The sequence below is a fragment of the Homalodisca vitripennis genome, chromosome 3 (assembly GCF_021130785.1).
Source record: "Homalodisca vitripennis isolate AUS2020 chromosome 3, UT_GWSS_2.1, whole genome shotgun sequence".
NCBI lineage: Eukaryota > Metazoa > Arthropoda > Insecta > Hemiptera > Cicadellidae > Homalodisca > Homalodisca vitripennis.
Window position 1 is genome coordinate 34,915,999 of NC_060209.1, and position 72,089 is coordinate 34,988,087.

General features: G+C 32.8%; 2 protein-coding genes across 2 annotated transcripts in view; one reads left to right on the plus strand and one right to left on the minus strand.

Annotated features, from left to right (window-relative positions):
- The first annotated feature begins 2,311 nt into the window (after window positions 1-2,311).
- Window positions 2,312-51,151, plus strand: LOC124356790 (nuclear factor related to kappa-B-binding protein-like). Its single transcript, XM_046807999.1, is given in 24 exon segments — window positions 2,312-2,431; window positions 9,621-9,888; window positions 10,222-10,415; window positions 10,569-10,813; window positions 13,936-14,159; window positions 15,234-15,377; window positions 19,056-19,231; window positions 21,527-21,720; window positions 25,602-25,716; window positions 26,709-26,932; window positions 29,718-30,001; window positions 30,858-30,968; window positions 30,970-31,033; window positions 31,421-31,628; window positions 31,898-32,156; window positions 33,097-33,684; window positions 35,399-35,501; window positions 35,679-36,373; window positions 38,113-38,248; window positions 39,138-39,299; window positions 41,251-41,354; window positions 43,079-43,267; window positions 49,124-49,352; window positions 49,743-51,151. Coding segments are annotated over 23 exon segments (5,019 nt in total). The 5' UTR covers window positions 2,312-2,431; window positions 9,621-9,642; the 3' UTR covers window positions 49,868-51,151.
- A 17,961-nt stretch (window positions 51,152-69,112) lies between these two features.
- Window positions 69,113-72,089, minus strand: part of LOC124356791 (nucleic acid dioxygenase ALKBH1) — a gene marked incomplete at its 5' end in the record, with an annotated part of 15,621 nt that continues 12,644 nt past the window's right edge. The window contains 2 exons of the mRNA XM_046808000.1: window positions 69,113-69,396; window positions 71,537-71,739. Coding sequence (XP_046663956.1) covers window positions 69,120-69,396; window positions 71,537-71,739 — 480 coding nt within the window. The remainder of the gene's footprint in view (window positions 69,397-71,536; window positions 71,740-72,089) is intronic.

Sequence of the window (72,089 nt, forward strand, 5' to 3'; positions counted from 1 at the left end):
AAAGTCACAAGGTGTTAAGTCACACGACCTTGGTGGCCATTGATGGTCGAAATTACGAGAAATGACGCGACCCTGAAAGCGGTCACGTAGCAACACAATTGTTTCACGGGCAGCGTGGCAGGTGGCACCATCCTTCTGAAACCACTACTGGTCAATGTCTTAGTTTCTGTTAATTTTTAAATGTGTAGTATAGTATTTGTTATAAATATGATCGGGTCTGTGTTCCTGTCAATACACACTACACACTAACTGAAGTTTAGAACTTTCAGATAGAACATTCAGACAAGTTCAAGTTTTCTTGACTTTCCAGAGTAAAGTTTAGATCTTGATCCAGACAAACAACACTTTGCCATATCACTATCGGAATCAAATCAATATAAATGATGACTGCACTGATACTGATGGCAATGATAATTATTGTTACCCGTGTGTTCCATAAAAATGAGATGTCAGGATTGCAATTCCGTTTTAATTGCAAGTAACTTATACTTACGTTCTTACACGCAATTCACTGATTACAATTACAGCTAAGGGTAATCTAATTAGGGTCCACAATAATGTGTTAAAAATTGCAAAGTTAATTTATAACAGCTTGTTTACTCAGTACACAAGATATAACAATTTTGTAACACTAAACAAGCAGTCATGGATACTTGTTCTCACTTTATAAGTTCTATTTTTAAAGGGCACATTATCAATTGTTCATTTGAAGAGGACACTCATGAATTAATCATTCAGTTAATTTCTTATATTTTTGTAAACTTCATCTCACTATTTTATAAAAGAAAAAGTATTGTTGTTACACCAAGTATCAGGCTGCAAAAAACTGACCAAGTTAATGTTTTTCAAAATTGTCTGAGACGTAATTTGCAGTGATATATTTTTGAATAGACTGTGTTGAAAAAGAAAATAGCTACTGTATTTATTACCTCCACATTTTTTTAAATTATGATTTATTTATAATAATTGTACGCATAATTCATTAGTCACAATAAAACGCACACTGCACGCCTAATTAAAATTTTAATAAAGTTATGCGACATTGCCAAATCTTACTCAAACCAAAAAATTCCTACTTTTTTGTATACCAATGACAGTAGTGACGGTTTTGTAATGGTGAACGCATGGGCACCTTCTCTCCCACAGGAGTGAGAGGAGCGATCTGCTCGGCCACATGGCGCGGCATCTCGTACACGAAGCCAGTAATCCAGTAGTATAGATCGTTGGAGTGAACTAATGGAATCAGTTATGAATAAGGGAACTGCTTCAAAATCAAACCTTGACATCATCCAACGCTTTCAATTAAATCAAAAGTCCTCACAAAAGTGAAAAATATAAGAACCTCGCATTGCATGCTTCTTAGCGTGCTACGGACGATGTGGTTCATAAAGACATTTAAATCCCTTTCATAACGTGCGAATTTCCTAAAAATATTTAAAAAGCTACAAACAAAAAAGCTACACATAATACTGTCATGTAAACAGAAAGAATTGGTTTTCTAATTTAATTTATGTTACTTCTTTCAATGGACTGTCTATGTTTAACATGATGTGTTTGCATTTTAATTCACTTTGTTGTAATGTGTATGTTAGTTTAAAACAATAGATTTTAAGTAACCATTTTTATTAAATACATAACACTTACTTACTGTGCCTAAGAATGTATAATAATAAATTGTAAATACAAACAAATGTACAATCAAAAAGTGTAAAATTTAAATACATGGTTGTATGCGTTTGTTGATTACAGCACCCCGATAAGAGTACGAGTATACTAAGAGTCACAATTTTAGACATTATAGACTATAGTGTGTTGCAGATGGAATGTTACAGAATATGTTATTTTTACATATTAAAATAATTAATTTTGCCAATATTTTTATGCATCAAACATAAAGTCAAGCATGTCCCGAAACATTGTTCAAATTATCTCGTATTTAGTTATGCTCCATTAGACCTAGAAATTAATATGCACAAGTTATGTAAATCGTGGTAGTACCGTTACATTATGTTTTAAATTGATACTCAATTCTTGATCAATGTTTTATTATTCTATATTATCATCAAAGTTTAAGCATTATTGGCCATCATATCTGACTACAAATCACTATTACGCTTACAAATTAAGTAAAATTAAAAAGTGAAATTTTTACGTTTTTTATACTTTCTACAGTTTGTTATATGTTACAAAAAAATCCATCGTCACTTACTAATAGAAACAAAACAGTTTGTTACATATCCGTTCCTTCTGTCAGAACTTAAACATGGCGGGCCACTGCCATTCCCCTTGACATCAATAATCATCATGGTTCTTGTTCCGTCCGCTATGTCCTCCACCAATAGATCCTATTTTATCTGCAATGCAGAACGAGGTACTCAATTGAGGTGGGCCCTGAATTTAGATAAAACCTGATACATTTATTGGTGGAAAAGTAAGTAGAAAATGAATATTTTTATAGTCCCCCGACATTTTACACCTTCCCCCATTTTCCTACTAACCGGTATCTTCCCCTAAACATTAACATCTAGATAATGTTATTAAGATTATGTACTGCTTTGAGGATGTATAATCGTTTAACTTAACAGGCGTATTATTTTATTTATTAGTCAGAAACAATCGAGTTTTATTATACGTATCAGTTTCAATAAATAATTGTTATAAATGTTATAACATACCTCTCCTCTACCCTTCAATGTAAATACAAACAGAAATTACTTAACATAGCCTAGGCTGTAATATCTCTTTGGGTTTATTTAACCTTGGTTAGGCTATGTTTAGGACTAGATAGAAGAAAAACAGACAGAGTGTACCTTTTTTGCTGTCATTAGCAGAGGGACCTGTGTAGGGTTGCAGTTTAGCCTACCCTACCCTTACATGTTCAATTTAGGCATAGCCTAACCAAAATATATGTGTCTAATCTTAATAGTTGTTAAGTAACCTAAAGCACTAATGTATCATTTCTGATCACCGTAGACACTTTGACCCCCAAAGTTTTCAACATAAACTGCACTAACCTCGAACAGAGGACCTGTCAATCTAGATAATCTGTAGTCTAATTAAAATATATGCTGTAACATAACGAGGCAAAATCCCAATGATATAATGATTTTTTTATCTATTAACCTAGGAATTTTGTTATTAATAACAAATTGTCTCTTAACCTTAAATAATATGGCTAGAATCAAGTATGTACGGTATCCTATCTGTTGGTCATAGCATGCATAGTATTTTCAAGTAACTTACAGTAGAATGGCACTGTCTGTCAAAGAATATATATGGTCTAGTTCTTAATAAATTAAAACTAAGTGTATAGTTTTCTCAGTTATGTAGAACTCTATTTTTGTAGTCCCAATCTATTAAATGTAAATACCTATAGTGCCAATCTAAAACAAATATTAAAAAAAAAACTATAAGTTACCGTAATAATCAAAACTAACATGGCCTACTTGTAATATTTTAGAATATCAAAAAAAAAAAAAAAAAAAAAAATAAAACAATTGATCTGGTAGTTACATTACCCAGTGTTAAGTTTATTTCGATAGGCTAGCAGTATTTTGATTTTAAAATTGGCTATTTTACTGGTTCTTGACAGCTGTCAATAGTTGATAGTACTTTTATCGTTGTTTTGTGAGTGTTTTCAGTATAGTGGAATGTGCTAATGTCTTCTTACTATGAAAATTAAATTTTTTCATTCATCTTTTTGTGAAAATACAATAATTAGTGTAGTACAGAGAGTGGATTCTACTGAAAGCTGCATTTCCATAAGAGGCAAGCAGAACAATTTATTATAAATATACCTATTGATGTAAAATGTTGATATCAATAATGTGAAAATAAACATTGATATCATGTTTTTTTTTTTTTCAAATAAAAACTGAACCAGAAATATACAAATAAAGGAAAAAAGTAAAATTATTTTCATCACAATTATAATAATGAAGTTTACTATACGCTATAACAAATTCATTGGTTACAATTTTACTTCTCTAAGGAACTCATAATTTGTCATGTTTGCACTGGAAAAGTATATTTTTGATGGAATTCATCTCAACCTTCAAAATACTTGTCTGCTGTGAGGGAAATCTCATTTTTGTTTACACTGTTGCAACAGTGAAGCACAATACAGTTTAACTTACTCGTTTTGTTCCATGTTATTATTTTCCACTTTATATTTTACTAATCTCGATATTAAATCAGGTTCTTGTGAAAATTAAATTAAGAAATATTTCCTAGTGTATTACTTGTTCACATCTGAAACAATAGTTATTCATTACATTTGATTTTTCTGTTGTTTTTGACTTTTTTTACTTCAATTATAAAATGTAAACATTTGCTAATATCATACGTAGGCACCAATCATCATAGTATATTATGGGTCGTTGTCAACTAAAATGACCTTTGAGCAAATTGAATTAAAAAAAATAATATAATAATTTATATGCATTTTACAAAGTCTAAATGTCAGATATACATCACTTAGATATTTATGATCATACTTAAACTTCAATGTTGTGAGTTTTTTCATATATTTTGATTTTAAATTGGTAACTGCTGTAGAAAGCTTTCCAAAATCTCATGAGTGTTACCAACAAAAAAAAACCAATATTTAATAAAAATCCTGAAGAGTTAAACACACATTTTTTGGATTGAATGAACAAACAAACCATTCTTTATTTTAAAAAATGCACGTTATATGGGTTTTATAAAAGAAACAATCTATATTTTCACTTTTTTCTCATGAGTGTTACTTTTTCAAGAATTTGATTGTTTAACTTAATAATATTGAATACAATAAATTTTTAATTTGAGCAAGATCAAATATATTTTGTATATACTTTGAAGTTCTAATATGTACTCAGAAATACAATTTAGTATCAATATCTGTTTCTATTGTTTGGTAACCTATACTAATATTAATTGTTTTGCCAACAACTTATGGAAGTGCAGCCCTGCAGAACTATCTTTAAATCTTTTAGTCTATTTGTACGTGGATGTAAATAGTTACAATTGTTATATCCAATTATCCGTAGTTAATATTTTTAATGAAGTATTGATCTTTGAAAATATTTCGACTTGGTTGTGTATGAAATGCATCAACACAAGACACTATATAAATTTAGCAAAAATGGATTGTTTTTCCAAGTTAATATGATTTTTGTAAGTTATTTTTTAACTCCCACATCTCTTTAGTAATATTATTAGAAATGTTGTTTAAACTAATGCAGAATAAAACCAGGAATTAATTGATTTACTCAATGTATTGCCAACACTCTTTTTACTCTGGTATAATATAGGCTATCACAAGTTAAACTCAAGAATTATTAAAATAATAAATAGTATTTATTTATTTTTATGATGAAAATTAGTATAACCTACATGTTTCATTCGTAACACCGCAGAATGTATCCAACTTTCATCCCATTCCATTAACTTTAAAGGATAACTTATAACAACAACCCCTAATGATCAGCATAAATATTAACTGACTGGGCAGTTCTTGTTTAGATAAAATTATGAAAATGGATATGCATGTTTTATTTGAACCCCCAAAGATTATATGCAAAATTTATCCCATTCTGTAAAGGGTGGATAATAGCAATAACTTTTACTGGCCATCTTTTTAAACATAAATAATTTGTAACTTTTTACCAACCAACTAATCAAATTTATAAAAATATATATAATTATTCTGTCTTGATATATAAGCTGTGTGTGTGTGCGCGTGTGTGTGTGTGTGTGTGTGTTTGTGCGTACGTGTGTGTTCAAGTTCAAAAATTCTTTATTCATAAATCACAATACAATCATTTTACAGATATAATCCTCCCAATGCACCTAACAGAGCGTGCGGGAGGGCAGTTGGTAAGGTACACAAATGATGTTAAATACTTTACTTTTTTTTCCTTCACTACAGACGACTCGCTTTAAATAATTTAATGCTGTCAAGTATATTATTACTAAATAGATTAAAACTAAATAATTAGAAAAGGGTGTCAAGCAGTTATATATTAAATTCTATCCTAGCAGTCGGCTCTAAATGAGTTCAAAGTTATCTACACTTAAAGAGTACCAAATAATTTAACAAATTCAACAAAAATACATAAAAGTTCAACAGTCAGTAAACTCTCTGAATAAGACAACAGATAAAACTTAATAACAAAATTTTCAACACACAAAACTTAAACTTACCGAAACACCAACAATTACTATGTGGTAGGATGTTTATGTACCAGGCAATGAACTTTTTAAATTATATAACAGTCAATAAACTATAGTACGTAATAATATATATATAGTACATAAATAACTCTGATAAACAATAACATAATAATAATAAATAACAAATCTTATAAACAATAATATAATATTAATAAATAACAAATCTGATAAACAATAATGAATTAATTATCAATAATAGTAGTAAATAAATAATAAACTAAAAATAATAAAGAATAATAATAGATAATAAAAGAAGATAATAAAGATAATAAACAAAGAATTGAATGCACATATTGAATAAAAACACCTTACTTTTAATAAATACCAATCTTTGATCTTTGCAGGGTTTTTACATATTCTATAACCTTAACTTTACTCTAGATTTTGTGTCAAAAATAACACTTTAAATATGTAACAGGCAATAAACTTTTTAAATGCTATAACAGACAATAAACTATAGTAAATATTAAATAACAAATCTGATAAACAGTAATATAATAATAATAAATAAATAACCAACTAAAGATAATAAATTAAATAAAGAATTGTACGTTCAATATTTAATAAAAACACCCCACCTTAAATACCAATCTTCAACAATTAACTATCTTGCAGGGTTTTTTCATATTCAATGACATTCATCTTTACTTTTTTTATTTTTTTTTTCTTTTTTTTTTTTTTTTTTTTTTTTTTCCAAAAATAACACTGTGTGTGTGTTTAGAGAGTTTACAAATGACTTTATTGTCAATAACATTTTCAAAGCGTACAATGTCAGGTGCTCACAGAGTACGTTTTACTAAATATGTAGTAGTGTTAATATTGCCATAACATTTACAATCATTTTCAAGTTGGTAAAATAGTACAGTCTTTTCTTTTCTGATGTTCATCCACCGAGGAGTTTTTCAAATTGTTATTTTGATGCCAAGTAAACAATACATTCATTGCCAATTGTCCATTCCCCAAACACACTCAAAAGTATAAACTAAATATGTAGAAAAAACAAGAGCAAATATTAACATGCACATAAAGTGGCATAACTAAGTAAATATATGGTAAACAAATGTAAATATTTAACAACTCAACAATTATAAAAATTGAAAATATATAAAAGATAACAAATAACAAACAATATATTATAATAATCAGTAAATATATAACAATAAACATATAACAATTGATATCTAACAATAAATATACAACAATAGATATGTAACAATAAAATAAATTATAATATATAAATAAATAAAGACATGTGTGTGTGTGTGTGTTTAGTTGCTTCAAACAAATAAGTCTCTGATGCACTAGCCTTTTTATGCCACTTCTAGTTACGGTAAAATAGAATATAGCCTATCTTAAGGACGTCCCTATCTCTTACTACACACTCATCCAGAAAAGGCAGTTTGTTTTGGACTTATACCTCTATGGTTAGGCGAATGGAAGGAGAAATGCTGTTAATGTGGGACAAAAACGCGTTAACTTCAGTGTCTCCATGAGCAAAGACGACAAAATTGTCATCCACGTATCTTCACCAGATCCTCGGTTTGAACTGAGTTGAAGCCAGGGCTTTTTGCTCAAACTCTTACATACAAATATTGGTGAAAATAGGCGATAGAGGAGATCCCATTGCCTGTAAATTTTACCGTAAAAAAAAAAAAAAATTACTCGGAAGAAGAGGAAGCTAGCTCTGAACCAGCCTCTCCAGTTAAAACATCCAGGGTGTGGCACACCCTTATGTCTAGGCTAGCAAGAACTTTTTACACCTAGGGAACGAACCCCACCAACTGTATCAGTCATCTCCTGCAGTAGACTAGATCCATCGAATTACCCTTGCACCCCAGAATCTCAACATTTACAGTTAGTGATGTGACATTCTGAACATCTATAAGGTTGCCCAGATTTAGGTGACAAATCGGCTATTGCTGTGCCCAGTGTAGGTTCAGCTGGAAAGTATAAACCAGCCAGAAGTGACTCCTGCTGGGTTGCAGTAAACCTTAGTTGTATTTATGGAATTTGTCCATAAATAATATGTATTTGAAGTATATCATAAATAATACTTCAAACTTTTAATTTTTTTTTAAATTATTTACAGAATTTTTTAATTATCAGCATACAGAAAGCTGATAAATTATCAATTTCTCAAACTGCATCTACTCGTATTGTTGCACCTTATCATTCAGAATTACTTTTAAGAACTGTTTATTCGTTGTATTGCTTGCTGCTATACCTGTAGTTGATAAATATTGAAAATTTGACTTTATTGATTTTGGGTCCAAAACAAAGGGATGATAGTGATTTCCAAAAAGTCCAGAATACAGAAATTAGTTGAAGAACCTATTTTTACACCACCCTAGAACCTACCATCATCAATTATAAAACTCCCACATGTTGTCCTGTGAGATAAGGCATTCAAATTGGATATTCGAATGTCATGAAATCCTGCACGCACAACCAAGCACTCAACCGCATTCAGAAGCTACACTCCAACTTGGCTTTGTAATGTGCCAGGAGAGGTACTACAAATATATTTGGTATTATGTGTCAAACTTTTACAACTATTTACAGTGTGTACCTAATGCAATACAGATCTCAACATGATATAAAAATATATGTGGTAAAAACAGATGAAATATCAAATCTGTAGTTATACAAATACATTAGTGTATCCATGTGCTTTATGAAATCTATAGTCATAGGTGTGCATAAAAAATATTACAATAGGAATCACATTGTGTGTGTGTGTGTGTGCGTGTGTGCGCACGCGCATGTGTGTGTGTGTGTGTGTGTGTGTGTGTGTGTTAAATAATAGATGGTTTTATAAAATAATTTCAAAGACTATGTGTTCTTTATTTTGTTTATTTTAACAATATTCAAGTTACTTTAAAGCATTGTCAACTTTGTATAATGTTCTTCAGAACTTTCCACTTTTAATTTTTTTACTGAGGTCATCTTTTCTTCTTCTAGTTTGGTCGTTATTAAGTCTTGAGGGTAACAAACCGCTCTCTCTTAATGCCCTGTCCTTAAAGCCATTCAGTAGACAAATTGGGTTTAGTAAGGAATCTTAATTTTCTTTTCCGTCATTCCATTGTACTGCTTTCTGAGAGAAAGAATAGTATATAATCAAACAACAATTATCTTTACTATTCATAACAATAATTATTGTAGTTGGCCCACTTATTTATATATCTAAAACTGGTTATTCAAATTCTATAGTACACTTGTGGCAGAGAATTGCTGATATATACAGTATACTTATTAATCATTCATGTGCACTCATTGTATTTTTTACATTTCCAAAAATAAAATAATGTTTTTTTATTTAATTTTAAGAGTTAGTTAAGTTTTTTCTGAAATCTTAAGTATTATTTTGTAAATACGTAATATTTAAATCCTGTTCTTATGTTTAGTATGTTCGAATAACAAAGAAAAATGGAGTCCGAAATATTTTGGGGCAATATGAGTAATATGACGGAGAGTAGTTCTTCATCGTCAGAAGAAACTGAATCCTCCTGTTCTGAAGGCTCAGAAGAATCTCAGAGACTTGAAGAAGTCAGAGTTTGTGGAACCAGTCTACAGATTCCACAAGGACTTTGTGAAGATTCTGAAGCTTTCAAAGAGATATTATCAAAGGAGACTTGGGATCAGTTTTCAGATCAGCAAAGGAGGCATTTAATGGTTTGTATAAAATATAGTAGTTTTAACCTTAATACAGGAGATAGAGCTGCTCACTCCTTAATTTTAAAAATATAAAATTTATTCAAAAATATGTGCAGTTATTCCCAGTTTTATTTTCTGAAATTTTCAATATACAATCATAATCTAGATAGTTAATTTATTGATGGCTTAAATGTATGACTTTAAAGAATGACAACTTAAATATCAAGGTTTTGATTTTGTTATGATCTTACTGTTCCTATCTTAGTTATTCATTCCAACAAACATTCACTAAACTAGATTACAAAAATTATTATATACTAAACAATAAGAATGTATTTTGTTTTGTTGTAGAACTTCTTGCCTTCTTTTCCTGTCAATGATGCAGGGGAAAAAGAGAAGACTTTAAATCTTCTATTCTCCAGAGAAAACATTAAATTTGGCAACCCTTTGACCGAATTTTTTGACCAACTAAAAGCTGGTAATTACAGGCCAGACATCAAAAGCATGCGGAGGTTGCTAAAAAAGGCACAATATCGAGAATACAGGTAAACTTATATTTATTTAACATTCATCCTTACTTAGGAAATATTTATTTTCATGTCTTAAAACAATTTATTGTAAATGTCATGTAGTAGGTAACAAATAGAGTGACTTACTGAAGGTACATAATTGTATATGTTCACACTGATTGTTAATAGGGATCAACAAAGAAGGTATTACTTCTCATTAGTGAAGTCCATATTGGCATCTCGACTGAGGTTACTAGAAGCTGCTTCACGTGGCAGTCCAGGAACCATTCCTCGACCTTACAAACTTCCTCTTGCACCTCCACGACCCTCACCAGTACATCAGCGGGTGAGGCGAAGGTACTTTCAGGAGTTAGTGGCAGTGAGGCAGGAAGTAGGCGAATACAGCCAAAGTTCCGAGGATGAAAACTATCCAGGTATGTTTTACTTGCTTTGACTACATATAAATTTGTAGATCATAGTATATCAAACATTTGAGTTAGGAAGACCAAAACTGCTTCTTTTACATACAGTCCCCACAAGGAATACTTAGGATTCTTATTGTGTCTTCCCCTCCTAAATACCAGGTGGCACAGCTTGAATTTTCCCAATATCTCCCCAAACCCCAAATACGTTTTTATGTTTCCAGTACACAGGCACTTCCCCGGTACTTTGTTTCTTTTTTTTTCTTTTAGGACAAGAACCTTATAAATTGCACTTAGTCCTGTAAGAACCTTTGCGCTGCTTCTGGAATAACAGGATATTCAGGATGGGTAAGGTTAGGGAGTAAAGATCCACGAGGAAGAATTAGGGCACTACATCTAAAAATCATGTCTCCCCGGAAGAAGGGGAGGCCAGCTCTAAACCAGCCTCTCGAGTCAAAGCAGGCAGGGGGTGGCCTACCCTTGTTGAGGTTAGTTAGGGAACAAACTCCAACAATAATCTCTCACAGTAGACTAGACCTATTGAATTGCCCATGAACCCCAGAATCTCAACATTTACGGTTAGTGATGTGCCGCTCCTGTACATCTATAAGGTTGCCCAGATTTAAGTGACACATCAGTTTTTGCTGTTCCCAGTGGTGGGTTCAATTGGAAGGTATAAAACCAGCCAGAAGTGATCCCTGCTGGGTAGTACTTTGTGTTACTGGTTTCAGTCAGCATGTTCATTTTTAGTCATAATAACTTAAGGGGAGCCCGAACGCCATTTAAACATAATGTTAACTGTGGGACACATTACTCAAAGACTAAAAGAGATATCTAGATGAAACTTTTACAGTACTTAGAGGACACCTTTTGCTAGGTCGTGGTGAGAGGATTTTTGAATACAACCAATAATGATATTATTTTAATTTTTTTTTTAATTGTACTTTATTTTTACAAATTTTATTTAATAAAAAAATCAATATCTCAAAATTTAGTGACTCAATTCAAATATGCTCTCACAGGGAACTAGCTTAAGCCCATATAAAAATGTCCTGAAAGTTTCATTGGTCTACCTTTAATACTTTTTTACTTATGTGTCTTCAAAATATTAAAAATGCCACTTTCGGAAAATCAACAAAAACTAAAATAAAATCATATTTTTGCTATTTACTCACATTTAGTGCCCTCCAGCAGCATATGCTGGGTTCTCTGGGTCTTCTGCATCTTGGTACTGGTCCTCAAGTCTCCTTTTAAGCAAGGTCCTGCTCTGTCTGATCTTTTTTTCCAATTCTTCTGCGGCCTTTTCACTTTTATGTATTCTGTATTTGTCTAGGCGATGCATAGCCTCAATGAAGTGCTTACCTAATTGTAGCCCTAGGTGCTCAATTACTTTACATTTGCTTGAATAGCCATCATTGAAAGACAATACAGCATCTTGGGCACCAAATTTTAATGTTGGTAGGCCTACGAAGGTCCTTTTAGGAAATTGTGAATTCTGTAGCTAGGCCTACGAGCGATTTCTTTGTAAATTTTAGGCCATGCCCACAATCCTTACAAACAGCCACATTTGCCAAAGCCTTTTCTAATCTGTTCATATCTACAATTTCATAGGCTAATGTTTCTGATCTATTTTGGTAATAGCCTAGATGAGCACCTACCTTCACTTTAGAACTTGATGGTTGTCTACAGTCAATATTAGGCCTATCATCCAATTCAGTTTGTTTACTTTGCTTTACAACATTTAACTTCTTTATAGACAACTTCCATTTACTTCCTATTTTCTTTTTATTACCCATTTGAACACACTTCAAAATAATAATTAGGTAAATCACAACCCAAACACACCACTACTAGTTATTATATTCTCAAATGAATTATTTATCCTCGTAAGACAATAAACACAATCACATAACCAATCACAACAAACATATTTGTTGAATACTCCAGATGTCAACCTATACTCATGACTGCCAACCTAACAAAACGTAGCAACTGAAAAAAATAACTAGTAGCACTATAAAAAGTAAAATGTTGCTAAACACAAAATATGTTGTTGCAAATATCTGCTAAAAATTACGTTGCAAGCATACATTCAAATAATTTTCTATCTAATTTAGAGCTTTATATAATATGAAGTGTTATATATCACTGGAAAGAGGAATTTCTAGAGAATAATAATCAGAAAATGTATAAAAAAAATATTTGGCGTTTGGGGTGCCCTTTAACCCTTCCCATGCAATTGATGGATATATTCAAATGATAGATTTTTACCTAAACGCCAAACACAAATATCCTAAATAATTCATAGTGTCTCTTGGGTGGGTTTTAGTTCATGAAAAGCCTTCGAAATGGCAAGCACACGCTCCATGCTTATGGCGGTTGACTAGGAATTATTTTTAGATGACAGACATTTCTCTGAGGGGGAGGGAGGTACCCTTTGTCTAGCTCCTTCTGGCGTGCTGTCTTACAGGATCATAATCAAATATATCCATTATCTTGTTTTATAGTGACAAGGACGAAGTGTATTTTAATTTATGAGTAATTTTAGGACCTTACCTATGAAACCTTAGATAAGAAAATGCTCTAATAATTAGTAGTTTTTATAATTTTTTTATTACATTGCACCATGAATTGAATTTAGATCAAATTAATAGTTTTGTAAATAGTTACTAAAAATGTAATCTAAATAAACTATTTAAGATTTTTATCAATAAATATGCTAATTTCAACTAAAATGTACTTTAATAATATTTTTGAGTTTACCTCTTATAGCATAGTTCTAATAAAAATTTGCTTTGAATTTAAAGAAAAAAAATTATAGTTGTCTTTTGGGGTTGAAGGAAAATTATGGAACTCATTAGTGGCATGCAGATGATTAATTTGCATTGCATTATAAGACTGTGACATAGAAGTCCTTGCAGTTTATTCTCTGAAGAGGCTTACAGGAATAGAAATTATACATTTTTAATCCATTGAGATATATTACAGATCCTCTACGTGTATAAGTCATATTTTTAAATAGTATACTTAATTGAACTTGTAAACTAAAAAAGTAGTAATTATTATTTCACTTTAAGTGATTCTGTCATTTACTCTAAATATATCTCAAATTTAAGATAACATTGTTTTTACAGAAGGGCCACCTGCTGTACTGAACAAAAAGCAAAAGCGACAATTAGCAATGCTTGAAAACTCGCTAAGTCCGGACTTGCAGCCTGTTGCTTCCACACTAGTGAGTAAACCTAGCGGATTGGATCTGGAGCAGAGAGTAACCCCATCAAACAATCCCTACGAAATAAATGATGATGCTTATAGGGAAATGCTAACTCGCCATAGAAAAAGAAGATTATGTAGAGAAGTGAGTTCTATTATAACATTTTTCTCGAATCAATTTTTTTACCTAATTATAAATATACATAATTACATAAATTTACAACATTTTTGTTGTTTCGCAATTTGAAAAAATGATAGGGTTTATGCTATTCGTAATGGTATGAGTTAACAAAAACTGAAATATTATGTTTCAAGAGTTTGTGTCTATCTGTCTTTTTAGTTGTCCAAAAACTTGAGGCAAGATCAAGCGTGGACATAAATAATTAGGTAAACAGTTAGGATTCTTTTGCCTAAATTTTGTCTTTTTTTAGCTATGGTTATACAAGTTTTAAAATCTGTTACTAGCTATCAACAAGAAAAGAAAAGAAAATGCCCTCACCAATGTTAATGAGAAAATTGATCTTCCTCTTTGTAATCACATGATTTTATAGCAATCATATAATACATACTGTTATGAAGTACTCAACATGGTTTCATATAAATGTGCCACACAAGTAGTGTTGCCTCTTGAATTATGGCAAATTTCATTATTCAACAAGTTCAGAGGGGTTATTGTAATGTGTGAGAGCCATCAGTTGCTTTCTCTGCTCTGAGTTTTAAACATTTTTTTTCTTTTTTGTTCAAACACCTAAACAATGGCACTAATTGACAAAAAAAACTCTTTTAACGAATATGCTAATACAACATACATTTTGTATACACTGTGTTTCACAGAGAGATTTAGATGTTTAATAAACTTCCATGACATGCTCATTTACTGGCTGATCATTTTACAACTTAATGCATTTTAAAATTAGAATATCAGGAATGGTGTAAAATTTATATCTCTCAGATCATTTTTGCAGAAACAAAACAGTGGTTGAAAGAAAAATATTTAAAATCAAGCGCATAAATTGTTTTTTTAGGTTTATAAAATAAACTACTATTGCTACAGATGTAACTAAATGCAATCTTAAAGTTTATCGTATAACCAATTTATTCCATCTGAAACCCATCTACAGCAACACACTGGTAACGATAAATGTGTAAGCCTCTTAGTGGAACACTATGTAATATAAATTTGCCGTAGTACAAATCCTATATAATTTTTATCTTTCAGGAACATCCAGATTTGCAGACAAAGGGAGTTAATTTGAATGATCTTTTATTTAGATGTCAGTTTAAGAAAAGTACTAATCGTGAGATGAAACCATCTGCAAAGAAACAAAAATTAAAGTCCACAATATTAATGGACTCTTTACAGGTATGTATACACTTTGCAACATTTGTTGCCGTTACAGACTAACTTTTAAAATATTGTAATGAAAGGTATCTTTAGTTTTAGGTTATTTTATTTTTCCTCATTACAATCTCCTACATAGGTTTTTGTTTTTAATAGTATTTAAATTTAAATGTTATATAAATTCACTGAAAATAATAACGGAAAAGAACAGGAAAATCAATCAACTATTATTTTAACGGGAGATACCAGATTAGTTGTTCGCGATCAAGAGTCACCTTTTTCACCCTTAGGATTTTCTCCACGTATTTAGCCACTATATTCCAGCATTCCTATACTCGGAGCATAACTCCAATGTTGTCTGCATTGTAAGATCTTCTTCCTGCAGCTGTGTCGTCAGCTCCCTCCATTCTTCTGTCCATTGTCTATACCTAAAGAAGGTATGTTCCACATCACCCCGAGATGAATCTAAAACAAATCAAATGCAATCTAGCGTTTCCTAATCCTGTGCAGGTACGATCCAAAAGAACCATGGTCCGACAAGAATTGGAGGAAGAAGCCCACCTCACCATACTGTCTCTCCATCCACTCTGTGATGTTGGCGATCAATATTTTCATCCAACTTCAGCAGGGTTCAGCATTCTAGTGAACTTGCCTTCTCTGCATGCTCACAACTTTTGCAACTAGCTCTGCTTCCTCAACTCCGAGCTCTTCCTTACTGTCAAAAAAATACTTACGTTCTTGCACCTTTAAATTGATGGACATTTTACTTGTGATGACATGAACTGCTGGCTCAGACACTGTCCGGTACGAGCTAGCGACCCTCAGAGCAGCTATTCTCTAAACAGAAACCATTCTCTTTCAATACTTTCCTTTCCTTAGTGTCGGCCCAAACCTCACATCCATAGAGTAGCTGCTGTTACCTTGATAGCTTTTTCTGATAAGTACCAAATATGTTCCCAAATTGACAGCTTGGCTGGTATCCAGGTACACATCAAGGTACTTCAACGCAAGCTTTGGACATATTTCAACTTTTCCAACTTGGACTAGAATAGTTGTAGGAATTATTCTTTTCTGTGGAAACAGAACCAACTAAGTCTTTTCAGTCACTATTGTTAACCCATGTTCTCATAGCCATGAGCTCACACGTTGCATTGCAATGTTCCGCACCAACCGTGCATTTTCTGTGCTATGAGCAACAATGACTGGAGCGATGTCATCTGTATATCCCACCAGGAAAGCCTCCAGAGACATCTGCAAATGCTAAATTCCATTGTATAAAATGTTCCACAAGTCGGAGCCCAAGATTGAACCCTGAGCAGCCCCACTTCTGACCTCCATCCTGCGTTCACCATCTGATGTCATAGAGACCAGCTGCTGATTCATCAGGTAGCTTTGCACCATCCTGAACAATCTGGGATCCTGAAATGTTTCTCCAAGGCCTCCATGTAAATCTATCTTGCTGAATTAAAAGCATTCTTGATGTCCAGAGTGGCTAACAGTACTATCTCCCAGGATTAGTGGTTCCTGCTGTGTCACCTCAAATGTGCTTACCACTTCTTTAATGGCATTAATGGTTGGTTGACTTCCCCCGCCTGAAGCGATACTGCCAAGGTCGCCAGTCACCTGAATCGCCCTCGTCAGACTTGGCCTGAAGATTTTCTCCAACAGCTTCCCTGCAACATTGAGCATACAGAAAGGTTTGTATCTTTTCCAGATTTTTGGGAAAACGCCCATCTCCAAGCAGCGGCTGTACATCCTCAGGAGCACTTCCAGGCACACCTCCACAGTCACCTTCAGCACTTCACTGAGTATGCCATATGGCCCTGAAGCCTTCTTGTATCGGAAGTGTTCTTGCAGCTTGTTTTAACATTTCTTCTGAAAACAGTGGCATTCCTGAACCGACACCTCCAGATCTCTCATAGGATTAGTTGGAGAGTGTCGACGACATGCTCTATCCTTTCAATATCCATCATGGGGCTGGGCAACAGAGATACGAGCTTTCGCATTATGATCCTGTAACCCAGACCCCAGGGGTGTGCGTTAACGTCATGTCTAAGAAATTCTTCCCACTTGAGACACTTGGTGTTATTTACTGTAAACTTAAGTTCTCTAATAAAATTGCACACCTGTATTCCAAGTGAGCTTCTTCTGTAACATCACCTGCTCTCTTTCTCACCCTGGTTAGGACCCTAAACCAATGCAGACATCGTCTTAGACCAGCGATCTCATCTTTTCACCTGTATGCGGCTATTCTTCCTCATGGCATCAATTTCTTGGGCATGGATGCATCGCAGGCCCTCTGTAATAAGGCCGTGGTTGCCTCCACCAGGTCCCCCTTTGCCTGCTCTATCCAGTACCTTATTCTTCTGTTTCAAGAATCTCCGAAACCAATTTATTCATTTTTCTCACATTCCAACCAGCAGGGGATGAGATCATGACACCACAAAAGATAATTTTTTTTGGGCTGAACCTCAAGCGGAAAGTGATATATTGGTAACCGTTACTAGGATAGTCCTCACATACTCTCCAGGCAACAATATTATATGCTAATGCCCCCGGTGCAAAAGTAACGTCTGGTATTGTCTGCGTATACCCCAGCCTGTGAAAAGTGGATACACTTCCCTCGTTGATAACAGCGAGTCCTATTCTTGCAACCATCTCAAGAATGTATCTTCCTCTGGCATTTGTATGGGTTAAACCCCCAGTCCAAAGATTTCGCGTTGAAGTCAATGGAGACCATGGCATTACCATCAAATGTTTTCAGAGTGTGCTCCAAATTGTTAATTTTTGTCCGGAAGTCTATGATACTCTCATTATGAGTGAAAGTAGCAGCTCACCAAAATAAAGTCCACATAACTCACCTAAACGAATCCCCTTCCAGTGCCTTCAACAAGCAACTCTTGTATCTGGAGTCCAAATGGCTGCCATTTAGAGGTCATCCTGAAACCACCTTGGATCATTCTTATTTCGATACCGCTCGCTGATGATCAGAAGTTCTATTTGTTTTTTCCAACCTGTAGAATACGCATCATCATATTTTTTTATATTTTGCTTGTGCCAGAGTTGGTCTGAAAACAACTCTGCAGAGAAAACAATGTGGATCGGCCTTGCATTCCTTCTTTAAGTGACCTACACCTTCACACTACAGGCACAAATCATCTTTTCTTCAGTCAGGGCCTTTAAAAGTAGCTTGATAGTGACCGTCCCCTAAACACCAGAAATAGCGAACAACTTCAGGTTAATTGTAAGAAAGGATTATGTAGTCCTAACTTCACCAGAAAAAATTAAGAGAATTTTCATTGAATTATGTTGTTCAGTGGTAGTGGTTCAATACTGCAGTGGTGGAGATCTATATATCTTTCTTCACATTATTACACTCCAAAGCTAGTGTTTTATTTCATTTACTAACAAATTGGAAGATATAAATAATTATAAAATGTACTTATTATATTAGACCTTTAATGTCTGTGCTTGATCACTATGATTTTGTAGCAAGTAATTGATAAGCTGGAATCCATTATTTTTTTGTAGAACTGGTAGTAATCGGTTAGTTTTATATATATCTTTACCAATTTGAAGTTCTTTTTATTGCTCTAGGCTGAGAAATAACAATCATGAAAAGTAAGTTTCATATTTATTTAGTTTTATTCACAAAATAATGCTCTGCTAGACATGTCAAAGTGAGATTTTCTTTTACAGGGGTATGATGAAGCAGATGGAGACCCTACATCGGACTCGGAAGATGGAGAGATGGACAAGGTGGATGTAGAAGGAGATGATGACACAATGTCTTTACCTTATTCTGCGGCCTCTACTCCCACTTCATCAGGAGTGTTCCGACCTCTGCCTTCTGCAGCTAGTACTCCAGGATCTAGGTACTGCATATAAAATATACAGTTTTGAATTTTTTTGTATAAATAATTTTATACTTATTAGTGTATTATGCTTAATAAATAATTAACTAATAACTAACCAAATATACCCTCAATACACATCAGTTCATAGTCTGAAAATGTCTGAAAATACGCTAATTGCGATATTTCACAGACACAAAAATATAAACATTAGATCAATCTTTTAAAAATTAGGGTAGTTTATTTTTTGAATATTAGGTTTAAGAATCTTGTAATTTAGCTAGGAAGATTGGAGAAAGAAATATAAAACTACTCTCAATGTTCATGATTATGTCAGTTTTCAAGTTTATCATACTAAGTTTGACAACTTTGAAACATCATAACTATTTGTCCAAAACAAAATCCTCTAATCCAGAGAACGTTAAAATTTAAGCTTTTTAGATCTACATAACAGTTTTAAGGGAAAATTCTACTATTCCCTGGAGTTATTACTCATGAAAACATTATAAGGACTTTGGAATCTCAGCTGTGTCTTGCCTTTTGGTTACATCACAAACTACCTTTTGGTCCATCTCATAATAATGGATTTCATTTGTTAAAAATTTGTCCAAACAAACATAATAATGTTAGAAACAAATAGCTGAGGCAAATCCAGAATTTTTTAATCCGATTGTGAATCTAAAAACTTGATTCCCAATTCTCAAATTTAGAAATTTAATAGCTTTTATTGTTTGTTAAACCACCTCTAATCCAATTTCTTTCATTCTTAAACCTTTGGAGACTGCCTGATTATATAAAAAGTAATCCATTCTATTGTAAAGGAACTTGCAGAGATTCAGATAAATATCTTAGAATAATAGAGAATAATTTTAATAACAAAGTTATATCTCCTACATTCTACTGTAATTTGATAAATTATTATGTATGCTTTTAATCTATAAATAAATATGAGCTTACATTTATATCACTTATTGTTGTAAACTTGAAATTTTTTTAAAAGTTCAAAACACCCCTATAGTAGGTTACACGTTCACGTGCAGTACAGGTCTAATGGGACATACTCATGTTACTACCTTTACTGGGAACATTATGTCTAGTGCCATGCAGGTTGCATCAACTGGATCTAATGATCCTTGCGAAGGTGCTTAAATACATTGTACTGTACCCCAAAGTAACTTGACATGAGTAACTCAACTCATGTTTATATGTGTTATTTATTTGTGATGTTTTTATCACTATAAAAAGTTTATAAAACTATAGCTTTGAAAGGAACTTTTAATTTATTATGATACAATATGTAAATGAATTGACAAGAATTAATTTTTTAACTCTGAAACATTGAAATAATATGATTTTGTTAAGATAGTATTTAAGAGACAATTTTTATTGCAGTAAGAGTAAAAAGATTCTACCTTTTGCACATGCAAATATGGGTATAAATATGATGTATTTTTATTTACACTATATAGTTTATCCGCTGATTCACTCTGAGTATTTTTAAACTTACACTGTAAGATGTCATCTTTCTGAATAAAGTAAAAGCAAGACAGGAAAGAATCTGTTATTTTATCTGAGACAACACTTATATCTATGTTATTAGAGTCCCTCAGCCTAAACACAACAATAACAGATAGCTGCGGATAAGACAGGCTTGTAAACTAAGTTAATATTAAAGATTCATCAGTTTGGTGGTATTCAGTGACAGTGGACATGCTTTGTTTAGGTTTCCAGGCTTGTAAACAAAGTCAACATCAAAGTATTCATCAGTTTGGTGGTATTCAGTGACGGTAGAAATGCTTTGTATAGGTATCCGGACCTGTAAACAAAGTCAACATCAATATCATATAAAGATAATTAATCAACCTAACCAGGCTACTAAAATTGTCCGTGTGTGGGCTCTAGAACACACCCATCCCCATCATCACTCACCACCTACTTGCCACACAGTACGACAGCGAAAACCATTAGATCATTTTGCCACTACCTGTACATACTACAGAATATGAGATATACCAATTATAGTATCTTAATCATCTTAGAAGTAAGCTTATAATTAATTACCTTTTCTTTAGTTAGTATTTATAGTAACTATTTTGAGTATTCTTTAACTTCTTTGGTTTTTTAAAATTTTATTTATTAGAATGAAAACAAATCTTATTGTGTCATTGCTATCGAAACCATTAATTTCATTCTATCTAAACACATATTTCTAAGGATATAAATTGAAAATAAGTAGTCCTCGTGTAAACAATTTCATCATAATAGTGAGGGCTCTTATTATTCTGTATTATAATTTGTTAAATTAAAATGTTTCAGTTCCCCAAGAATTACAAAACCATCAACGTCTGGTAAACTGTTAACTGCCAGAAGAATCAAGTTAGAATTGCCGGATGAGCCTCCACCTGCCCCTTCTGTACCTCCTCCTCAAGCTCCTCCACCTCCTGCCCCACCACCCCCTCCTCCACCACCACCTCCTCCGCCACCTCCACAACCAAAAACACCCACAATTGGTAAGTAAAGTTCTTTTATTTAAATACGTGTCTTGTATGCCTTTAAATACAACAGTCAAATGTTAATACAATTAATTAGTCCTTAAGACGCACAACGAAATACATTCCAAACTTGAAATGTGGCATCTGATTTATGTGTGAAGTTGTATGAGTTGGCAGTGGATATCTCTGCCCTAAAACATGTATTCATAGTGTGAACCATTATAGGTAAACCGCTAACAAAAAAACCTTGGTTGATTTGAGTTCACGCAGGGTGGGGTAAATATCTCCGCCGCCCCTCCAAGCATCCCCACCACTGCTCGGCGCTCATTCTATTTCAATCTAATAAAATCAGCTGACTAATCCGGCTCAGTCGGTATCGTTCACTGCTGCGACCCGTTCAGTTGAACCGGTCAGTACAGAGTTACTAAGCCTTCCCGCTAGAGCGTGTTTTTAAACCGGTCATCGTGTTGACTGAACAAAATGAACGAATGACGACTGGATGTAATGACCAAGTGAACGAAAGGATCTGCTTGCAAAAATGTGTTCGGATAGAGGAAGAAACAACAACATATTTTACAGTGAATGGATAGATATATAACAATAAATGTATTGTTTCAGGAATTCTAGTAAATGTAATATATATTATTAATAGTAATGATTAACAAAAATTACTGTATGTTACTATATGCATTACTAAATATTTTCCACGTTAATACTTAAGAACAATGGACCTGGTTGATTAATATAGCCTTTTGATTTATCATAAGATTATTTCACTACAACATGTTCAATAAAATTACTAAATATCGCATTGCATTGTTTGAAAATAATTTATTTTTATAAATATCAAACATATTTTAAACATTTAATCGATTAAGTTCCCACCACTTTTCATAATACCCAGGCTGAGTCATTAAAATAATATTACGCACAACACACTACACTGAAAGCCTCCTCTCAGATCGACCCTGCACATCGCACCTGTATCGACCATGTGTTACCACATGATAACCTTTTAAATGCTAATTGTCAATCAATTTTTAACAGCACTAATGTTAATGTTTTTACATTACAACTTCAGAATATTATTACAATTTCAATAGACAATCGAATAAATTTAAAACGAGGTCAAAAAAAGCTAAAACCACGGATTACTTCAGATTTAGTCCATGCTATAAGACAAAGAGAAAAATTACGTAAATTAGTGAAAAAGCAAACCATTTAATGTGGAGCTTAACCTGCTATGTCAAATTGGCCAGGAACATTTTAAGCAGAAATTTAAAGCAACTAAACAATATTATTTTTGTGATAAATTCGACCAAGCAAATGGGATTGAAATATGTTTGGGGGGGGGTTTTAATTAAATTGAGTGGTAGAGGGGTTAACAAACTTTCTTCCCTAAATAAATATTTGTCAAATACCAAATTATTCAATGACAAAATTAAGCTTGAAGTAGCTACCGAATTTAATAAATTTCTTTACTAATGTGGGTCAGAACTTGGCGAACTCTAATGGCTCAAATATAACAATTTTTTTCGAAGACAGATCTTATAGAACAATACGAGAAGTACTCACAGATAAGGAAATTAAAGTGGTCTATTTTGCTTTCGTTAAAATCAACTTTCATTTGGTATTATAGTCCATGGTGCTGCTTTTAAAACTATTCTTGAGCCATTAATTTTTTAACAAAAAACGAATACAAAAAATAATGTTCTTTGAGAGTACAACATATTCTTTAGAATTAATTTTCTTCGAGGAAGAACTAATGACTATAAGAAATTTGTTAATCAAACCATTCTTATTTACTTATACATTAATTTTCATACTATTTTTAGCGTTGAGAACTTATACTCATAACACACGGTACTCGCAACAAGTCGTCATACAGTTTCTATATTAAAAAAACATTCAGCGTAACAAATTTGTATTATATTTCTCAAGTTTTGTACCGTAACGTGTGTTGAGTTATAACTTCGCTTCTGTGTTGCAATTACCTAATCTTTACTGGTTTAAAAAATGCGTGAAGGATGGGTTACTATTGTTAGATGGTGAAGAAGTATATAGATTTATAGTCCCTTGTTATCGCTGAACTTCTAACCCTTCCTCGCTATTTATTGTTATTCGGTCTGGCCTTCACTATAATTACCATAATTAATACTTCATACGACAGTTGCAGCAAAACTAGATTTATACTCGGTTACGTATCATTATCAATGTGACATCATCAATTGCCTGCGTGGTCACTGTTGTCATTGCCATCCAGCCGGAATTAAAAATAAATTCTAAAACCATTAATAATATCAAAAATTACTAAACTACTATTTTTACTTATAAAATCATTTGTTCTATTATTAGTTTTGAGTTCCAATATTCACGACAGAGCCTACGCTCAGGTCCTAGGCCCATGTAGCTCATCCCGGTTACACTACTCTTCTTATTTCAAATTTTAATTGAATTAAATAGAATTAATGCAAGGTTTATTATAATAAGAAATAATTACTAACGTATAAGTACCCGTATTGTTAGACTCTGATACATGATTTCAGACATTGTATATATTTGCTTACGTTTGTTGCAAAACGAGTATATGTGTTTTATTGTACTATTTTTTAGGAAAATAAACCATTTTCATTGCACCTGAATTGAAAAAAAAGTATCAAATTTATTCAGTTGCCAGCCCAAATTGAACAAAACTTTCAAAGTGAACGGGTCTTTTGAAAACACTCCGATCCGGATCACTCTTTCACCTGACTGACTCGTTCGAATTTGAACGGTCCAAGTAAGTAACTGCAGTATAAACAATATGGCGCGAGGAAGACAAGATTTAAACGCTGACAAGAAGATGCTCCGCCCACTCGCCACTCCCCCCCGCCAGAGGGGGGGCCCCTCCTGCGCTGTGCTGCTCAAATATTTGCTTCTGCGCAGGTTTCTTTATTAGCGGTTCACCTATAACAGTCATCAATAATTGACTGCTTTTGTTTGTTTTGGTGACTCGGCCATTTCTCCTACTGGGTGGTAAATATACACTCATTCTGCACTGGATTTCAAGTTATTCACTAGTTGTTTATTGTCACTCTGTTCTTGGAGGCAGTTTAGCAACAAGTTGCAGTTTGAAATATCTAAAATAATACTGTTTCACTTATTAGTATTACTGTAGTGTGTAATCACAATATTTATAATGTCCAGTTTAATTAATTCACTTGTAGTTTTGGAAAGGGGTTTTAAAATTTAATAACATTAAAACTTTTTACATCCTTATATTTATCAATAATTTTGTTCTGAAATTTTTGAAAATTAAAACTTTAGGAATTAATAAAATATTTCTTTACTTTATTAGTTACATAGGAGATAAAACATTCATATGGACAATCCAAGGGAGTTGTCCATATGAATCATATGGACCTGGATTGGAGGTCCAGGGGATTACCTCAGTTAGTTCTGAGGTCTGATGTTAGGGTGGACCACGAACTTTTTTTTTTTATAATTACCGTTCAAATGTTTACTACCTGAGGCTCTAGCTCCACAGATGGCAGTCCGAGAACTCACTTTTTCCATACCTCAATATATAGGATTGGATGAGCCATCTGTTGTGTAACTATTACAATCAAAGGTTTAACTCAGTCACAATCAATCTCCTCCAAGTTGATTTACGAAATAAATGTTATTGAAATACAGTGCTGTTATAGTCTGTGTGAAAATAATTTCTCCATTTGTATTTCTTTCTAATTTACGGTATTTAGTAAACATTTGTAACTATTACTGAGACTACTGTTTTATAACTAAAAAAGTTAACCCAATTATGTTGCATTTAATTGGTTTTTGTATTATTATTTTAAATATAAATAAATAGATTTGTAACCTTGTGCTTACATTTGAGTAATAATTACGTAATTTTTCAGTTCCAACTCGTATGTTGACACCAGCAACTCTATCAGATCTAGATGGAATTGATATGATGGATTTACCAGTTGATTTGGAAGAAGCAGAAATGACTTTCAGCCCCGAAGATATAAAGTATGTAAAATCATGAAGTTCAATTAATTTTAGAATTTTCTAATATCTGAAAACCATATAAATAATTAACGTTTAGGAAGAAGCATAAGATAACTTAGTGCTGTACAAGTAATGAACGTGGAATGTTGTATACAAATTATACTAATACATAATTTTGTATATGTATATCCCAAACTGTATAACCAAATTTTGAGAATTGGTTATTGGAATTAAAATAAGTTTAAAAAGTTATTATAAACAAGGGTTGTAAAATGAGCCTTTTTGTCTGTGTGTGAAAGTTGTATCTAATAAAAGAAGGAAATGTTTTTATTAGCTTCAAAATGACAGTCAAAAATGTATCAGAGTACAGAAACTGATGCAATAGCAATAGTAAAAAAAATAACCATGTAAAACATGAAAGATTGCTAAGTAATAGAAAGTCTACTTTGTATTTCAGATTTTGAAGTCATTTTAAGATCATATAAAACAATGTACTGAGAAAATGAAAATTTCACTCCTTTTCAGTCAGAAATAACTAAATGTACATAGAGTTTTTGCTTATTTTAATAATTAAATTCATTCTACCAAATTATTCCATTCTTTTTTATGAAGTTTCAACTTATCCAGAAAGTTTACCGGAATTTTGTAGCAATTCTGCACACCATTTTTTAAGATGTTGTGTTTTCAAACAATTATAATGTAAACTAACATATTATTAAATGATGACATTGTTCTTAAAAGAAAAACTACAGAGCTAAGAAAGAATTTTCTGGAGCTATGAACATGTGAAGAACTATAGTTTTTCAATCTCTCATAGATTCATCTCAATACAAAAATCATATCCATTTGGTACATATATTGGAGCATTAAGTATTGCTTTTTAGGGCACAGCATATATTGTATTCTACTTGTATTCTCTAATTAAATAAATGGATTGATTAAATAAATTACAACCTTGGTTAAATTTCAGACTCAAGAAGGACTGTAGATTTAACAGTAATGTATTTGTGTAGGCCAGAACTGATGCAGGACACTCATGCTTGTTTCTTCTCGCTGTTGCGAGATATTATCTGCTCAACTGCAGAGCACCGCATGAGTCTGGTGACTCTGGAGGATCGAGTGAAGGCTTGGGCAGCCAGTCCTATCAGCCCCCTAAATGACTGGTACAGTGCTACGGCTGCAGATACCACTGGTTTCTTGCACTCAGCTCTGGCCTTCCTTTCTGGTGACTACCCAGGTCAGCCTTGTACAACAACAAATGACAAAATCTAAGAAAAGTTTTTTTATATACAATATTGAAGATAAAGCATAGTAAAATAGATGTTGGTTTTCACAGTTCATGAAAGGGGTTAATAAGATTATCCAATGTGAGAGAGATAGCGGCATCTCATGGAGGAACGGACACCAATTTTCAGCCATATTGGATATAAACACAAGTCGTGTGTTAAGCACCATTTAACTCTTTTAGGGCCAAAGTCCTGTTATCCGGACTTCTAAAAAACTATGCATAAAGTGCCGATGTCCAGTTTACCTTACCGAACAACACAGAAAAATCATAAAAAATTACTTTTATTTATTTGTAAACATTTTCTTGTAAACATGGTAAACAAGAATTTGTAAACATGGTATTACATAAAAACCATGATTATAGTATATATGTAAGATTTTATTACAGTAGAATGTAAGACAGTGGCTTTTAGAACAAGAGTCTAGACCAAGTATGGCTGATTTAAAAAATGCACTGAGGCATCCTGCCAGAGGTTTTGGAGAAGATACAAATCCTGTTTATATATATATATATATATTTTTTTTTGAAAAAATTCCCAATTATAGGGAGAAGAACTACTGTATTTGTAGTGCAGCCAACACAAAGGCTGGTGGGAAGAAAAGAAAATTAACATTTATGTGCAGGAAATGCAAAAAAGGTTTGCATTCTAAGTGTTTTCCTTCTCATCGCTGTTATCCTAGTTGTAAAAACTAGATAATTTACAATGTATAATTGACGGTTTCATTTTACTTGTGTGTTTCTTAATTTTATCTGTATTTTCCCTAAACTTTATATTTTGTGTAAAATCGTGAACTATTTTTATGACTAAACAAATTTTGCCAGTTTTGCCATTGATTTCTAAAAATATACCACAATTTTTTGTTTGTGAACATTTTACCTTTAAATTTCAACAGTGTGTTCATAACTTACACAGTGAATTTATTGAATAGAGCCTAGCTATTTTTATCACCATAAGAAAGCTAGGCCTGTATCGACTCTCCCCCTTATTCTGTTTGATAAGATCCTCGCACAGGCCAGGGGCCCATGAGGACGGGCAGAATAAGGCTTAAAAGGGGATCGGCTTCTCCTTTTATATTAAAAAAAAAAACCCAAATAAAAAAAACTGTTTCATATAAATACATTTTATGTAATAAAAAATATTTTAATTTGAGTCTGGCTATTTTTAGTATTTCATTCTAATAGATTGAATTTTTATCTATAATTAGGTAAAAAAGATCATTAAATATGTGTGACAAAATAACAGAGATACAAATTATTTAACAACACATATGCGAAAACGAATAGAGACCCTCTGGCACTTTCAGGTACACACTTGTAAAAGATGCTTAGCACTCGTAGGGTACTTCAAAAACACCTATAGCAATAAAGGGTTAAATCACAGTCAAGTCAAAAATTTATTGTATTCATTTAGTTTACAGTTATGGATAGTGTAATTTTTTCATACTAACAAAATAAAAATCAGATTGAATTAAGGGGGAAAACTCATTCCAAAGAGTAAATAGACTTGCTAATTTGGGATAGTATTACATTTTCTTGAGCTGAACTTTGAGTTTGCACTTTTGATAAGATGTGAAATTAAACTTAAAAATACAATCTCAGGAATAGAGATTTTTTTTCATTGATTTCTAATCTATATAATTGTGTACAAGTGTTATATAATTGAACTTGGAGAGTATTGAGATTAGTTCATGTATTTTTTGTAATTAAATCTGAAATATAGTGTGTATATTTTGTTAGTACATTAAGATCTGCAAAATTATTTTTAACACATGCATAGTTAGTTAAAAGCCTAATAATTAGAAAACAATAAAATAGTTTTCTAAGGATGGTTTGCAGATGTCTTAGTGAAATTCAGAGAGCCTTTATTATCTGTGGATGAAAATTGAATTATTCTATGAGTATTAAACACCTAAATTAAATTAAAACAGCCATTAACAATTAAATATGATGCCAAGAATGTGCATGACTGATACCTAAACCCTGTTTTTCAAACAAAGATGAAATTATAAAAAAACTTTTCAATTTGCATATTTTGAAGGAGTGGTAAACACAGAGTAATAATTCAATACTACTGAAAATTGATTAATTGGCGTTAACTCCAAAAGCTGCTACTAAATGAAAATAACTTTAATATAGACCAATATTCTTGTCTCTCTAATTTTGCATAGACTTATCAAACGAATTCTGAAACATTTATACTATTATTTTGAATATTATAGTAAAATCGTTATAAATAAGCTAATGACAAAGTTGTATATTGGAGAAAAATATGTTTGTAGATATAAAATTATCTGAAATAATTCTGTAAAGAAGCAGGTTTTACTTGTTATAAAGCTATCACTTTCAACCTAAAGAAGGAACGCTAGCTAGTAGGTGACCTTTAAAATTGGCTTAAGTTTAAAACTTTGTTATACATACAAATCCATAAATGATTCACTTCAAAAACTGTTTTTCTACTGTCTCAATATTAATTATTGAACACAATTATCTATTAACTGTTTTTGATAATTTATATTCTTGATATAATTTCCAATACAAAAACTTTAGGCCTATTGAATGTTAATTATAAACATTTTGTTGTTTATAATATGTTCCATGTTTGTGTATTGCTTAATGTATTTTATTCAAGTTGTATTCCTGTATTAGAAACAATACATTTTTTCTGTGTCACACAATCGACCGCTCAATAATAGAATTAATTATCTTTATATTTTAATTGTAATCCTGTTTGCAGAGTGGCATCCAGAAGAGTTCGTGCCATACATTGAGTACAAGACAGCCATAGCCTCGTACCAGTGGATAGGTGCTGGCCGGGACTCTGACGCCCACCTGATGACACTTTGTCGTCACTGGGCGGAGCGGCGGGAAGACATGGTGGCTCGCCCTATACAGGAGGAGGTGGGTGGCGGACTGGTGGGTGAGAGACAGCTCACCGCTTCCCCACCACCACCGCGCTGCCCCACACAATGGCTTGTACAGTTGTCCACTCCCGAGGAACGTGAAGTCTTCAGAGAACAGGTCTGTGCTACTGTCCTCAGCAGTTATTATTGTGACATATTTGTATTACATGAGTAGTTGTTAACATCCATCTGTTTAGCCTATTCACAAGCTTAGTCTAGTCAAAGATTATAACAACTAATGTATGCAAAGTTTGAAGAAGCTGAAAGATGAATTAACTTATTTTACCTAATCTATGAGAAAAAATGTATTCTTTCTATTTTTAAACTTTGTCTTGTAACTGTAACCAATTGTGGCAAAAAATTGTATGGTTTATATTAAATAACTGTTTTCAATATAGTACACCTACTAATAAAAAGCTTCACTATATTCTATAGGAAGAATAGCATGACACGTATTATGCTACAATAGTGTACTATTTGAACATAATACATGATTTTTAATTATTTTCTATATAATGATGTTTGCCACAAACTTTAATTCATTTTCAACTTATTTATTTTGGCAATTTTATGTCATATCACGATATTAACCTTTGCAATCATGGCACAAAATCACTAAAATACATGTCACTTAATAAAAATTGTATGAAGTGTTATTATGTATTGATTAATTTTATATTAACTCTATATGGTAAACTAACAATTTCAATTTAAATGGCTTATATTCCATAATAGTTGTTTATAGGACTTATGAATTTAAATTTCATTAATAGGTTGCCGTTAAGCTTCAAGTGCTCAATTAAAAATTGTATAAGATTAAAATTTTACTATGTAATTCAGTAAAACAACAACTGTACGTACTATAGTATAAATCTTTCTAAATATTGGGAGCTTAGACATTAAAATTTGGAATATATGCTTCCCTAGGAGAATTATTATTGCTTAATAATATTTACCTGGAAATGGTGTTACAGGAAAGAGTTAGATATGAGAACCCACACAAAGCATTCACATACAGAATGCATGGCTATGAGTCTGTAGTCGGACCAGTGAAAGGGATGTACTTCCAGGCTGTGGGAAACAACAAAACCCCGAGGCCATTCCTTGCTCAACGAGACCAGGCCAAACTTTATTACCATCTTGGCTCTAGGTAAGTTCTCATCTCTAAAAACATGTAATAACTTTTCATAGGTCTCTTTATACAATTATTTTCAACCATTTATAAAACCGGGTACAAATATTGTGATTGAATTGTTTCTGATATAAAATACGATGATGACTTCTATACTTGTAGAAGCAAACTGAGTCTGGCATGGGAGTCAGTCAATGCAAATTCATCAAACCCTATAAATAAGTTAGGTAGGGAAGAAAGTTAAATTCTGCTAAGTTTCATAGTAGTAGAATCCTTCAATGCTCATCAGTGTATTTCCCCATTGTCAGGTTCTTGAGCTAGAGTATTTTTTGTTTCTGTTGCAAGACAAATGTAACATTGGATAACAGGTTTATTGTTTCTAGTACAATACTGATGTTTGTGTAGTGAGGGATGCCACTGCAAGACTACCCAACGGTCAAGGCACTCGGGCTGATATCTGCACTTTACTCAGAGACTCTCAGTACCTCATAGAGAATGCTCCTGACAGTGATCTCAACTCTGTGGTCAGTGGTGCCCTGGACAGGCTCCATTATGAACCAGACCCTTGTGTTAAATACGACACCAAGCGGAAGATATGGATATACTTGCACAGGTATAATTGCACTCTGATTTACAACTTTATGTAGTTGTGATGCTCAATAATTGTTATTTTAGATTAGAAATTGGTACTTTATCACTTTTTTGGATAAAGATTAAATTGTGTAAGCAGAATAATAATCACTTTAAAATAAATTTCTAAGACTAGATTGTCATAATTTAGAAATCTTTAATGATAGAACAGTTTAAACTACTGGTTTGTTTACATTTCATAAATATTTTATACTGACCAAATCATTTATGATGTAATATGTATTTACATAGGGCACGAACCGAGCAAGAGTTTGAAAGGATTCATCAGGAGCAGCAGAAAGTTGTTAAGCCGAAAAACCCCCGGAAAGCTCACAGAGCAAAAGTATTGGCTGCTTCTTCAAGTCAAAGTCCATTGGAATCTAAACCCGAGCCACCGCCAAAAACTCCCTCCAAAAGAGCTTCAAAGGCTACTGCCAAGCCTCCTAAAACTGCAACTCCTAAAGCTACTCCACAACCGAGCTCGTGGGTACAGCTTCAAGCTGTTGATAATGTAAGTCTTCTCTGTATTCATAAACTTAAAACAATTTATTTTATAAGTAAGAAATTAATTACTTAATCAAACTATTATTGTTATGTGGTTTTAACCCATTGCGGATCAATTTGTTTGGCCTTGCTTGCTCCAGTGTGTGTGAATTAATTATTGCAACGGCAACAGAACAGTAAAACCATGCCACATAGAACTACCCAGTGTTTATATTATTATCATTATAAAATGTGAAAATAGTTACAATAATAAAAACAATAGATAAGTAATGCATATAGTGGAGATTAAATTTTGCTGATTCTTCAACTTCTGCATACAACTGCTTTCTATAGAATATTTAGGAACATTGTTTATAGAAAACTAAAGAATGACCACTTTTTAAAACATTCAGTCAACTAGTAATGGCGCTTACACAGTCTTCATGACATTTTTAGAGCTATTAGGAAGTCAAATTTAAAGCAGATTTTACAACCTATGCTTGTATCTGTGCCTATACCCAACTACGCCATATCGAAATATTTCTTCAGTGATCAGCAATGCGTTAATCCATTAATTAAAGACATTATAAACTCAAAATGCCCTTCTATGTACGAACAAGCTTAGTGTTAGAGTTTGAAAATCTGGTGGTGTGAAAGTAAAATGTGTAATACTTTTCACATTAAAATTTTTTGTCATTTTTAACCAGTATTATTAATAATTGATAGAATGCACACAATAATTTTTTACTGTTGCTTTTAGAAATGTTTTGTCATAAAAAGCTTATGATAACTATGTAACAGTTTCAAGAGGAAGAATGGACATCAAAACTAAATTGCAATAATATATTTCCAGAGTAAAGTGTGCAAGCCTAACTTTTTTCAGTTCAAGTGGAGTGTTTTTCATAATATCTTCATTTTGTTAACTATAGTACAAGACATTTTATGTGTAATGTATTTAAATTTTTCAGAGTCAAGTATTGCCAGATATAAGCAGTGTGGAGGTGAAGACAGAGCCTGTAGAGAAGGTGACAGCAACGATAGCTGCAACTCCACCAGTGTCGACAGCTCCTCTGCTGATTCAACAGCGTATCCTTGCCCAGGGGGTACAGAAGTCTTTGATCGCAGCTGCCAGTCTCACACAAGCACCTGTCAAGAAAACAGTTCAGCCTGCCAAAGCTGCACCAACTGCAAAAACTGTTTCTGCAACTAAAACAGTTTCTGCTGTCAAAACAACTGTGAAAACAACAGTAACAGCAGCCAAAACAGACCAACCAGAAAACAAATCTATTCTTGGAAAATCCAGCCGACAGAAATCAGCAAACACTACTACTAAAGCTGCTAAAAATGTGAAAACCATTAAGGATCCAGGGTTATCTGCTGTGAGGAGAATCGTGGATACGCCAGTGAGTGCCGGAAATGCAATCAGAAGGATACCTGACAACCCTGTTCCACCCGTGATGCAGAGTGTTGTGAGAAGGATACCTGAAAACAATAAAGTCAAAAAGGAAACTTCCCTCCTGGATCCATCTGTGTCTGCTGCTGCTGTTGCTGCTGCCGTAAGTTTAATTTGTTTTATATATTTTAATTAGTTTCAGAAGAAATATATGGATTTCTTAAAATTCTACTTTTAATTCCAAAATGAACAACACCTTCTTAACTTAAAATGTTTCTGCAATGATAAAATATGTACAGTCTGGAAGTTTAAATTCAATTGTTAAATTCAAATCTTTGAAGTAACTTCTCTCTATTGTTATGTGTAAAATTGTTTTACTAATTTATCCACGCATCATTATTACTAACTTTTCTCAAGTTTATTTCATGTTTAGTACTTATGATAGATTGTGATTTGAAATGGTCTTTTAGAAAATCGCTTCAACTGAATTGAGATGTTGACCCAAAGGCACTTTAATTCTAAGTCTTGCTTTTTCTATTCATAGTAATGATGATTGAGCAGCCTGAAATGACTTATGCAGTATGTCGACATTTCCAGTGTCTATTTTAGATCAAGCTTTAAAAAATAAAAGTGCACTTATTTACTGAAATAAACCACTACTTTATACCTACACTTCAATCAACTGAATCTGAAATTCAACACAATGTAAATTTAAATGTTATTTGAAGTTTGAGCTGAAGTTGAGAGACTCAGGGCTAATCATCATTGTGGATGAGAACCTCAAGAATAACTCAGCTAATTAATTTCTGGGGATGGAAATATAGATGTGTATTTTATCTAGACAAACCTTGTAAACAAACATTTTCACCATATTATCCTTGGACAGCCACACTTTAGGCGGCCTAAACAAATCAAGCCTTGCACATAGCATACTGTGGATTCATCTATCTGCACCTTTTTAATGTTGTCACAGAATGGGGAAGGGGTTTAATCAAAATATGTACAATAATTTTCAGACTCTAATTTTAATTTAGAGATATTCATTTATATGAAAGTAGAAGCAGGCATAACCACCAAAATCAATTTCATCAAAACATTTATTATGAGCACTTTTTTTGAGAGCCAGGTGTGTAATCTTTGTGAAGTCTTGTGAATAGGCTTTCCAAATAAGAGTTCAAAAAGTCCCTGGTTTTTTCAGCAGGCACATAAGCTGGTGTGATTGATGTTTTTCATGACATTTTGCATGTAACAATAACTCTCTATAGTTACCTGTAAATGTTAAACCTCTTAATTATGAGCTTCTGTTAAGTTCTTAGTTGAACATTCAAACACACATGTGTTCTATTTTGAATTTTTTGTCAGTGGGATCTTTTACAAAAATAACGGAAACCGAAGATTAAGTCAGAGAATCGTTGTTGAAATTGTGAATATTTTCTGCCCAACCAGGAAAAGTCCATTTCACCATAATTATAAATAACAGCAGTTTTATTATGGTAGTAAGCTGGTTGTCCAGTGTTTTCTACTGTAGTTCGAGTATTAATTTTTGTGCAGCATTTTTAATGTTTACTTTTCCTAATTCTTATTGTGATTTAGAGTTATTTAATGATGTATCCTTCCCTCTGTTATCATAAATAGTCAAGGATTGTATGTTTGGAAGAAATAATTTAAATTTCCTAACGCCTTTAAGTAGACATAGTAGACTAGTCTATAAAATTTACTATAAATTATTAAAATGTCGTTTTTGTAGGTATTCCAACAGTAATTCTTAGACTTATATAGGTATATTTGTTCGGAAATATTTTTAAAACTTGTTATGTTACAAAGTAATGACATGTTGATTATAAGTATTAAATAATCCATTCTGTGCTTATTTATAGACAAAGAAAAAAGGAACTCCAAATGCTGTTGCACAGAGTCTTGATTCATCTGGGAAAACGCCTGCCAAGTCACTGGTTAAAATGATTACAACTCAGACGGGTGGTATGTATTTCAATTTTAAAATATAATATATTACAATACTCTTGAGTTTGGTAAACTTTAAATAACATTTTTCAAAATCATATTATTTAAATGATATTTGTTATAAAATTGTTGAATTTTAATGTGTCGTTAAATTAATGTAAACAAAAATATAACTATACAGCGTGTCTGTTTCAGTTGGAACTGTACAGAGTCCTGCCCAGATGACACCTCAGCAAGTTATGTTGATCAAGCAAGGGCAGCAGCAGTACCTTAGTGAAGCCACTACTGCTACTGTCACCAAACCTCCCCAACAGCAGACTCTGCAGGGGCAGCAGCTGATCGTGATGAAGCAACCAGCCGATCAGCAGTCCGCCTCAGCTCAGCCTCAGATGATTGTGATCAACCAACAGCAGATAGTCACGGACCAACAGCTCACGGCGAAACAGCAAAAACAACTACAGCAACTCTTGTCAAAACAACAGTTCATCGAGCAACAACCGACCATAAGTTTGCAACAACAACAACAGCTTCAACAACTCATTCTAGCAAAACAACAACAGATATTGGCTGAACAACAGAAAAGTGGGAAGCCGCAACAACAGATGATAGTTTTGAAGCAGCAGCAGACAGCAGTGACTCAGCAATCACAAGCCGACCAACAAAAACCTCAGCAGTTGCAGCAGATGATACTAGTCAAGCAGCAGCAACAGCAGCAGAGTCAGCAGCTCCATCAGCAACATGTGATAGCATCAGAGACACAGCAAATAACTCAACAACAACTCCAGCTTTTGATCAAACAGCAACAACAACTGCAACAGCAGCAGCAATTACAACAACAGTCTCAACAAATTCAAGCTGCTGCTACAACATCTGTATCTCAACAACCAAAGGTTAAATTTACGTTATGATCATAAAATTAAACTATATAAATGAAATAATTTAATTCATTATAACTGTTTACTGACTCACTCAGCCAATATTATACCACAACAACAATCTTCTAGCAAAAGGTTTATAGCTAAAAAATAATCAATTTGTCACTTATAAAGTATCCATTCACTTTTGCATTTTAATGTCCATTTAATTGCATTAGGATGTAATCTTTGTAATGCCATGTTTGGAGTATATTCAATCCTAGGAAGTATTAAGTCTGTTTTTTGTTAATTGTAGAAAATCTGTTTTTTATTAAGCATGAAAGGGGTGTGAAACAACACATTTGATAGCATCTATTCTTAAGTAATATAGAGATTTACAGTACTATCTAATAGTGATGGACAAATTCATAATTTTCAAATGTCCAATCTGTTTTCAAACCTTTAAAATTCACTTCCTGAGTCTCTAATTTTGAATGATAATAGCTTTTTCAGCCTAAGTATGATTTAAGCAAAATCATCACCAATCCAATTTCTGTCATTGTTACACCTTCGGAGACTATCAAATAATATAAAAAGTAGTCCAAAAGTACAACATTATTTCAAAGGGATTTGTAATGTTCCAAAAAATGCTATAGTTACCTATCTTTAACTTAAATTTGATATATTGTAATATGGGCTACCAGAAACCTGTAATCTGTAACAAATACAGGCATATGTTTGTTTCACCTACAAAAAGTATTTTAAACTTAAAATGTTAAAAAAAAATTCAAACCACTTTTAGTCCAAACCATGGTAAAAAATATTTAAATTTAAAACGTAATATATTTTATAGAGTAAATCTTCATGCAACAAAAATTGTGAAGTAAATCAATATTAGCAATTGGCCGTCTGTTTGCTTCCCATCGAACAGCTGACTTCAGAGCATAGTCGCAGCAGATATGTAATATTGCACAAACATTAACATAGGAAATACAAACTGCAAGCAAAACAGTATTTACAAAAGCACAATAAATTGTCAATTAGGTTATCTATTTACTTACTCTTACTCCCATGGCCATGGATACCCTAGGTGGTATTTGGCCTCGCCAACCAGCTGCCTCCATCTCTCCCTGTCTTCACAATCCCCCTGACCCGCTCTCAATTTCCGCAAGTCCTTCTCCACCTGGTCCTTCCAGCGATTTTTGGGTCTACCTCGAGGTCTTCTTCCAACTGGATTGTGTTTCCAAACCTCTTTAATCAATTTATCATCCTCCCTCCTCATCACATGGCCTGCCCACCGAAGTCTCTTGCTCTTTGCTTCTCCTACAACGTCTGGAGATTGAAACATCTCTCTGATTTCTTGGTTGTGCCTGATTCTCCATCCATCTCCATCTCTAATAGGTCCGAAAATTTTCCTCAAAATTTTATTCTCGAATGTAACCAATCTCTTTTCTGCCTGTTTATCTATAATCCATGTCTCTGCTCCATAGAGAAGAACTGGTCTTATAACAGTCTTATATATTCTTAATTTTGTTTTGTAATTACAAATAGGTTATCTATTTATTATTTGTAAAACACAAAGTACGGTAATCACATGTTTTAGCGATAGGTAATTTGTGTACTGCAATCAGCCTATGATTAATGATATTTGTTGAAATTTTAAGGTTCATGATTCGGCTTTAATACATCAGTAGTATCTATGGCATTTTAGTTATGTGTGAGTGTTTGGAAATTAGTCATTAAGTTTTGCAATACATATATTGTTTATGTTTTAGGTACAGACTCAAGCAATCTCATTAGCTCAGTTCCAACAACTACAACAGCAACAACAACAGCAGCAGCAGCAACAACAACAACAAAGGATAGTGACATCATCCAGCCTGCTCTCTCAGTCCAGAGTTGTCACACAAGGCAAGTTTTGGAGTAACTGTGAAATTATAGTAGAATTCTTTTGTAGTTTACGTATTGCACAGTGGAGATCTGATATTCAAACTATTTCATGAACTATTATAACAACAATGATGGATCAGTTCCAGTTTTAGTAAATCTAAAAAAGTAATATGCTTTATTTTTAACAGTGACAAATTATCACTACCATCTATTTTAGAATCCTTTGTTTATATATCTCTGTTTTTATGTTACATGACGTAATAACATGTATTTCCAATAATCTTCCTTTAAAATTCTGTAGTGTTTAGCGAAATCCAATCTGGAAACAAACCTTTAGAAAAGAACAATGTTTAATTTATATTTCACACTTATGCCTGATTCTCTTATTTAAATCAGATCAAATCTGTTTTATTGCTGTGACAATAATTACATATCCTAAAATGTTTGTCATTCATACTATAATACGCATACATACAATCTTTATAAACGCAAACACATATATGAAAGATAAAGCCAAATACAAAATAATTGATCGTAAAAAGCAAGGGCTCAGTGGTGTAATGGTAGCACATTCACCCGGCAAGTGAGAGTTCCGGGTTCGAGTCCCGGCGGAGCAAGTACTTTTTGTGATTCAATGTTTATTGAAATTAAATGTTATATATATATATATATATATATACAACAAATTTTAAATAAAATGTTGATATCAATTTTACAAAAATATTTGCAAATTCAATATAAACAGGTATGCATTTAATATATAATGGTCTGGAGAGAAAGTCTATTTTTTACCCTCCACAAAAAAGAAGTATTTACCTGTTGGCATTTCTAAAATGGTTTTATTTATTTGTTTCTATTATTAGGTTAATATTATGACAAAAATAGTAACGTCAGTATTTGCTTGGTGCAGTTGGAACTCAGTCAATGAGCACAGGTGTACAAGTGCAAGCCTCCAACCTGCTCAAGTCCCAGCCAATGTTGGCTAAAGTAGTTACGAATGCTCAGGGACAACCTGTTATCTCAATGGAGAGTTTGCTGTCGCATCAGAAACAGCTGACCAGCATGCCTCAGAGTGAGTAGACCATCTATTTCAGAATTCTTAAAAAAAACCTAAATTAAACAAAATTGAATTAAAAATGTAATTGTTCTTAGGAAAACATATTAGACCTACCATTTTTCTTCTTTAAAACTCCAAACCTTATTTAAATTTAATCTTTTTATTTAAGTTCCAACATAGTTAGTCAAATAAGTTTAAAAAAGGATTATATTTTTCCCATACCGAAAAATATTTTTGTTTTTTACATTGGAAATAAAAATGTTATTAAAAATTAAAAATGTATCTTTAAAGTACATTTTTTTATTGTTATGATATATGTTTTCTGTATGTGGCCAGTGATCTTCGTTAACTTCCCCCTGTGTTATACAGAGAGTTGAAATAGTTATGAGACAATCCACAAAATATCAGTACAATTCAGAGAAAAGGCTAACTACGCAACATTGACCCGATTTTGGCTTTTCAGACTGTCTTTTTGGCAGTTTGAGCACACCTGGCCACTTTTGGCTGTTTGCGCTGGGGAGAGTTACAAAAATGGTATTGTTTCCATAATGGTATTGGGATTTTGTTTATAGTTAACCCTTTAAGCGTCATGAAAAATTATACCTGATCTTTGATAAAGTTACAAATTTTTTAAATTTCCAATGTGTAAAGTTAAATTTTTTTTCGTTTCTGTATGTCAAAATAGAGTTATTTAACGGTGAATAAAATTTGTTTAGCCCTTTTTGGATTTCCTAGGATAATTTTTAACTTTTGAGAATATCGTAGAATAGCAGTGTAGTTGTCACCAATATTTTTTTATTTATTCAGTAAGTATGGGAATGAAACACAGTTTTATAGAGAAACATATACTATATTACAAACCAATAAAATTAGAAAAATACAAAAGTAGACAAAGAGTGTTTATTTGGTGGCGGGCTGTCACAACTGACATTCCGCGCGTCTCCCGCAAGCCACTGTTATCGCGTGGACTTTGAACCTTCTTATCGCTCGGCAACCTGTAGGACAGCCTTGCAGGGCTTGAATTATGTTTCTTGCTTTCTGATAACATCCTTATGACCGTAGTAAAATATGAAAAAGTTTGGGGTTGACCAAGTAATTGCTCAAAATTACCGAATCTTCAAATTCCGAATCGTCTGGATTCGCCATTCACACGAATGATGGTAAAAAACACTAAATAAATACTGGAAACTGCTGTATATAATATGAATAATTTACTTTAAAAAGAATAGGACACTGCAGAAAATTAGCGATAGCCAAAATACATATGCGTGTACCGGACGCTTCCCAATAACTAACTGGCTAGATGCCTTGACGGGAGATCCCGTCAATGACTTTGTGAAAGGCGCGGGGCCACGCCCGCTAGACAGTGTTTGGCCAATTAGAAGCAACTGCCACTCCCATTGTAACAGAATTCGAGGCGGGGCAACCCGTCTGTATGTCGCATGACTACTAGAACCATCTAGCAGCAAAATATTCAACTAACATAGCAGTAAGAAAATAAAGAATGAAAAAACGCGGATCCACGGCAATGACGTTTTGAGCTTGTAGTGGCCCTCCGCGGATCCGCGTCAATAACGCTGGAAAGGTTAATCCGAGTAGTAAACGTAGGAACTAAAGTAATGAGGTATATATAAATCAAATCAAATAAAATAACACTCTGACTAAAATTTCACTTACAAAATCTGTATCTGTAACTGTGTGTAAAAACTGAGACTAGACAGTAGGCACATTATGCAGCATATTTTGCTCTTGCCATTGAGTCGTATTTTTAACTAGTAAGCCTCATATTTTACATTTGAAAATAAAATGTATGTCCAAACTAAACTAATCAACATAACTAGGTAAATATGTTCAAGAATTTCTTGAAAATCCGATTTCTCATTACAATGTTGCTACTTTGGTAATGAACTTATAATAAAATAATAATTTGTGTTGTGTTTATTATAAATGTTATCACTTGTTACAGCACTGCGAGTGGCCACTGCTTCGAGTAAACCAGGGATACAGCCACAATACACTGTTGTGTCTGTAGCGCAGCCACGAGTTATACAAGCCTCTCAACTTTCGCAGGTACACTCACTAAATATAAGTCATTATTATTCTGTTTTTATTAAGTATATTTTCTGACGCAGCTTTTTTAGTGTTAGTCTTTAATCTGTGTTGTATTTTAATGTCTGAATATGTATAATAGAGAATGCCTGTCACACGTAACTGTGAAGCAATTAAGTGACTAACATATTGGATATATTTTTCCTTTACAATGTTTATGGTAAAATCTCATTGATTTGTATGTAAATTTGTTTATGTATATGTGAATTCGCATTTCTATAATATGAAACAAAATTGTCTAACTGATAAAATTACTCTAAGTATTGTGCAACCATAATTACCATTGTGCTTATAAGTAGTTTTTTTCAATCCAACCTGAAAAATAACAATTTAGGTACATTTTTTGAATTTGCTTGGTTGTTTACTTTATAAAAGGGCACTAAATATTTGATTTTGTTATCAAAATTTGAATATTTATCTTGTATAGTTTATATGAGTGTCAGATTAGGGGGTTAAGGAAGCTTTGCATGCTGCATGGCATTCATTCCTTAGTGATGAAGCAGTGATCTCATCATTTTGATTTGGATTTATGGTGGAGTTGAAGTTCTCAAGCAAAGAAGTACAGTCAGAAAGGAGATCGACAGTGATATCATCTCCGTACTTATTTATCAGAGTGCTGAGCACAAATCTCTTACAGAATGGTCAGCTACGTAGTTATTTGAGCCATGATCGAAATTACCTGTATGTCTGTAACTTATCTTTTCACCACAAAAAGTTTTTCTAGCAAGTCATGTTAAAAACTACAAACAAAACAATACATAAGTTTGTAGTGACAGAGCTCAACATGTAAATGTTCATTCAACAATCACAAAATTACTTGTAATAAAAACGTTTAAAACATAGGTTTCTTTATTGTGCATTTGTTAAAAATTACAGTGGTGTCATAAATACAAAAAAAGTACATGTTACTTTTCAGTATTAAAAAAAAACTTCCTTTAATGAGTAGACCAGTCTTTTGATCAACCACTTCCTTAACTCCTGATGCAGCTTATTGCCAGTCAGGTCTCTCAGGCAGTCCGGTAGGTGGTTTCTCAGTTTACAGCCTGCATAAGAAGGCTTTTTTTCTCCCAGAGAATAGTTTAATGTACCGGAAGAACCAGCTTGGAGTCATGACAGGCGTTATAGTGGTGTAGATCATGGTTTCTTTTAAAGTTTATTTCATATACATGCTTTATGGTTTCATATATGTAGAGAGCCACCACTGTGAGGATTCCTAGGTTGGTAAAAGCTGGTCTGCAAGTCTTTAGAGGATCAAAATTAGCAAGAATTCTTATGGCTTTATTCTGAAGAACAAGGATTCGGTTCATGTTGTGTGCTGAAGCCGGTTCCCCACGCTGTCAAGCTTTATATGTAAGATGTGATTCCATTTGAGCGAAGTGTGCTGTCTTGGCTGCAGAGAGTCCACCGATGTAGTTAATTCTTCGGACGATATATATTCCAGTACTGATTTTTTTGCACAGGTGATCTATGTGCTCTGTCCATGTTAATTTATTATAAAGTATAACACTGAGAAATGTTGTATGGGTCCTATTGTTACATCATCTATTTCAGGGACTGTCTTTTTTCTTGCTAAAATTTAGAGATGTGTTTTGGAAGGGTTAATTTTTAAATTGTTAGGTTAAAAGCAAGCATAAAATGTAAATACATACAAGACATGATTGAAAATGTACATTATGTTGTACCAGGCATCAACAGGAACAGTGGTAACAGCATCTGCAAGCAACGCCACAGTTGGTAGCACTGCCGGTTCTAAGCTTATGAGTGCTCCCACCTCAGCCACTAGTGCCAACCTGCGCATGAGTGGCATAAACCTGGCACATATTGGTGGCAAACCTGTCCTATTGGCCAGCAAGCCACAGTCTCTCCAGGCACAGGTCTGTAGACTGATATACTAACTCCTTGAGACCGTTTTCTTTACTGTTAGATTATGAATGCTGAGACTAGTAATGGGAAAATCCTTTTTTTATATTAAATTCATTTTAAAATCTTAAAGTATTGATTTTGAATTCTCGAATTTAAAATCCCAATAGCTTTTTTTTAAATCTAAGTTTAATTCATTCTAGAAGCTCTTTCCTTATTAAAATTCTTAATCAATTTGAAAACAAACACTCCAATGATACACTTTTTATTTTTGTGAGGCCTTCCGTCATTCGTTACATCAGTGGGTTTGATGATGTGTTCCTTGAACATGAAAGGCCTCACAAAAATAAAAAGTGTATCATTGGAGTGTTTGTTTTCAAATTAACTAAGTATAATTTTTTTTCTCATCACCACCAATCCAATTTTATTTATTCTAAATCCTTTGGAAACTGTCTGCGAATATAAAAAGTAATTCAAGAATACCACTCTTTTGTAAAGGGATTTGCAAAATTTCAGTTAAATAGCTATATTTTAAGAACAAAATCATTTCCCCTACCTTCTACTTCAATTTTATAGATTATAATATGGGTGTATATTTTATAAACTATAATTATAAGAATTTCAATTTAACGTACAAATAGGCAGAAATGAAGTATTCCAAAGGTCTATTTTAGAGCCATTATTATTTACATCATGTTATATAAAGGACATGCAAAATTACCTTAGTAACCTAGAAAACCAGCTATGCCTATTTGCAGATGATTCAAACCTTATCATATCTGCATATCAACAGAACAGGAATTGTATTAGAGATAATAGCTTATTTGGAACTTCTAAATTACAATTTTTTCATTTGAAAACAGATTAGTTCTAGTTACTGATCAAACAAATTGAATATTTTTAGTACAAAACAAGACAGAAAAAAACCTTAAACCTAGTATTTTAATAAATGACTAGTGTAAATCAAGTTTATTTTACAAAATTTATAGGTCTAAACCATAGGCAACAACCTCAGTCGGAATTTGCATATTGAACAGGTAATCAACCGAATCAATTCTGGATTATATGCTATCAAAAGACTGTCTAAAAGAAATTATCAATACTGCAATTAATTTTAATATTGGTAATCAATTTTAATGGGACAAAGTCTTAACCCTGGAACTGTCGGTCATATTTCTCTCAGTGGCGGAGTGTTTTTAGTACTACGTACATTGCCTTATATTTATTTTATTTTTACATGTTTACTATAAAGTACCTATGTCATATTATATGTTTTTTTATTCAGCATTGTTCAAGGAAAATTTTTCACGTAAAATAATAAAAAATTAAAAAAATTATCCTTACACTACCTCTTCATGAAAAAAAATTTTATAAAAAAGAAAAGTTAGTTCCAAGTTTTTGACTTGTAAAATTGCTCTTGTTAGTGATATCCAAAATCCAAAATATAGAAAAGAAAGAGCATTTAATTCTGAGTAAAAACAAAACAAAACCTAGTTTATAAGGTATACTATTTTTACATGTGGTAAACTATACAAAAATCATACACTGACATTCAAAAGTGCTACTTACCAAAAAAAGTAAGAATTTCAAATCTCACTTGGAATTGTACAATCTTGTAACTTTGAGTTCATATTAAGTTTATCTTACAATATTGGATAACAAGCTAACTTTACTGAAGCACAAAAAAAACTATTTACAAAAAATTATTTACACAAGTATCATAATTTATGAAGTACAAAAACTCTTCAGCCGTTATCTTCATCATGGGTCTTCCTTTTAGCACCTTGCTTGTCTGGCCTCCAGAAGTGCTCTAATTTGTGGTAACAGTTCTGATGGATGCCACTGTTGCAGCCTGGGCACCAATAAGTCGATTTCTTCCTTATATTTGCTTCCAAGCACACTACACATAGTCTGTTGTTTTCATTGGGTAGCTTAGCAAGGGAGTGAGCAGAATCACCAGCAGGGCCTGGAGTGAGGTCTGTTAGAGGCAATGTGTTTTGTTCTTCTATCAAGCTTTTTACAATACTACACATAAAGTTTCGCCTACTCATGGGCTTGTCAGTGTTATTTTGATACAAAACATATGCGTCAAACAAAGCCATGTCAGTTAGATTGTAAAAAATCTTTTTCCAAAATTTTTTTTTTGGACGGTCACAAGTTGCGTGATAAATACACTTATCTTTGTTGTCTACGCCCCCCATGTACCGATTATATTTATCAATAAGAACTGGTTTAAGACCTTCCTTACCACTACGGCTTCGTACAATTTTGTCTTCTGCATGGCAACCGGTAGTTAGACAGTACATGGGTTTTCTTGTTTTCTTCTCACAGAATCCAACAAAAAACATCTCACCACTTCGAACATAGATGCTTTCTCTGGGCTGTAACTTTTTTGTGGTCAAAGTTGGCGGTAAACCCTTAGACCTTTTATTTATAGTTCCAGTTAGATATGTCTCTTTCTCTAATAATTTTTGGGCCAAAGGTATTTTAGTGTACCAATTGTCGGTGAACAGATGGTATCCCTTATCCAGAAGCTGAGATTTGTTTAGTAATTCTAAAATAACTTTCTGAGTGAAAGGAGAGTCACCATCTGACAAAAAATCTTTGCCATCGTACAACTCAACATGAAGAACATAAGATGTCTTGCTATCGCAAACTTCAAACTTCTTTATTCCAAAACGGGAATGTCTCTTATTTGGCATATATTGGATAAACGTGCAACGATTTTTCATCCCTATCATTGATTCATCTATGCATATTTGTTGGTCCGGAATAAAATGCTTGTGGAAGGCTACATTCATTGCATCATAAAATGGCCGCACTTTGTGCCAAGGGTCATAGCCTGGAGTGTTTTTTTCAGCAGCTGGTCCTGAATTTAGGTGGAACATTGACCAAATGAGCTGGAATTTTCTGAGAGACATCATGTCAGAGTAAAATCTAGTGTGCTGGTATGGGTCTGTGTCCCAATAATCAACAATGTTGTTTTGAAAGCTCAAGCCCATATTTATAATCATAGCTATCACTTTTTTTATTTCAGATACACTCACGTCAAGCCAGTTCTGTAACCTCCTGTATCTCCTCCAACGACCAGATCTTTGTTTTTTGTTAATTTGTTCATGAGCATAAATGTTTGTGTGCCTGACAATCATTTCCCACACAGATCTGGTAAAAAACAAATAAAAATAGTGCAAAGGAGAAGCATTTCTGGGTGGACAGTTTTTTATTCCAAGTGTAGAAGCTCTCACTTTAAATTCAATATTTTTTACATTTTCTGGTGGAGTAATTATATTCCAATTAAGGTTATTAGATTGTTGATTTCTAGCAGTAAGCCTAGGTCTTGGTACAGATGTACTAGGACCAGTAACATTGTTTGCTGTAGGTAGGCCTAACAGGTCAGATTGTTCATTTTGGTTTACCACTTCATCTGTGTCAGAGTCGGAATTCTCGGCAATTTCTTGTAGATCAGGAACATACTCTTCATCACTTTCTGAAGAGAAGTCATACAGTGAAGAATCGTCATTACTATGTTCTAATTGAATGTCTAAATCTGAATCCTCATCGTTGCTTATTTCATGTTCAACTAGTTCTCGAATGTCACTTGAACGATCGCGGAAATTACGATCCATTACGTAAACACGCACAAAAAACTTACTATTACTGAGTCATATACACAACCATCATTACAACGAACTCAAGCAAACAATAATCCATACAGAACACCACGTAGCTGACGACATAACAATAGCCGAATGAACCAGTTGACTCATCGCTGCGAGTGCAGCTGGTGCAGTACGCGGTAGAATGTAAACAAACAGTTCAGAGATTATAAAACGCATGGACGTGTAACGAAACGATAAAATTATTTATTAGTGTATTATTTACATAAATTGAACCTTCCTCTTTCGATTGGTATCAATACCGATACTCTTTGATCGTGTTTTAAGTACGTAAGATCGAGAAATAAAAGACATGTTAAAACGCCCGATATCGGGCGTTTGCCAGTTCCAGGGTTAAAAATTACTATAAAAGTTTAATAATTAAGTTATAAATTAATTATAAAGTACGATAATTATTTAATGAGGTTATGTATTTAACGTTTTTTTTTTATTTATTTAAAGTACGGTAAAAACATGTTTTAGTGATTGGTAATATGCATAATGCCGATCACCCAATTATTATGTGGTGGATCTTTACAGATTTTAATGTCAAATCCCGTCGATCAATTCTCGAATCTGAATCTTTGTTGAAATCGGTAGATTCAAGATCCAGGAGTAGTTTTTGACCCTTCACTAGCACAAACAGTGTCACCCAGCAGGGATCACTTCTGGCTGATTTATACCTTCCAGTTGAACCTACCATTGAGCACAGCAAAACCCCAAATATGTTATTTAAATCTGGGCCTTATTGCCCAGTGTCCAGGAGCGGCACATCACTAACCGCAAATTTCAAGATTAATTTGGGGAACAAGGGTAATTCGATAGGTCTAGTCTACTGCGGGAGATGACTGTTGGAGCTGGTGGGGTTCGTTCCCTAAGTATCATAGGTCCTTGCTTCCTTGCTAGCCTTAACAAGGGTGTGCCACCCCCTGCCTGCTTTGACTGGAGGGGCTGGTTCAGATCTGTCCTCCTCTTCTTCGGGGGGGCGGGCGGGGCACATGAAATTAGTGCCCTAATTCTTCCTCATGGATATTGTTAGGAGGCGACCCCCCTACCCCCTAACCTTACCCATTCTGAATATCATGTCACTCCGAAAGCAGCGCTAAAGTTCTTACAGGACTAAGTACAATTTATAAGCTTCTTGTCCTAAGAGAGAAAAAAACAGTGATGCAAAACCATTAAAGACAGTTAATACGTATTTGATAGTTTCATGTTGGATTGCTGTCTATATATTTGTACTCTTATGCACAATGTATTTGTTTGCTTCTGCAGTTAGCTGTAACTTATGCTGTAGTCTGTATACAAATGGTATCATATAGTATAATTTATTTAAACATTTACCACTTAATAGAGTACCTTCTCAATCCACCAACTAATCTACAGAATCGGTACTGACTCTTATCCATATGTTTTCAGACAAATATAAATTGGGAACTGGTAGCTGTTTATTATTAGCTGTTAGGACATCATTCTTAGTTATTCAATGAGTCATTGCAGAAAGTATTTTAAACTTTTTTTACATAATTCAACTTAACAATATGTAAAAATATACTTTCAAAGCAAACAAATCATATATTTTTGAAAATAAGCAACACATTATTAAAAATACTTTGTAAATATATTTTAGCAAATATTAATTATGCAGTGTTTGGTCAGAACTGTAATGCAGACATAAAAGACAAAGTTACTATCTAACTTTACTATAAATTTGATGACTAATATAAAAGCCCATCTAAGTGTCTGACAGAAGTAGGCTTCTCAGACCTATGTGTATGGATATATATTTTCTTGATCCAAAAACAATGCGCAAACAATGATGGAACAAAAAATACTAAGACCGGATTAATTATACAACAAGGAGTAAATATTTTTATAACGTTTACTTAAAATTGGCACTATTTAAATGTACTCATGTACATTATATGAATAAAGAATTTTAGATCTGATTTGATTTTTATTGCAATGACCATAAATAACACTTTTTAATAGATTTTCTTGATCGTAGCAACAAGGCAAACTCAACATTGATATTGGAAATATAATTCACTCGAACCAGAAGTGGTCATGCACGTACAAAGCCTATAACATTGCATACAAAGACTCGGGTAACTGCTAGTATGAAAATACACATCTTTATTGTTGAAACAACCTTAAATTGTGTGAACATTTTAAGTGCATTATAGTTAGGTGGATTCACAGATTAATACGTTACAGAATGTGTTGGTCGCCGCATCTCAGGGAGGACTTGGGGCTGGCCAGACAGTACTGTTGGCATCGCAAGGCATCACTTCCTCAGCTCTAAGAGCCCAGCCTCCCCTGACTGTGCTGCAGCAGGGCAATCAGCAGATACTGCTGCCCCCAGGATTCCATGCTTCAGCACTCAATATAAAGGCTCTTCAAGGCCTCAAGGTCATCCCTATCACACCTTCACCTGCTGCAAAAGGTGAGCTAAGGAAATTCAAAAGTTCTTGATTATAATATTATCTTTTATTACTTGTGTACCATTTTATCGTTTGATTGGCATCAGCTGTATTACATCAGTTATAACAAAATTTTGTTTTTTGATACGCATTAGCTGTTTTACATTGGTTATAAACATTTTGAAAGATACCAACTATTTCTAGGTTTTAATAATAATTCCAGTGGTACTTCTTTCAACGAAATCTGTCAATACATAAGGGAGCATAATCTATTAAATAAAAATATTAAAGCTAAAGATTATTGACGTGTAAATATTAAAATTTCCTTGAGTCTCTTTGAATCTGTGTGGAATTTTTTTGCTTACTTTTTTACCAGATTGTCTCCAGGATTATGAAGTGTGGTGTAATTGCAGGTGTTCCTGGAAGACAGCAAGTGTTCGCTAGAATCATTAATCCTAGCAATATTAGGCCGGTCATGGCTAACCTGGTACAGTCTGACCAACCTCCCACTTCTAACCCACCTGTCACATCAGAGTAACATACCTATACTTTACTGTAAATAGTAGTCTAATATTTGTTTAAATGTTACCTTCCCAAATCTTTATTTCTGTAAATAAATGTATGGGTTTTAATTTAAAAATTTATATTTGTAAATACAAATTGTTTATTCGGGCTTAAAATGTATATATGATGTAATTTTGATAAATATGTATAGGGTGTATGTTAAATAGCCAGATGCAAAATCAGTCTTAATCTTGAATAAAAGGTGAAGTGATTAAATATCATCATTTTAGATGTGTTTTATTGTAAAATATTTTGATTTTATTCTTTGTATTTATTTTATAACATATAGAACGTATTAGTTTGAAATGCCCAATCTTTCTTTTAAAATTATCGTTTCTCTAAATGTAATTGTAAATGTAGTGACCTGATACACAGCTGCTAGTGGTTGATAACAGCTTCCAGTATCTAGTATCTGTAAGTTGTATTAGTATAAGAACAAAAATTATTGCATTGTTTTAATAATTCCCTTCGCTCTTAAAACCACTTATTTTGAAGTAAAATTATATTATTTTATAGGAAATCTTGTGTATTTATCTGTTTACAGCTATAATACTCAAATTTTAACAGCATAAAATATGGGGGGGAAGGTTGAGTTTAAGCTAACAACCTTTAGACAAGTTTATTCCTAGAATTACATTATGCGATGGAATCTTAATAGCATGAATCTTGAAAGCACAAATTTGTATGAATTTATTGTTACGTTTAGTGTAAAAAGTACTTCTGTTAGATCCCAAACAGTGGTTACGAAATTAAATAAGAAAAATTAGTTTTACTATCTCAGGTAGAACCAAGAATATTTGTACACAAAATTGTATTTATGAGACAAATATTTCATTTCAGTTACCTCAGTACACCGAATTTCAAGAATTAAATAAGAATTCAATGATAGGTCTAGTCATAAAATTTCCAAATTGGTGCCACACATCTTTCAAAGCATTAGGTCGAGTAGTTTTGTTTTTGGATTATTTAGCAGTCCTTGTTGTTTGTTTAGCTGTTAAGCATAACTACTAGTGCAATGCACTAGAGAAGGAGTACACAGTCTGTTGGAACTTGTTATAGTGGAAGTACTGTACAACCTTGTTTATTCGGATCATTTGAGACCAAAAGTAATTGGGGAAAACAAAATTGTGAATAGACCAGAAATACAGTAAAATCATGATAGATAATAAGGAATTAAAATGTTTGTATTACAAATATAACAGTAAAAGAGAGTCTATTCACTATTTTATCATACAGAGATTAATTGTATATAAAATAAATAAAATAACAAATAAAAATTATTGTTGTAGCTCTTTCGCATTGAAACTCAGTCCGTCTCCTATGTTTAGTTTTTGTTACATTGATCCATCGAAGATGTATAATCTTGCATACAAGGTGTGTCCAAAAAGTATCCGACATTGACGTCTGGCATAAACTGACGTTACTCGGCAGCAACGGCAATTTGGTCCCCTTCAAAGTAATTCCCTCCACAAGCCACTACCTTATTCCAACGCTCCTCCCACTTCCGGAAACACGCCTTAAATTCATTTTGCAGAATGGCTAACAGGTCCATATTTGTTCAACATCATCAAATCTTTTTAATTTCGGAAATAGCCAGAAGTCACAAGGAGCTATGTCAGGACTGTAGAGAGGCTGTCGTAATTGGTTGATGTCGTGTTAGACCATAAAACGCTGAATAAGATTTGAGGAATGAGCTGGTGCGTTGTCGAGGTGCAGGATCCAGTCACAGCTTGTCCACAGTTCAGGTCGTTTCCTTCGCACTGCATCTCATAGCCGCCTTAGGACCTCAAGAAAATACTCCTTATTCACTGTCTGGCCTCTTGGAGCATATTCGTGATGAACAACGCTGTCCTGCTAAAAAAAAACTGTCAGCGTTGTCTTGACATTGCTTCGACTTTGTCTTGCTTTTTTCGGCCGTTGCTCTTCGCGAGTTTTCCACTGTGAAGATTGAGCCTTTGTTTCAGGGCCGTAGCCATAAACCCATGACTCATCACCAGTAATAACTTTTTTAAATAACCATGGGCCACTTTTTATCAAATCCAGATTGTCCTGTGCGATTCTAAGTCGACAGTTCTTTAGGTCTTCTGTCAGCATCCGACGAACAAATTTTGCCGAAACACAGTTCATTTTTAAATCTCCGTGTAAAATGTTACAAACTGACGATTTTGGTATTCCTAAATCTTCTTCCAGCTCTCGGACAGTCAATCGACGGTTTTCATTAATTGCTGCACAAACACGTTCAACATTTTCAGCGGTTCTGGCCGTTGAAGGCTGCCAAATCGGTCATCACTCTCCACTGATATGTGGCCATTTTTAAACTACTATTTTATTTGTGTATCACCCATAGACACGTCACCATAAACTTAATGTATCATAGTAATCTTCTCTGATGCTGAATGGCCAAGTTTTTGGCAAAATTTAATGCAAATGCACTGCTCAACACGTTCAGTTCTAAATGCTGAACATGTGTTAACATAAAATCAAACTATGTTGGAAACAATAAATTGTTTATTCTTTACAAAAAATGTTACACCCCCCTTCCCATTTTGTAAAACCAATCCGGATAAATAGGGTTGTACTGTACGTTATATAGGTAAAGCATCATCGTTAATTTTATTAATAAATCAACTTTAGTGGATATAAGGCAAGTGGATTAGCTTTCATATCTCAATGGCAAATCTCAATACCACAAAGTTTTGCCATCTTCATCTAGTGAGCCAAACTTTTGCAATCACAAATTCCTTGATAGCTCTAATTTTTATAAACTCCTATGAGATTTATGTTAATGAGATTCCACTGTGCAGCTGATCAGAAGTGGAAATTTTGTTTGGTCACATTATATGACTAGGGCACACATCACAAGATGGTAATTTGTTAACATAACTGACAATAATGACTAATTATTAAACTTATTATTAAGTTTAAACTTGATTTCACTTAATAATCACATTGAACCCGGTGAGTGACTAATATTGAATTGGAAAAGTAAATTTATTTCTTAACTCCTGTCATAGAATATGATCTCCTTGTATTTGTAATGACATGTTTTTATTTGGTACAAAATTGTTTGTATTATTAGTGTAACCACTTTTATTCAGTTATGTGGGTCTGATGATGTGCTCATTAAGTACGAAAAGCCTGACAGAAATAAAAAAGTGTATGTTATTGGAGTGTTTGTTTTATATTAATAACTCATTCCAATAAGAACAGAGCTTCTAGAAGGTATTCATTGAAAATTTTGAATACTTTATAATGTACTTGGTTCATTTATTGCATGTGAAGTATATATATATATATATATATATATATATATATATATATATATATATATATATATATATATATATAAAAGACTTAACAAGTATGTTTATGGGAAGTTGCTCTCATTTTAATTAAGAGGGATAGTTAATGAGTTCCTTTTAGAAAATCTGAAAAGGGAGCTCAGGTAAAGTTTTGCCTCATTTTGAAGATAACTAAACCGCCAATATTTAGTCTTTTATGTAGACTAAATAAGATGAATAATATGAGGAAAATATGAAAAGATTAATTTTAACTAAAATGACTGCTGATGAAAATTATAAAATTCTTGGTGTATATAACAAATGTTAGACTAAACTTATTTAATACTATGATCACATTTTAAAATATCTTCTTAACAGTTAATACATTTCTTGAAAAGTTACTTTTTAAATAACTTTGTTTTAGGCACTTAGAATTATTGTTATTATTATGTAACAAAAGAGTTACATAAAATGTTAATATAACTGATTAAATCTGATGGTTTCTTTTAGTATGTTGAATTCAGAATGGGTAATAAAGCCAATTTTCAAATTCTTGGCTCATCCTAGTATGGTACAAAATCAAATTTGTTAGAAGAAACATTTGTTGGCTGAACAGTGTGGTGAAAATATGTCTAGAATTGAATTGTGTTACCAATTTATATATATTTTATATATATAAAATTAAATTTATTTCTTTTGTAATGGATATAAACATATGTGAATGAAATAATATTCTAATGTCGAGTTATATTTACTAAAAAGCTAGGAATAAAGATTAACACATTGTTACATGCTCCCAGGGGAAAATGCCACAGACTTGTTATTCGGTTTGTTTGGGTAAAGTAGGGGTGGAGTATCCATGTTATCCTCATCCCCTACCTCCACTGCCTGATATTGGGTAAAAATAGTCTGCAGTAGTCTTCGGTCTGTATTGATTGATTATTAAGTTAATGTATGAACATTTTGCTTGTGCGTTTATGATGGCAGACTGTCTTTTTTGTCCAGTGTAATCAATTTGTTAACAGGGGTATATTTACTGTATTATATTTTACTTGCAATTCTATTCAGCCTTTAATGTGTTTAATTTGTTTACATGTCATAATGGTTAAAGAATAAGTCAGTGGTAGATTGCTAACGTTCCGTGTTCCGCGATACTGCATGAAATGATTACGTACAATTTCAGTACAATTAGTTGAATAGTTTATGCATAAAAACAAAACATACAAACTGCATTTATACTTTTATAAGGATGTGAGCAAATTGTCAAATGGTGTGTACTAACATGCAAACAGTGGGGCATGTAATGACGTGTTAACAAGATTAATGAATGAGTGGGAAGATTAAAATTATAAACTATAAAAGATGTATGAATTTTTCTGGATACCATAGATGTTATATGGTATGTTCTCCTTAGTTTCTTAACATATTTATTGCTTCCCCAGACTTAAATATTATATCATAAATGGCTAAACATTAAAAAATACAAACGTGATTTATGACTTTAAGGTGCTGCTTTTTTAATAACTATTTTTTTAGATTAGATTCTAATTCATTTATAATTTAGGAGTAGTATAGCACACATTGGCATTTTTCAGTTTTATTAGGGTAATTAGATCTTGACAAAATATTTTAGAAATATCTTTAAAATAAAGGAGGAAACAATAAAACCTACAACACCAATATACAGGATGTATCAGACCACTTGGGCCACTAATTGGTTTCAACCAACAAATTGCAATAGAATCTTTGTTCCAACTGTTATCCCTTTTATTCAACACCTTAATATTCCCTTTGCCATATTGCACCTTAAATTAAAGGTTAATGAAAAAAAAAACCAGTTTAAGGTTAACCCTCTCCCGCTCGCAAGGCATGAATCGGCACGGCCACCACATAGCCACTGCAGCTTAAACGGCACAGATCGGCACGCACTGCTTTACCCACTAGAGCCGATAAGTGCTGCTCCCGAGCAGCAATATTTTGTACTACTACTACTACGGGTTGTTTGCTATCAGGAGACCATTTACTTTACTTTCACAGTAGATTTATTCCATTATTTTGCTATTTATATTAGTTGTGCGGAAACAATGACGGGTTGCAGTCGTACACTTCGTGACAGTGAAATCGATCTCGTTATTAGTAGTGATTGCGACGATTTTAGTGAGTGTATTGATGTACCAGAGCCTTGTGAAGTGGTTGGTGGCATTGAGGATGTAGTTCGGAGTGATCACAGTAGCTGTGGCAGTGACGGTGAGCCAGACAATGACCTTCACCAAGTAACTGCGCAACAAACAACCCCGCGCCACCGGCGCCCAGCTGTCCGTGTGCCCCCTCGCTGGTCTCGTACAATCAACTTCATTGAACCAATATATAGTAAAATAATTAATATATATATATATAATGATAGTTAATTACAATGACAGAACGTGTGTAAGTTGAGGCGCCGCGTATTTTGACCGAGTGCAACCGGCAGAGCGAATTAATTGAGGTTAAAAGCACCGTGAGTGCCTGGAAACAATGCGAGCGGGAGAGGGTTAATAAACTTTTTTATGTATTTGAAATTTTGACAGGTTATTTTAAAACAATTTTGAAGAGGTTTTTGTTCCGATTGGTTTAATTTTGAAGAATGGTAAGAAATAGTTTTGCTTTATAGCTTTCAGGAAGAGAATGTCATATTCTAGAGTTCTAGAAAGAGTCCTTTCTGTTCTGTATAAAGGAATTACAGTAAAATAAAGTATAACAAATATATGTTTGTTCCCCCTCTAGATATAATTAACCGTTACTAAAAAATTGGGTGCTAAAATAAGAGATATTTGTTTACATTTAAAAGTTTCCTAAACTGACTCCTAATGTCCCTTATAAGGTTGTAGTGTTTCATCTTCTTTTAACCCATTGGCCTAGTCTAACAACTATTACTTGTTAAGATTGAGAATGGAAAGTACCTGAACTAACGATCTCGATGCGATTGCAGTGTTAAGATGTACTATTTCAACATAGTTCTCGTTTTTTTTCTGATAGATTGTGTGCCAGTACACTTTCTGCAAACCGTTAGAGCTGTCATGTACAGGCTTATCAATTCTGAGCAAAATATTTTGTAATTCATTGCCAGAGGTTGCTTTCAGATGGTACTTGCAAAATTATGGCAGATTTAGCTTACAATATAATAGATAATTCCTCAAGCTAGTGTTATGAGTACTATTTTATTATTTATTTGCAATTGTCATTGCTACTTTTTTCTCTTGTGCAGCCTGCAAAATGAAACAAACTTAATGTATTTCTTTATGAAACAACGAGTCAATGTTTAACAAATAATTATCACAATGTTTTGTCACCAATTTTATAGTTGATAATATTATTTACTAATAAACAGTTGTAAAAAGCCAGTTTTGATCCATGCAGTGCTGAAAAAAATCAACTAGGCCGATGGGTTAACCGAGATTTAACGATTTTTAGTGTTTCAGAAACTGGTTCATTAGTCAACAGGCTTTCAATATCAACTAGCCTATCAGTTTCACCAAGTGTTCTAAGTTTTATTTACTTATCAATGACATCCTTTGAGTTTTTCCTATATGAAACAGTTTTTCCTACAAGTGGTATCAGGAAGGCCAAGAGGACTTTAGATAATTGCCAGATAAGACAGTGAACTCTATTGGCTGAAGATGGATGTTATGCATGTGTCATTATTTGTAATTGTGAATGGTTAGTTAAGGTTTTAATTTGAAAAATATTGTTTGTGAAGTTTTGGGTACTCTACACTCATATGCATTTGTTGCATCTTTATCTAGCATAATATATTTACCAACAGTCAACGTTTTTGTGTCTAGTATAACAGTCCTTTATTGAATAGTAAGATTTTGGCCTTATCATCTGTCCCAAAGATCGATACAGCCCTTGAATTCGATTTCATCAACATACATTGATTATTTTTCATTTTTAAAATGCTTAACTCCATGCCTTAAGGATTTTTACTTCTGATGAAGATAATAGGCTCCAATCTTTGAAAATAGTGCTTTATTTTTGTAAAATTAATGATGGAAAATGTCCGAAATCATGTCCTTACAATTTTGAAATGGTTGGCATGTGTAGCATGTACTTGTAATATATTTTTTATTTAGAAATTCCATGATCTTGAAACCTTATAGGAATAAAATATGAATATATAAAGAAGTTTCTAAAAATCAGTTATAAATTATGTTTGTAAATACAGGGTGTCCATAAGTTACTCTACAAAATTACTGTAATTTTTCAGGTCAAAATAAGTCAGAAATGCCATATAAGTATAGTAGTTGTATTTTGCTTAGTTTTCCCGTTTGTCTGCCTGTTTAACAGTTAACAGTTGAAAATACTAGCTCATTGTTTTCGTATTGGAGCCTCACTATGAAATTTGTTTGCATGTATTACATGTTGATTTGCCAAATCGTTCTTTAAATTTTGTTTCATTCATTTATTGTAAGAAATGCACTTATTAAACATACAATTAGTTGTGTTACACAATTTACAATAATATTTTGTCATACTTTAAACCTTCATGTTTCATTTATAATTTTACTTTAACGTCAATATATCTGGAAATTTTTTTTATATAGTTTAGATCTTTTACTTTTTTTACAATTCTGCTTTAAAAGGTAACTCCTCAAAAAATAAAACAAGACATTATAATTAAAATTTGCCTTTACATTGGCAAAAATGTAAAAATAACTACCATATTATCTACATTAATAATATTGCTAACAGAGAGTGCTCCTGCCTTATAACAGGCCTTTTTTGTGAATTGCAAAACTATCCAAGAGACACGATATCTTTTATATATATATATATTTCTTGTGTTCATGTGTATGTGACTGAACTCCTCCTAAACGACTGGACCGATTTTGATGAAATGTTTTGTGTGTTTTCAATGGAATTCGAGAATGGTTTAGATTTACAATTTGGTCCAATTTAAAAAGTTTATTTAGTTAATTTTTCATTTATAAATTGTTGTTAATGTTGGAGTGTTTTACATTGGATCCGGCAGATTGCGCTAAGACACGTAATACAAATTGAACTGATACTGAACAGCTGTTAACACTTTCAGGTGAAGTTCATCAAAGGGGCAGAAACATTTGTTTACATTTAAATTTATTAATATTAAATTATTGTAAAGTTCTTGATCAGTAGTGTAATGCAGATTGCAAAGGCGAAGTAATTTTAAATTTAGATTGTGCAAATGATTGTTAATCCATCTAATGCAATGCAAATGCTATATAAGCTGTGAATGTATATAAGCACATAAAGTAATCGAATCTGGTTAGCTCCTTTAACATTGTGTATGGCATTTTTACTGAAGTTATGAAAAAGCAAATGGGGATAACACACTCTTGCCCTTATACTAGAAGCATTTACCCCTTATACATATTATTATTGATCGGTAAAAATATCAAAATCACTTAATCAGCAAAATTTAATCTAACTTGGATTCCGAAACCAACATATGAGACATATTTTGGTCAATGCAACAGCATAAATCAGTTGTGGAACCGTAAATAGATTAGACCAGGAGTGAATTTAAACGGTCAGAACAGACTCATATTGACCGCAGCAACTTTTTAGTTGTACGATACACTTTCGTCATTGGGGTAAAACGGTTTAAATCTTACTGTTACTGAAATCATCGGAGAACTTCAATGGAATGTTGGAGGGAAATACGAATCTTATAAAAACTGTTTCACTTTAAGACTTCAGGATCCCAAAACACTAATCTTTAAACTTAAACCTAAAATGGATCAGGAGATTGGAATAGCTTTGAGTGACTATCAATTATCTCAGGACTGTTTATTATGCCATAGAAAAAGAATACATGAATATATTGTCCAGTTTTTCAACAGGAAATTGCGTGCGAAGCCGCGGGTAACTGCTAGTATAATATAATTGTATTCTTATAGTTCGTAAAAGATTACAATAACAAACTGTGACAACTTTGAAGGTCATCATATTATATTGCCAAAAGTTTGAATGTTATTTGGTGAAACATACAAATATACTTATGTTCTTAAAAATTCAAACAATGCCTATTTAAAATGAAATATTCATAATTGTGAGATCAGTGATGTTTTATGAGGAAGAGAGCTGTGTTGTCATGAATATGATTTTTGTTGGGTTATTCTTTCAATATGGTTTACATTCAATCATGATTAGCATACTGTCATAAATTCAAGTGCAAGTTATGCTTCAATAGGGACAGTACACGTATGTGATAAGTTGATTTTAGTTGGAGCTATTTCAGATAGTTTATGTTTTACTCAACATGTTTTTTGCTTTTGTTTTTTTTATTCATCTGTTCAACAAATCCATACAGATGATTTAAATAAACTTCATGGTTTTAACATTCCAGAAATGGATGTTTTTGTAGTATATTATGGAACAGCTCCTTTTTGCATTAATTTTGTTATTTTATTTTATTTCAAATATCGTTTCAGTTTTAACCCTTCCTACACGTATTACGTCAAATCTCGCTTTTAAAGTTTTTGTTCTTGATCGCAAAGTGTATCTCCTAAAACTGATGATAAGATGCCTTAGAATGTTAACTGAACATAAGACAACAGATACTCTCTATTCGTAATTCTTGGCCACCTTTTAGCAATCCAAAACTGATTTTCGTAGCAACCGAATGCCAATTTACGTTGTTTGCAAGTGTTTCGTTGTGAGCAGGATGACAGTACAATTATTGAGATCTGCACGCAATCTCTGTTTCTATATCGAATTGCGTGTTATATGTTGCATCTGAACATTGTTTACAGAAACTGTAGGATAACTTTAGTTAGGATTGCAATTTTGTGTCTTTTAATTATGATTTTTTTCTGATTTTAGTGAATAGGAAAATTTTATGTTTGGTTTTCTATATATTGTTTTTATACAAAACTAAGTAAATCATTTTATTATTACCTTAATTTTGTGTTTAGAGAAATGACTTTTACCAAACCGTACGTTTCTTAGGCTCCTGATTTATAGAGTATTTGATTAAGAGCAGCGCTCATATATTTTCAGATCACCAAGATTAAACATTAATTATCATCCCTGAGAGAAATTGTATCCGTTCAGCAGGTGAACAGTTGGCAACACAGCATATCTGGTTGGCTGTATGGACCACCGTTAATTAATTATCTCCTCTGCAACACTCAAATTTAATTATGGAAAGTTTATTATTTTAGCATTTGTTATTTTTTGTACTATATTTTTTTAATAGGCTGGTAAAATTTAATTGTAGTGACCAGATACAGTAGTTGAATATCAGTAAACTAACACCCACAGTAGGCAGTATGGGGCTCACTAAAATATCCACATTATAAAGTTAACTTTTTATGGCGAATCCAAAATCTTAAATCAATCTTGTAAAATGCCTATTTGGTTTAAAAAATTAAATTAGTAGGCCGCATCAGTTTTGTTTGGCGTGATCGTTTTAATAAAAGTTTTATTTAATGTGTGTAATGGATAAGAACTAGGTTGTTTTCTAATGCTGTCTACTATTATATAAATTAATTAAAACAATTTTAAATTTTAAAGGTAGTAGTCACACTATTGTCGTGTGTAGCCTTGCTTTGTTCTTTCACCTTTTGAGTCCCAAATATTTATTATTTTGTTATTAAATGTCGAAATATGGCATTGTACTTAGTCTCATTTTATCTATATATATATAAAAATGAATGTTTGTGTGTATGTCCTTTATAGACTCAGAAACTATTGGACCGATTTTGATGAAATTTTTTGTGTGTTTTCAGTGGAATTCGAGAATGGTTTAGATTCACAATTTGGTCCAATTTAAATAGTTTATTTAATTAATTTTTTGATTATAAATTGTTGTTGATGTTGGAGTGTTTTATATTGGATCCGACAGACTGCGCTATGACACGTAATACAAAGCGAACTGATACTTAACAGCTGTTAATACTTTCAGCTGAAGTTCATCAAAGAGGCAGAAACATTTGTTTACATTTAAAATTTAGAAAATTTTTATTGTAAAGTGCTTGATCAGTAGTGTAATGCAGGTTGTATAGAAAACGTCATTGCCTAATTTTAAATTCAGATTGCACCAATGATCAATAAACTATGTAATGCAATGAAAATACTATTAAACGCTATTATGAAAACAACCTCATTGTACAAATTCGTGAATGTTTGCACCAAAAAAGGTAATCGAATTTGGTTACATCAAAGGTAAATGAAAAGAGCTGAAAGAAGACACTTTATGATCGAAATTGGGTTTCTTTGATACATTTTCTTGAAGGTACACTCCTAAATAATAATGGAAATATCTTAGACTTTCTGTTGATTTTTCTATTAATTTTAACAGATCGAATTTGATTCTTTATAACCTAATTAGTTTACTGAGATTCATCCATATACATTAATTGTTCTGAATAACTTATCAACACCTAGCAAAAACCACGAAAGATAGAGGCAGGAATTGGTACATACCTTCATAATGCGCCCAAGAGGCTCATGAAGGAACGACTATCAATTATCTCAGCAATGTTTAGAATGTGATAGAAAAAGAATAAGTGAATATAGTGTACTGTTTTCAACGAGAAATTGCCTGCGAAGCCGCGGGCAACTGCTAGTACATAATAAATTAAATAAAGATAGATTATCTATCATGATTTGATTTTTTACAGCTGGTAAAAGCTATTTGCCAAATATGAGAGACAACTTATAAACAAGTGCAGATTTTCATTATTTTGAACTAATATATAAGAAAATTCTTACTCATTGTTACAGACACTTGCTATTTTGAAACATAAGTTATACTTGTTCTTACTTACATAGGGAACAATAAAAAAGTTACAATGTTTGTTTGTATAAATTTTTAATTTAAAAAGTTCAACAGATTTTATCATCCATATAAATATTATAAGTTATATCCTACTTTTTCCCCAACACAATAAAATAAAAATCATCCATTATGTATATTGTTGAAAAAGTTGTGAATTATTTTGTGGAATACAACTCATTTGTACAAATACTTATTTTTTAAATTTGGTATGTTTGTTCCTATGTACATAAAGAACAATAAAAAAATACATATAAATAAACTGACGTCATAAAATTACAATTTATTTGCAAATAAATAAAATTTATTTTAGTTTGTATTATTTTTTTATTTATAATTTTTTAATACGTTTTATCGTTAAAGTAAATATTACAAGTTATACCCTACTCTCCCAAGATAAATCATCTAATTGTTTATTTTTTTGAATTATTTGGCTGAACACTACACAAACACCAAAAGAATGTTTGGCACTGAGAGAGGTGACCTATTATAAATGACTGGCACTGACAGCGCCACTCTCTCAAAAATGCTTGGCACTCAAAAGGGTTAAGGTTTTATGACAATTTCAGTATCCATAAAGCGAGATATCCATGTACAATATAGATGAAATTACTTTAAATACTTGCATTTTTTATTTCAGTGCATAATTTTTTAAGTTAATTCTATAACAAAAATATAATTTTCCCTTATAATACACAAATAGAAATTTAATCAGTTCCAATTGACTAAAACGAAAATTCAAGCAACCCTATCATTGTTACATTTTTCAAATGAATGATTTCTATATAATTGGGTATATTAAAAAATGTATTCAATATTTGCTATATGGTTATGGTTTTTAAACTTCCTCTCTCTTTAAGTATAATTATAAAACAACAGAGCATAATAAAATTGATATCATACATTTTTACTATTCAAAACAAGACAAAATTATATTGGTAATCAATGTTTATGCAATTGCATCAATAGAAGTGAGGGCTCAATAAGGAAGCAGTTACTGTAGTCCTATTCTAGTGTTGTTATGAAATATTTTTCTGGTCCTTTAAGAGTTAATATACTCTTAACAGAACCAGATGGGAAATTATCCTTAATTTTGAATTGAAGGACACGAACATCATGGAAATGGAAGATCAGGCACCTAAATCTTCAATCTTTTATAACTTTCATTTTGTATACATAATCTCTAATAGTATTGAATAATATTTTTGTAGGAAATTTAAATCTATTTTAAGACGAGGCAATGTTATAGGTCTATTTGTTCCAATATGTTGCCAAAACAAAACTGTGCTAGTCTTGTCATATATTGTGGGTTAAGCAGTAGCTTTAATGAAAAACTGTATTTTTATTGTGAAAGGGTTTTAATATTTTTCATTTTAATATAGGATACCACACAGATCCAATTCTTTATTTTTGGCAAGGATGGCCTATTCTAAAAACTTTTGATTTTAAAGTTCCTAGAGTTTTAATACAGATTGCTAATCATGAATCGTTAATAACTATCAAATTCAAAATAAAATGTGTAAGATACACAAAACTTCTGTAACATGCTGACACACTCTTTTAATTGTAGTTGTTTTCTCTGAGGTGAGGATACAACCCTTTGCCATGTGGACCTGCAAATTAAGTTAACTACCAAGGAAATATACATTTACCATGATTAAGAACTAAAATTATTTTATATGACAGCAGCTTCACCCTAGAAAAAGTTAATCAATAAATTGCTTTAAATTGTATTTTGATAATGTTGATGAAACAGTGGGGTAACTGTAAGATGAGAGGAGTAGAACCTCTCCCCTAATCCTTAAAATATTTTAAATTACGTTTAAGGCCAATATAATTTATTTCAATTTTGATTTATTCTGCACCCCTTATACTTAATTATTAAATCGTGGTGAATTAGGTATTTTATATCTCAATGCCACTAAGAATCGCTGTATTCCAATCTTTTGCTTAAATCTTGAATTTCATTGAAAACGTTACTTGATTATTTTAAAAAGCTAATAATTCTTCTGTAGTCAAAAACTGTTTGCTGGCGTAATAGTTTACGATTACAAAAACAATTTTCCTTTGGATCTGTGATGTATTCCTATCAATTTTAAATTAAGTGTTAGTATGATAAGAAGAGATCTACTTGTACATAGTTAACTATATTCTTGTATAGAAATTAATTAATGTAATTTTATACATATTGAAATATTTTATTTGTAATTATTATTTTAAGAGTGGTGGACACAAAACCTGCGTTCAAACTGTATGATGTAAATAAAGAAATGCAAATTAACAAATTTGTGTTTACTGAATACACCCTTCCTTCCTAATCCTTCCTTCCTGAGTTGAATTGTTTTATGCATGAACATGTGTTATGCACACTTAATGCAAATAATCAATTAATAATTACTTGAAGATTTGTGAGTTCATACTATTATGAGTAAAATACAAAAAATGTTTGGTTGTATAATCCAAGAGAACATGTACTTCACAGAGAAGACAAGTTTTAGAAAGAGTGCATTCTCTATTTTAGTGCTATTCTGTATTATTCACAATACCAAAAATAATATAATACAAGCATATGCTTATCCTAAAATTTTAGAATAGGTTATTTTACTGCTTTTACTTAGTTATTACACAACTTACAAAAATATTCCATTTCATGACCAAGAATTAACAAAAAGTATATGAAGTAAAGTAAAATCACTGTTAATAAACCTAAGTAAAGTAAAATCACTATGAATAAACTTGAGTATGTATATCTTGTTTCCTATAATATGTAAACTGGAGCCTGTACGTATAAAATTAATTTTATTAGAAAAATCTTCCGACATTGAGAAAATGTATTATTTAAAAAAAAGGTTTGGAATTTACATGGGTAGACCTGACACTTTATTTGCCATTTCGTAACGAACACCTAAGAAGAAAACCAAGCCTATGCATCCAGTTTCATTTAAATAAAAATTAGTGACTACAGAGGTCTGTGAACTAGAATGAATAGACAGCTGGCTAATTAGAGCTGACAAACTTTAAAGGCCTATAAATGAGGTCTGGATAATATTTTGTTGTACAGTATAATTTTTACCAAAAACATTCACTCAGAGCTAGGACTAACTAAATTTTAAATCAATCCAACATGGGTGACTGACTACAGTCCTTGTGAAATGACCTGAAAAACTTGTATTATTTAAAGAAAAAAAGCCTACTATACTTGAGTGCAGAACTTAACCGGAAAAAACTGCAAGTTCATTCACTACTCAATTTCTATCAACACAGTAACATTTGAGGGAAAAACCATAAAAACAAGTTGATACCAAGCAAGGACTGTTATTAACACAGATTTTTTTCATAAAAGCATCAACATTAAGTTACTAAGACTGTTTTAAGAAAAAACATTAAGTTCTCTTTGAAAGTTGACATTATCAAGTTTCTCATAATAACATTAGAGGTAATCAACAACTAGAAATCTAGTGATGTAACACTGAAGTTCCAACTCATGTGCAATAGTGACGATTACATCCAACTCGACACCACTCCAGCTGTGCAGCAGTTGTCATTGTGTGCCACAGCCTGAGAATAATTCCCTGATATAGCTGCCTCAGCACTGACCTTGCTCACTGTTCACACATTGTAGAACAATATTTATCAGCACAAATATTTATTGAATATTTTTCTGCTATCAATTTTCATTGTAAACAGAAAGCAGTCAAACTTAGCTTTTGATATCAACTTTTATGTCAGGTACCCCTGTGATGTGTGCACAATTGAAGTTAAGCACTTTTAGAGCTTTTAGGGGAAAAATGATGACAAGAAGATATATTGGAAATTGCTGCAAAATTTGGGTCGCATTATTGAAAAAAAACTAATTACTAGATGGAAAAACTGAATTTCTAGAATCCAAACTTGCTAGTGCTAAAGCAAAGATGGAAGAATTGTGTTTTAAGGAAAAAAATTACGTGAGAAAATTAGAAAATGTTCTGCAAAAGCTAGCAGAAACGGAAGCCTAAGTGGACAAACAATTCAATTTAGATAACCAACATACTTTTAAAGAACATGACGTTTAACAGGAATAGATAATTAAGGAAGTACACTTGAGTAGGGAGTTAGAAAAATAAATATTATCCTTGAGCCGAGAGGGCCAATGCAGAGCAAATCACAACTCCACTCTAGCTAGTGATGAGAAAATTGAATAGTATTTGAATATAGTTCGGGTATTCACATACCTCAAAATGAATTCGAATACTTTTGAAATTAATACAATTTCTGTGGAAGAATCATTGGAGGGTATCTGGACTAAGAAAAGAATAATTAAGGGGAGATTCATAATTTTGAATGTAATTAAAAAACTAACTTTTCAAAATGTATAATTGTACAAATATTCAATTAATAAATACATTTGTAAACAATAAAGACAAAAATGAACGTTTATTTCATGTTTGTGTAAAAACAAATTAACATCTAATAATGGGATATATAAATGTTGCACACTTCATCTAGACAGAAACACAGCAAAATTAAATTAATGCTTGCCTACCATAATATTCAAAGAGTAAATTTACCAGATACAAAAATTACTCTCACAACAAAATCATCTATAGAGCAGATTGCTTCAAACTTGGTCTTTGATGCACTTGATATAACTGTTCTTCACACTGCCCCTGGGCTTTTTGATCACACTGTTCAGATGCGCTCTGTCACCAAGTTAAGAGGAAATAAAACACCTAAATCAGTGCATAGAGGAGTAACAATTGCCCTGGATACTGCATGCCCCCTCAAAACCACCCAGATCAAAAAGACTACACACTTTGCAGATTCAGACGGATTAACCCTTTTTTTCCCCCTTGGGGCGGCCTACTGCCATGCACTTAAGCCTCAAGGGCTTTTTGCGCACCCCGGAAACACCATGAGGCCTACCAGTCTACAACTTCAGCAGTTCAACAAACCGCCGAAAACAACCTATCAAGTCCTTCTGGGAAAATTTACCACCCCTGTCCAAGCTACCAAAGATGGCAACCGCTCTCTTGCTATTGCAGGGCAATCAAAGAGCAGGTGCTCAGCAGTCTCCTCCTGCTCATTACACCTTCCACAGAGCGGATCCTCCTGAAGGATGCCAACTCTGTGTAGATGCTTCTTCAGGTGACCATGCCCCGTAATGAGACCAGTGACCTTAGAAGACATTGATCTGTTTAATGAGAGAAGGTCCGAAGCCACCTTGGAGGAAGGTGACTGTAATACCATTCTACTCACTCTCAAACCCGGAGATTAACCCTTAGGGATCTGCATTAAATTTATATGATTGCCCTCTCAAATCGCCTTCGCCTGGCCACAATGGTGGCCTTAGCTGTTCTCTGCCTCAAGTCGTTGATTTATGGCAATGTTCTGTCCCTCAGCTCTGCAGGTCACATCTGGTTGATAAGGTTTCAACCTTGAAGGTAATAAACTTTGTATATTATTTGAGAATATCATTTAAATTTCTGTCATGGCAGTACTGAAGGTCAAATACTGTCATTTAAATCCGAGTAAAGTGACGTACATGGTTATGCAGAACACGGCCAGCTACTACACGTGACCCAGTGAGACCACCTGAGACTCCATCCAAGCTGAGTGAAAAATAATTTTTGGCCAAATTAGTAACCTCCAGATCGCTAAGGACAAATGCTCAAAAACTAATGCCTAGCTAGCCTTAACCAGTTTGAAACTATAGGAAATCTTGCTGATAAAATAAAAACGTTGGACTTAAAAACACCTGTGACTAACTACTGAAAACTTTAAGAAGCCAAGTTACTGATAATAACATTTTTAACTCTAAAATTAATAAAAATCAATCTGGGGAACGATAAATAGTGTCAAATCAAAAAAACAATACACGTCACCACAAATCTAAACTGTTTATCAATGAAAAACTGTTCGAAAACGCATATATAGTAGTTGAAGGGTTAGTTTTTGCCAACATAGCAAGAAACACCATTGATCTTAATAAAAGCACTACAACCCGTTAACTCTCCAATGCAACTCACATTAGTGAACTCAGCACATTAAAACCTACATCTGAAGAGGAGGTAAGAACAATTAATATTATTATTAGCTGTAAATAAAAGACTCAGTAAGAATTGATGAAATATCCACAAAGTACTCAAGCACTGCGAAGAATTACTAAGAATTTGCCCCCTAACAGACATCTTCAATGCATTTTTTAACTCAAAAAAAGACTGCAATCACTCATTAACAAAATTGTAAAATGTATGTGATCTGTCATCTTTACTTTTCCATAACAATCTCTTATTTTAAGTATATTCCAATTATTATTTTAAGTCTCTACTGATATATTTGTGTATAGTATTAATATCTTTCAAATGGCTACTAATAGATTCCCTCCCACAACCTTTTATATTTTATACAGTTTAGTATAATCAGTTCATAATTCTTGCGAAAATTTAAATTTTTTATGTAGTAATTAATAGAATTTATAGCTCCAGTAAATATGGAAACACAATATTCAAAACAGCAACACTTAATAAGGCTTTTTGTTGGAACTCAATTACAATTTCAACATGTTAGAAGAATTACAGGCTATTGCCTGATACAATTACTTTGTGTACTTTTCAAGAATACCAATTGCAGATTGAGTTATTTGAGCATGCGCTATAGCGGATGCTAATTATTTATGCCACAGCACGATGTCAAAATTGGAGCATAGCACCACACCACTCACATCTTAACTCGAACTTAACTTTAAAATATAAGTAAATTTTGGTTTTAAATGTATAATTGCTATACAATTACGTAATATGTTCATGTACATCTAAAACAAATATAAGTAGGGCTTCAAAAAAATATATAAGCTCAACTAAGTGTTGTTCAGACTTGAACATAGTATGATCCTTATTGGTAGTTTAAGAAGTTTATAGTTTTTAACTAAATCACGATTGTTGTTAAAATTTACAGAGTTGTGTTCCTAAAAATACACTACCAGATTCTATCAGACATTATTTTAATTATTGGAAGGCAATATTAGAAACAATAAATATCTGCAATGGGATTTTTTATACAATTCAAAAATACTAAAAACAAAAACTAAACAAACCGATTGATTTATGAAATTTAAATGCATACATTAATATTCTGTTATAGGTAATAAAAACCACAATCATATTGTTTTATCTTTTTATTGACTCCTCTCCAGGTAGAAGGACTTGTCTGACATTCATGTTTATCCGAGAAGTGTCCAGATAACTCCCAGCTGCAGTAAGCTCCCAGCCTCCCCCCACCCAAGGCCTGTCCTCTGGGTGGGTGGGAACAATCCGAGGGATCCCATGGTAGTAGCATCTCGCTGGTCCCGACATCACCACTATGTCTCCACTGTGCAGGAACATGGCCTTTACAGGGTCATCGAGGCTGTCCCCTCCCACTAGGAATATTGCACTCTGACCAAAGCTGCAACATACAAAAGTGGTTTTGGTTATATTTCAATAGTTTTTTTATTCCAACGGCAAACATTTCCCTATATACATTTAGTATGGTTGAAGTATATAAGCAAAAATAACATACAAGAACACACAAAAGCAGAATCGAGAAGAACTGGTGACGGGATGATTTAAGTAACGTAATATCAGTTCAATGTTAATGGCAAAGGCTAGAAGTAAATGCTTTTAGACCAAAGTAGGTTTCCAAGACCTATGTATTTGTGTTTACTTGATTGTAGACTCACAAATATAACTGATCAGAACCAGAAATACTCCTACACATGTAAAACATGATCAAAAAAGAGATTAACATCTGATCCTCTTGACCATCAACACTGAAATAACATGTACCTGATGTATGTTTGAAAAATGTTGTAACAAATATCGAAATCAGCATCATAAGTGCTTTTAATAAGTAGTATAAGAACTTCAATATTTTGCATCTGTTGAGTCAATGAGAATGCCTCTTCACCTAGATTACACTATATTTTTATATTTTGTAGTTTAGGCGTCTGTCTCTGATGACTAAATGGTGTAAAGAGTCAATTTTGAACTTTGTCACCAACTTTAAAAAAAAATCTCTTCAGAAAAACATGATTCTATATTCTATGAGTCAAGTCTGTGACAGAATCAGCTTCCAGGGCACTAAGAGGAAGGTGAACTGGAGCTAAACCCAATAACTTACTTACTTAAAGTTCACATGTGGTGATCAAGAACAGTAGTACAACTAAAATGATGTACAGCTGAACAGATTAAGAAAACATGTTTTCATTACACCATGATAAAAAATATCATGTATATATTATACTACAATAATTTTTTTTTAAGAAATCCTTGTTGACTATTGAAATGTGAGCGATTGTTCTATTTTTTCACATTAATTGTACTATGAGTAAGTTCAGAATATCGATGGGGTTAATAATTGTTGTAAAGGTAAAGATGAAGGTGTTGAATTATGTTAATTATTTTCCTCACATGGTCAAGTGACGTAGTTTCGGTTTTCAAAGTGAGGTTATGTTCACTGATACATGTGGTCATTGCATATGTTGAAAAATAAATGTCATTGAATTTAGTTAATAGCTTATGTTGACTGCATGTAATTTTTTAAATTTTGTGTAGAATTGTATGTGATGAGTAGATATCTTGATTGTGAAGTGATTCCAATGAAGGTCTAGCTCAGTCAGTAAAAAACATGGTATACTCACCACTCAGATTATTTTTAAAGAAATAAATTTCCTTGTGTTTCACTTATATAAATTTATTTTATGTATTTCAATGTAATTCCATTCATTAATTTAATTTACTTGAACATCTGACTTTGATGATCCGTGCAACACTTGTTCTTTCACAACACAATTATTAAAATCAAGTATATTCAAATGTTACTCTCACTACATTATATAATTTCCAATTGGCAATTCACAAGTTTAATCATAATCAATTTTTTTTTAAACATGTGCTCTCTCTAGTATGAGGACCACTAACACACATCTTTTCTCTGTAACCAATCAAGCAAAAAGGCTGGCAATCCGCTACCATCCGCTGGGGTGGTCAACACCCCGGAAGTTGTGTGCCTTTCACCCAAACTAATATGTTTTACCTTGATGTTCGTTAATATTGCCAATAGATTTTTAAATTTCTTTAGTGATTATTACAATTAAATATCTCAAATTGATTCCGGTATAAAGTTGATTTATCTTTTCATTATTTTAGTCTTACATGTAATAATCAGCTGTTTGTAATGTCCGCTTAACGATCTTGCCACAAATTATTTGAAATTTAAATTTGAATCATATTGATCTGTTAGAACTGTTTCAAGAGGGTCATTTAGTTAGGAAAGCCTCCAATTTGGAGGGTGATTTGGAACCACATGTTCATCTACAAAGTACCTTTATCAACTTTTTTTTTTCCTTTCTGAGGGAAAAGGACAGTTTGTCCCCGCGCTTAGTCCTAAAAGGACCTTTGCACCTCCCTTGCTTTAATTTTGTGCCCTCAAAGTCCGAGGCTTTTGCAAAAACCAATCAGATTTAAGGGCTCCTGTTCTCTATTGTCCTTGGGGCTGAGGAGATAACCTTTATCAACTAGGAGTGTAACCTGTTGCATGCTCTAACCTGACAGAGAGGAGAGGTGAGGTCATGTTAGGTTCTGACACGTCTTTGTGGCCAGACAGCGTAGAGTCCAGGTGATAGAAGTTGATGATGGCAGCTTCAGCTCTGTACGAGTCACCAGCACGGTCTCCGATGGCCTGGACTATAAGTCTACTGAGCTCCGCTAGATCAGGAGGGAACTCATCTCGAGCTTTCTCACTGTATTCCTGCCAAAAACTCAGAATAAGATCATTTACATAAAAGCCGAAAAAATCGGAGTCAGTTCCTTGAGTAATGTTCTGTAGAAAAAATCTTCACACTATGTCCGATCCAGAAAATTTATTGCTCTATATTTGGAAATGGAGTAAGGTTGCAATATTGGATTCAAGGTTGATTTTGAAAGGTACCTATATTCAGTATTTTCAAAAAGTTCTAAAATGAAATTTTTTAGGTCTCTTACTAAACTAATTGAAAATGTTGTTACTAGAACCGCTCTGTTTATAATCAATGCATCAGTTTTCTAACAAAACTAAGCCCCAATATTAGCATTTCTTAGTGGATTTTCTCAGCCTTTGTT